The sequence below is a fragment of the Oncorhynchus kisutch genome, linkage group LG3, assembly GCF_002021735.2.
Source record: "Oncorhynchus kisutch isolate 150728-3 linkage group LG3, Okis_V2, whole genome shotgun sequence".
Lineage (NCBI taxonomy): Eukaryota > Metazoa > Chordata > Actinopteri > Salmoniformes > Salmonidae > Oncorhynchus > Oncorhynchus kisutch.
This window is the reverse complement of record NC_034176.2, coordinates 53319563-53380510: the sequence shown is the minus strand read 5'-3', so window position 1 is coordinate 53380510 and position 60948 is coordinate 53319563. Positions and strand designations below refer to the sequence as shown.

Sequence of the window (60948 nt, the reverse complement as noted above, 5' to 3'; positions counted from 1 at the left end):
ACCAAAATGTTACATCTGTGTTGAGTATTATTTTCAAATCAACCTACATGAGAAAGTATTCTGGGGTATTTTATATTACAGTGGTTCCCAAACTTTTTCAGTTACTGTACCACCAATTGAATTTTGCTCTGCCAGGAGAACCCCTGAAGTACCCCCTCATGTGTATTTTAGCAGGAAGTCTATGGTCTCATGAGTCTTTTCAAGTATCCAATGTGGATTTAGGAGCCCTAGTACCCCTGGTTGAGAACCTCTTTTTTTAGTAGAAGACAATTAACACATATTTTAAGACTAGTTTTCTCTGGTCAGGACTCCAGGCCCTACTGAAATACCTTGTTCTTCTCTATAACTAGGGTCTAGGGTTTTTCCCGGTCAGGACAGGTCAAATGATCAGGAAAAACTCCGTTCCCTAAGAATTAGTGCACTGTTTCATCATTTCCACACGATGGCGCTGTAGATCTGTATCTGTATGCTGTTATTGTAACAGGATACCACTCCTGGTTTGCATAGGTTTCATTTATCTGATTGGTTCTGACCTAAATTGGTTCAAAGGGCTCTCAAAGCCGATTGGCGCGCGCAAAGGGTAACTCTCATTGGTCTCACTCCTCTAACGTTTAATGGTAACATTTAACAGAACCAGCAGAGCAGTGCATGTGCCTGTGGAGCTGCGACTGGCAGCAGGCGAGACTGCGTCCATGGACAAACATCGAAACTACTAGAGAAGTGATTGAATAGACTTATCTACAGTCATTTAACTACCTTAATCCATATATCTATACTTGGAGTGGAAACGTTCACGGGGTGTATTTATTGCAGTGCGTAAAAGTGACCTTCGAATCTCTCAGAAAAGAAGCACGTCTCAAGAAAGCGACAATAATGTCAGGCACCTTCAGTCCCAAGATGACGAAAACCCTGGAAGATCTGAGTCTGGACTCGGGCTACGGAGCTGGGGACTCCTGCAAGTCCCTCAGCCTCTCCTCGTCCAGGTCCCGGCACTCCCACACCCACCCACACCGGGGGACCTGGTGGAACCAGATCAGCTCTCTGAGCAGTAGGAACGCCAGCTGGGACACAGTCAACACGGTGCTGCCTGAGGATCCAGAGGACATACTCTCCAAGTGTCCTCGTCTGCCGACGCTGGAAGAGGTCCCCTGGACCGACCAGGAGATTGCTGAAGTCCTGCGTAAAGTAGCAGGTGAGGAGATGGCTTTCTCCGGTGACGCAGTCAGCCGTCTCTCGCTGCTCTTGCAGAGGGCTCTGGTTCGGATCTCCCGGGAGGCTCAGAGACTGAGTGAGCTGCACCGGCGATGCACGCGCTTCGAGGTGCAGAGCGCCATTCGGCTGGTGCTGAGCTGGGGGCTGGCTGAGCGGTGCGTGGCTGGCACGGTGAGGGCCATTTCTCTGTACAGCATGAGCTCGGGCGAGACACTGCGTCAACGGGGCAAGTCCTCGCGCTGCGGGCTCAGCCTCCCGGTGGGACGGTTCTACAGGTGGATGGTGGATACGCGTGTGTCAGTACGCGTGCATGAGCACGCAGCCATTTGCCTGGCCGCGTGCGTGGAGAGCCTTGTGGAGGAAGTGGTCGTGCGGGTGTTGATGATGGCAGACGAGCGGGAGAGAGAGCGCAGGGGCACCTGTTGCCTGGTAAATATTGAGGTCCTGGACGGGGTCGTCAATGACGACGCGGAGCTGTGGGGAGTGATGCAGAACTACGAGCATCTGATATGCGGGAAAAATGCCAATGGTAAATGTGTGTGTGAGTGCGTGTATGCGTGCGCCCCATCCCTGATGACACAATATGTGAATCAATTATCACTTTCCCTCTGTCCATGCACTAAATACACACACCCCTTTCCAATAATGATTTTCTTCTCCTATGACTGCGCACAATGGAATGGTTCTTCAGTGAACATGCATTCTGATAATTCTCTCTGGCAGCTTTTGGAAGTCTAGCAGAATTTAAAGGAACAAAACAAAAGTCCACTCAGGCAGAATATTCGAGAGAGAGAGAGAGAGAGGCCCTTCTAAAAAACTGACCCCACATATGAGAAGCATGCATGTGTGTGTTGTCAGTAGCAGTGCTTGGGTAAAATCACTGAGGAAGCCAAGCCAGGAAAGATAAGCCATCTATGTGTTGTGATAATTGCAATGTTTGCTCTGTAACCTGTTAGTTCATATGCCTTGCGACTGTTATATAGAGGCCTAAGGCCGAGACAGTAAGAAGACAACCACACCTTTGTTTCATCAAAACTGGAGAGCGTATTGCATGTAACAAACAGTTACATGCAGTGGTGGTAAAGTACGCAATTGTAATACTTGAGAAAATATAAAGATACCTTAATAGAAAATGTCTATAAAAAAAAGTGAGTCACCCAGTAAAATACTATTTGAGTAAAAGTCAAAAAAGGTTTGGTTTTAAATATACTTCAGTATCAAAAGTAAATGTAATTGCTAAAATATACTTAAGTATCAAAAGTAAAAATTATAAATGATTTCAAATTCCTTATATTTAAGCAAACCAGTCGTCACAATTATTATTCATTTTTTTAATTTACGGATTGCCAGGGGCACACTCCAATGCTCAGACATCATTTACAAAAGAAGCGTGTGTGTTTAGTGAGTCCGCCAGATCAGAGGCAGTAGGGATGACCAGGGATGTTCTCTTTATGAGTGTTTGAATTGGACCCTTTTCCTGTCCTGCTAAGCATTCAAAATGTAGCCAATACTTTTTGGGGGACAGGGAAAATGTATGATTTTCATGAAAGAATGTAGGGAAGTAAAAGTTGTGAAAAATATAAATATGAATAGTAAAGTACAGATACCCGAAAAACTACTAAAGTATTTTTACTTAAGTACTTTATGCCACTGGTTACATAACCTACAGCATGGTCAATGAAGTTAATATTTCCGTCATTTTCGGACCACGAAACAACTATTGATTTAGAACACTATACCATCAGTCGCAAAGAAAACAGGAGCTGCCTCCACTATTCCAGGACCATTTCAACTTCAACATCATTAAATCACCTATGCTTAGTCTAAAAGATTCCAAAAACAATTTAGTCCAATCAACGTAAGCTAAATATGTGGCTATACATTTCTGTGTGTGTGTGTGTGTGTGTGTGTGTGTGTGTGTGTGTGTGTGTGTGTGTGTGTGTGTGTGTGTGTGTGTGTGTGTGTGTGTGTGTGTGTGTGTGTGTGTGTGTGTGTAAGTAGAAAAAACATGTTGACTTACCCTACTTGTAGAGAAACGCCAATGCCATCCTCCTCTCTTTCATGATGCCGAAACCGTCATACAGTACACGCTTTTAGTTCTTGTTGTTCTGGGATACCTGGCTAAAATGCATGCTCGCTAGCCTAACTTCCTTTCGTTCATGGGCAACGATTAGCCAGCTTGTTAAAACCAGCAGTCCAAATCCCTATCTCCATCAATGGCTTATTTAGGAAAGGTCCAAATTTAGCTAGCAAGACCTGAGGACAACAACACAACGAGATGCAGCAATTTAAAAAAAAAAATCTGTCAATTACATTTGGCTTGATGTGATGCGATTTGACTGGTGTGAAGCCAAATCCAAAATGGCTTACCTTTGACATTTTTTTTTATGCATCAAGACTATTCAAAGTTGAGCTCACTTAGTTTAGCTCAACGCTGATTGGCTATTATTATATACTTTTTATCAAGGGAGGCCAAATGCTCGCTGGCTTCCCTTGCATTCAATGCTACGGGCAGCAACAATATCGTACTCTTTTTGATCAGACAGCATCAGATAGATGCAATGATGACTCTCTGAGGTCATTAAAGATCCCATGGCTTTATCGTAAGAGTAGGGGAGTTATCCCCGGTGTCCTGGCTAAATTCCCAATCTGGCCCTCAAACCATCAAGGTCTCCTAATTAATCCCCAGTTTACATTTGGCTCATTCATCCCCCTCCTCTCCCCTGTAACTATTCCCCAGGTCGTTGCTGCGAATGAGAACGTGTTCTCAGTCAACTTACCTGGTAAAATAACGGATAAATTTTTTGAAATTGTATTAAAAAGATGGGCTACACATACAGAGACAGAGGGGCGCTGTTCTGCTCGCTCAGATGCCTTCTCCATTGAGATACATTCAGCCTCTGGCGAACTGAAGGAAAATGATGGTACATTTTTGGGGGAAGCCTGGCTTCCCTTGGCATCCATGAATACATGCCACTGTGTGTGTTGTGTGTATGTTGATCAGAGCGCAAAGATTGATATTTCATTAACAGTGATTAGGGTGTGCTTGTGTCCACAGAAAAACATTTGTAGACTCATTCTATAGAGAGAGAGAGTGAGTAAGAGAGAGAGAATTGTGTTCTGGTTTTGGGGTTGACTAATGACGTTGAGATGATCTAAATGTCACCCCTGTTCCCTCTCTTTGTATGTCCTTGAAGTCCCAGAGCAGGCTAAATGCCCTAACTGTTACAAATGGACTCCATGGAAAAGCAATCACAGTGATAAGTGGTGAGGTCACTGGTTTCCTAGGTCCTCTAGTACTCAGAACCATAGAACCATAGACCTACGCTCTGCCACAAGTATGTCAAGGTTAAGGGGAAAGCCCCACAGAGCCCGACAGACAGGAAACAGTCATTAGGTGTAATATTGTAATGGAGGACTGGAAGTGGGAGATCTCCTAGGGTGCTGTGGTTAAGCCACAGTGTGTGTGTGTGTGTGTGTGTGTGTGTGTGTGTGTGTGTGTGTGTGTGTGTGCATGTGTGTGTGTGGCGGACTGAGAAACGAGCAGTTAAAGGAAGGAGCCATGGTTCACATCACCAGTCAGAACCCTAATTGGAGGCCAGTTAGGGGGTCCTGTTTACCTAAACCAATCACACACAGAATAGTCTATTTTGTTTGTTCGGATAGAAATGTGTCTTTCCCATTTATACCATTGTATGTTATTGCACGGTACTCGATTACAGTGTTATTACTGTTTATATGTGTTCTACCTTTATCTGTACCTTCATCTGTACACAGTAGCCTCAGCTCACCCATCTTCCCATAGTGTGTTCTAATCAGAGGCGCAACTTTGCTTTTAAAAGTGGAGGGGACATAACCTGGCGGGGGGGGGTCTGGGGTCCTCCCTCAGAATTTTTTGGGCATCTAAAGCTCATTTTCTGCATTTCTACACAATCTAATATGACCATTTTGGGGTCACTTTGATTGTTTCTTAACACTTCTACATGCATTTTATGCTACCATGATTATGGATAATCCTGAATTAATTGTGAAAATGATGAGTGAGCAAGTTATAGATGCACAAATATCATACCCTCCAAAAAATGCTAACCTGTTATTGTAATGGTGAGAGCTTAACATGTCTTGGGGTTATGATATTTGTGCGTCTGTACCTTTCTCACATTCATTCAGGATTATCCTTAATCATGGTAGCATCCACATGAAGTGTTTAGAAACATATTATATTCTTATTTACAATAAAACTGACTCCAAAATGCATTTATATTGGTCACAAAATAATCTGAAACACAACCAAAACATACAGCAGAGTCACAAGCTTGATGTACACATTGCTTGATATGAATGTGGGACCAAATACTTAACTTTTTACTACTTAAAAAAATACAAGTGAATTTGTCCCAATACTTTTGCTCCTCTAAACCGGGGGGGGGGGGCTATGTACAAAAATAGGAAGAAGGGAGAATCTGTAGACATGCGGAAAAAGAACACACTCTTTGCCAGAATTCAGCCAGCCTTCACAAGAGCGTAACATTTTGAAATATGTCCCTTTTTGTGTTTTACACTTCCAGGGGAGGAATTATTTCTGAGTGCATGATTCAGTTTCACTGGCATATAGTATGTTCTATGGATGGCCTTAAACTGCAGCAATTTCTGTCTGAGATTATATGAACATGACTGGGCATTCTAACATATCTGTATACATTCATCACCATCATCAGGAGTCTCTCCCAGGTCTTCCACACATTTTTGTTTTACATAATTTGTGTCATCAAGAAAGGCCACTATCAACCGCTAATACAGTTTAGAGGTCAACTTTAGAGGTTTGTCAGACTGCCGTAAAATAGTTAAAATCTTTGAAGCATCTGGCTTGTCCACTGTTTGCTACACAGAGTGAATAAAGTGTTGCATCTGCCAAAGTTCTCTTCAACCGCCTGTCACCATTTGATACTGCTCAGATGACACCTGACAAAGGTCCAATAATATCCAATAATAAAGTCAATAGAACCCAACCAAGCTGCACTGCTTCTTGACACATTACCCACTTAACCCGGAAGCCAGCCGCACCAATGTGTCGGAGGAAACACCGTACACCTGGCGACCGTGTCAGCGTGCACTGCGCCCGGCCCACAACAGAAGTCGCTAGTGCGCGATGGGACAAGGACATCCCTGCCGGCCAAACCCTCCCCTAACCCGGACGACGCTGGGCCAATTGAGCGCCGCCCCATGGGTCTCCCAGTCGCGGCCGGCTGTGACAGAGCCTGGATGAGCGATGAGACAAGACTGTAACTACCAATTGGGTACCACAAAATTGGGAAAGAAAAATATGGGTAAAGGAAAAATGGAACTTTGTATCCATTCACTGATTGTTATAATATACTGTAAAATTCACCTGAGCTCCGTACACTGGTCTTCCCTGGCTGTTTGACCCTGCTGGGACACCTGTCACCATCTGATCCTGCTAAGACATGATGAGAATAGTGTTGTGTACTGACTGTGCACCATAACAGTGAAGCTTCTAGAGCTGTATATTACTGTCAGTGTGAAAAGTAGGGAATTAGCTAAGGAAACTGACAGATCGGTAACGTTACATTGCTATACTAAAGTGGATCAGTTGATCTAATGGTACATCAACTGGCGAAATCTAGCCAGGTGAATTTACTTCTGTTGAAACCGGACAAAACAAAAGCTAGAAAACATTTCCATACGCACAACAGCTGTTAGATACTGCTACCTGACAGATAGCTAGGCCGAAGTTAGTTCATTCACTATTCATTGGGGTGGCAGGGTAGCCTAGTGGTTAGAGCATTGGACTAGTAGCTGGAAGGTTGCAAGTTCAAACCCCTGAGCTGACAAGGTACAACTCTGCCATTCTGCCCCTGAACAGGCAGTTAACCCACTGTTCCTAGGCTGTCATTGAAAATAAGAATTTGTTCTTAACTGACTTGCCTGGTTAAATAAAGGTTTAAAAAAAACTTCAGACAGAACTTCAGTTGAGTGGGGATGAAACATTAGCTAATGTTGCATGTCAGTTACACTACTAGCTCAGCACTAGGAATAAATACATTTTTCCTGTTGAGTCAAACAGCAGTTACCTTGCCAGCTACATTAGTCAAATAAAGAGTAGCCAGTTTATGCTCTGCTTGCTTTTACAACGCTGAGAAAAGCACACAGACAACAGCTGCCTCTGGACGCTCTGTGGTGTCCACGCAGTCCTAAATCCAGCTGGCTGAAACCACCAAACATCTTACCCTACCGCTCTGAGGCGTCCACATGGTCCTAAAGCACACTGATGCTGTATTTTGTATTACAATGCAATGACAAAACTGGGGGGACAACATTTTTATTTCAGAATGTGGGGGGGGGTCATGTCGCCCCCATACCCAGTGAAAGTTGCACCCCTGGTCCTAATGGAATTCATTATACAACGGGTGGGTTTAATCCTGAATGCTGATTGGTTAAAAGTGCATTCCAGCCGGAATGATCATTATTTCGACTTGTATGTCAACGCAATTGCTCCTGTACATCCTCAAATAATCATGTAAGTAACATCAACAACTAATAGCAAAGTTTTCACTTTGACATTTACTTAATTATAGATGTTAAACCAATGTAATATATTATTACACATTCCTGTGTGAATTTTTACACAATTTTGAGTCAAATTAATGTGACACTACCTGTAGAGTAACTTTAAGACTATGTAGACTTGGACCAAATGTTATCTGAAACAGTGTTGAATTCAACTCTATAGGTGTTAACTTAACACTTTTATTTTTACTGTGTGGTACTGTCTGGAGTACCCCTGAAGTACCCCCTCATGTGCATTTTTACCAGGAAGCCTATGGTCTCATGAGTCTTCTTAAGTACCCCCTGTGGATAGGTACCCCCAGGGGTCCTACCCCTGGTTAGGAACCACTGCTCTAAACACTACATACACGGCTAGAGGCCAGCATTCCGCTCTTATACTGGGACATGGGTTTATGGCCCTCTGGGTTAGGCTAAAGCTTAAAGGAACTGTTAATAAAGCACACACTAGGTGTTGATTATTGCATTTATGAGGGAAAGAGTCAGGTTTAATGTTACTGTGAAGCTGACATTGGTAGATTGGCAGGTGCTGTTACTACAGTCATGAACAGGTCTAGGAGAGGATGGAAGGAACTGGATATCTAGTATTCTCTCTGTCTCTCTCTCTCTCTCTGTCTCTATCCCTCCCCCTTCACATTCCTTTCTCCGAGTGCCCCTCTCAATTTTAGGTACATCTGACCTACACTCAATATGATCAAATGACCATGACAAATGATAGTACCTAACCCATAAACTTTGTGACAGTAAATCCAACATAATCGATTCTCACTGTGAAACCAGATAAGGTGCTTCCTCTCACGAGAGGATCTGTTCTCAGCATTCTCTCTTCTCTGCGCTGTCCACACACACAGCTTGGTATCTCATCATCATCCTCCTCCTCTCAGATCTCTATAACAGCAGGCTCATACTGCCTCTGCACCATAACATCTCTAGATGTATCATCTTGTATGCCTCGTTGTCTTCCAGAGTAGCGGTTATCCCTTTATAGTATTTACTACTCTGTTTGAAAAGGGTCATGGTTTGTGTTAACTGGGAAGCTATATCATTTAGTCCTTTAAGTTGGACGAGTCCACAGTGTGAAGTGTGTTTCACACACAATCTCGGTTTTGGGCGGGGAAAATGTTGTTTTTGACTAATCCGGAAAACAGTTTAACTTCCTAGTTATATCACGTTTTAGGGAAGACCCAGATGCAGACAGTGTCGAAGTAATACAAGTGTATTACTAGAATAGGGGGCAGGCAAAACGACAGGCCAAGGGCAGGCGGAGGTCGGTAGTCCAGATCAGAGTCCAAAAGGTACAGCACGGCAGACAGTCTCAGGGTCTAGACAGGCACAGGTCAATAATCCAGTGTGATGTGATAAGGTACAGAACGGCAGGCAGTCTCAGGGTTGGGGCAGGCAGAACCGGGAAAACTAGAAAACAGGAACTAGAAACAGACAGGAGCAAGGAAAAAAACCCTGATATGGTTGACGAACAAAACATACTGGCAACAGACAAACAGAGAACACAGGTATAAATACACTGAGGATAATGGGGAAGATGGGCAAGACCTGGAGGGGGATGGAGACAATCACAAACGCTGCACATCACGAATATGCTTCCCTATTCCCCAGCTGATTGCCAGGCACGAGGTAGGAAGGATGGTCTCGGGTTTCGAGGTTATAGCCGTGGGGCTATACGGCTTGACAGCGCATCCAGCTTGACATTCTTGGATCCCGGTCGGTATGAGAGGGAGAAGTTGAACCGGGTGAAAATCAGGGCCCACCCAGTTTTCCTGGATTTGAGAAGCTTGGCGGTGCAGAGATATTCCAGGTTTTTGTGGTCGGTCCACACAATGAGCGGATGTTCCGCCCCCTCCAGCCAGTGCCTCCGCTCCTCCAAAGCCATCTTCACCGCGTGAAGCTTGCGATTCCCCACATTGTAGTTCCTCTCCGTGGCGTTGAGGCGATGGGAGAAGAAGGCACAGGGATGTAACTTGAGGTCCAGGGTAGAACGCTGGGTCAGGACAGCCCCCACTCCGACATCCAAAGCATCGGCCTCTACCACGAACTGGTGGGACGGGTCAGGATGAACCAAAATGGGATCTGTGGTGAAACAGTGTTTGAGATCCCGGAACGCCCGGTCAGCAGCTGGGGACCACGTGAACAGAACCTTGCGAGGGGTGAGTGCAGACAGACGGGAAGCCAATGTGCAGTAACTCCGGATAAAGCGACGAGAAAAGTTGGCGAATCCCAGGGAGCGTTTCAGCTGCACCCTGGACGTAGGCTGGGGCCAATCCACCACCGCTCTCACCTTCCCTGGATCCATCTGTACACTCCCTGCAGCGATGATGTAACCCAGGAAGGGGATGGTGGAGCACTGGAATTCGCACGTCTCTGCTTTCATAAAAAGCTGGTTCTCCAGGAGGTGTTGGAGAACCTGTCAGGAACATGTGCTCTTGGGCGGAGCAGGAGAAGCCGAGGGTTTCGTCGAGGTATACGAAGACGAACCTGGTTCAACATGTCATGGAGAACATCATTAACCAGAGCCTGGAACACAGATGGGGCGTTGGTAAGGCAAAATGGCATGACCAGTTCCACGTAGTGACCGCTGGCCGTGTTGAAGGCAGTCTTCCACTTGTCCCCTTCCCGTATCCGCACCAGGTGGTGGGCGTTCCGTTGGCCCAGCTTGGAGAACACGGTGGCCACCTGGACCGGCTCGAAGGCCGAGGAGATGAGTGGAAGTGGGTAGCGGTTCTTCACTGTGATGTCTTTGAGGCCCCAGTAGATGCACGGTCACAGGGTTTTGTCCTTCTTCTCCACAAAGAAGAACCCTGGGCATGCGGAGGAGGCAGAAGAATGGATGAACCCTGCAGCTAGGCAGTCATCAATGTAGGTCTCCATAGCCTTCGTCCTGGACCCGACAGAGAGTACAGTCGTCCCCGGGAGGAGTGGTGCCTGGGAGAAGGTCAATCCCACAGTCATATGGTCAGTAGGGCGGAAGCGAAGTGGCCTGGGCCTTACTGAACACCTCCCGGAAGAACTGGCTCTCCGCGGGAATAGTGGAGATGTCCGGGACAACTTCCCAGCTCCCAGGAAGACTACCTGGGCAGGCTGCACTGACTTCAGTCAATGAGCATGGCAGAACGGTCTCCAGCCCATGATGGCATCATAAGACCAGTCAATAAGGGGATTGTGTCACTGGAGCCAAGAGAAACCAAATACCATGGGAACCTGATGAGACTTAATGACCAGGGATTTGATCGTCTCGCTGTGGTTCCATGTCACACGGAGGTAAATGGGGGTGGTATTGTGGGTGACCCGGCATATAGAGCACATGTCCAGGGCTCTAACGTCCATGGGAATGGAGAGGGGCTGAGTGGGGATACCCAGCTCGGATGCCAGGGTAGCATCCATAAAGCTCTCATCGGCCCCAAAGTCAATGTGTACCCGGAGAGATTTCGACTGGTTCCCCAACAGCAAAATTGCATGAGAATGTGTGCGAGTAAGGGGAGAGGAAAAGTTATCCGTATGGCCCACCAGAGTACTGGCTCCTACCTGTGAGCCTGGTATTTTAGGGGACAGTTGGAGACGAAATTACCAGTAGTCCCTCAATATAGGTAAACTCTTAGTGTGAAGCCTGTATATCCGTTCGGCTGGAGACAGACTAGCTCTGCCTAGTTGCATTGGCTCGGGAAGAGGTGAATAGGCAGACTTCGGAGACTCTCAAGGGAACTCAGGTAGCCTTGTATTCTCACGGCAACAGAGCTGTCGTGGACTTCCGGGATGCCTCGGAGACGAGGTGGAATCCTTGGGCGGGCAAGTGAAAACAAATCTTCTTCCTTCGTTCCCTTAGTCGCCCATCGATCCAAATGGTCAAGGCAAGCTCGTCCTTTAACCTCTCTGAACCACCCATACTGGATAATTGTCATCAGCAACGCTGAATAGCATAGCGTCACAGTCAAATAATATTACTAGAAAATATTCATATTCATGAAATCACAAGTGCAATATTGCAAAACACATCTTAGCCTTTTGCACCGTGCAGGACATCTGGTAAATTATGCGCTTGTGTCAAAAGGGGGTTTCAGTAAATTTTGGGTAGCATATGTGTAACTCAGGGTAGGATTGGTCCCTATGTCTCCCCTCTATCCATACTGCTGTTTTAGTCTGACCAAACAGTCATGGCATTATGCCCTGCCACAGAAAGGACATGTTGTGTGTCATAGAAAGGTGACTGTGCCTCTGTTTTCAGACACACACGCACGCACGCACGCACACACACACACACACACACACACACACACACACACACACACACACACACACACACACACACACACACACACACACACACACACACACACACACACACACACACACACACACACACACACACACATACACAGGAGGAGGGAGGTAAAGGAAATAACGTAATCACACATGATTAGGGAGGTAAGCATGGTTTGTGTTCACACACACAGTAGCCGTAGCCTTGGGGAGTTAGCAAGCACAAGTAGGGTTTGGAAAACACTCAGTTGTGCTTTGTACCCCCTGAAGACTGGTCTCTTGTTGTGAATGAATGGACTATATGAACAAATACTTGTTCAGATGGCACACATGACTTTTTTTCCCAAACAAAGTAGCTAGGGTCAATCAATGTAAGTTATCCTAAAGGATTATATTTCATTATGCTTCGACAACCAAGAAAATATTTATTTCAATATTTAAGTCAGTTGGATTGAGACCGACTTGGGAGTTACAGACAGTTTATCTTTGGTTGTGGCTTAAGCTTAGTTTGTGAACCGAACAATTCATTTTTGGTGTTGATTTACAATTGCTACCAATAGTCACGTTATAAATATTGGATTTCTTTCATCCAAATGAAAGCTTCCAGTTGTGTTCGATAAAAGTTACAGAGTAACTCCTATCTACTTGAAAAGTTCTCTCACACACTTAACATACACAATACACACAAAAATATACACACATGTCTCAGAGCAGACTTATTGCTGGTGGTGAGTCTGAGGCTGTGTGTAGAGTCACTGATTATACATGATTCGTTTTGAGGGTTGCCAGTGTGGGGACCGTGGTGTAAGGGAAGATAGGTGGGGTGTGACTGTGTAATGGTGTGTGTGACTGTGTGTCTGTCTATGTGTATGGCTTATCCACTTAGTATGGGGCGGAGTGTGGACAGTGGTTGTGGGTTCAGTTCATCAGGATCACTCTGAATGCTCTCCTAAGGTGCATCCCAAATGGCCCCTTATTCACTTTATAGTGCACAACTTTTGACTAGGGCCCATAGCGCTCTGGTCAAATGTAGTACACTTTATAGAGAATAGGGTGCCATTAGTCATTCAACATCAATACGTCATACACAGCCCTCTCCCACACTGATATAAATAGCTGAGTAAGACTAGTGGGTTGGGGGAGGGAACTTTGCATACTAAGCCTGTAGAGAGCAGAGCTATCGTAGCTTGGCTTTAGGCTTTTGGTGCCTTTTCCATTGTGTAAAATACAAGAGTGTCAGCAAATACCCATCTCACACATTGTGTTTGTGTGTGCATGTGTGTGTGTTTGGCTCTGTGGGAGTATGTGTGTGTGCTTGTGCGTGTGCGCATGCATGTTTTATATTTGTGTTTCTAGGAAACCTCCCTGTAAGGGGTGATTCTATTTGGGAGTGGGTGTGTGTCATATACTGTCCAGATTGCTGACTTTGTGGCTTGTAGAACTGTAATTCTCTGTGGGAGAAAGCAATAGATTAGTTAAAACCCCTTTTGGTCAGGGCAGTAAATGGTTGAACGTTCCATTACTACTCTGTTACTACACTCTTAGAATAAAAGGGTTCCAAAAGAGTTCTTTGGCTGTCCCCATAGGATAACCTTTTTTTGGATCAAGGTAGAACCTTTTTTTTCCCTAAGAGTGCACCCTACAGATGAGAATCCGATTTTATTTGGGTATGGTTAAGATGTGATCACATGCGTCAAGGCATTACCTGTCTCATTTCCTGAAGGTTTAAATGAAAGGCTAAATTCTAATTTTAAAGGTGGGAGTATATCTCTCTCTCTATATATATATATATAGAGAGAGAGAGAGCGAGAGAGAGAGAGAGAGAGAGAGAGAGAGAGAGGGATATTAAGACCTCGTAAAAGAGGACAGAGAGAGGTGGTGTGTAACTAAACATTTACCCTCACCCCATGTCTCCTCAGTCTTTTCTCTCTCAGAGTTAATCTTAGTTCATAAACAAACTAAATCCGATATGATCCCCTCATTATTCTCCCTGGTTACAGAACTGTCCTGGTAACTAGTAGTGCATTCAACCTTCACCTCCAAAGTAAACCTTTTATATAGTCCGTCTATGGTCCTGGTTGTTTCTGTGCAGATGCCGAGCCATGGTGGCAGACACTGACAGCGTTAGTGTGAGTTGAAACACTACATTAATGCTTAAATAGCTTGAGGTCTTTGAGGGATTTAGTAACTCATTATGAGTAAATGTTCCTGATGTCTTCTACCTTTTTATATAAAAAAAATGTTTTAAAAAAAATTGCGTGTACCTTTTGTATGTACAGGTGAGCTATCCCTGCCAGCCCATGTCAGTCCATACACAAAGGACTCCCGGGCACCAATGGAGAGCAGGGAGGATGCCTACGCCCACCTGGAGCTACGTACCTTGGAACAGTCCCTTCTGGCCACATGCGTGGGCAGCATCACAGAACTCAGTGAGTGTGTGTGTGTGTGTGTGTGTGTGTGTGTGTCTTTGTCTGTGTCACATTCTCAAGCTTCACCCTCACTCAAACACTCTCAAATGTATCACATACCGTCTTCATTTGACATTCTAAGATTCCCTCTCTCACACACTCTTTCTCAAACACTCACATCCTCCTCTCGCTTTAGTCCTAGCCAGCGAGGAACTTTCTGGTCCTTATGCATGTGATTCATCAGCCTCATCTAGTCGGGAGAAAGAGACAGTTGCAGGCACAGACTCCTGCTGACCACGTTCAACCTTATTCTGAGTAGAGGGCCATCTTTCACATTTAGAGAGGTACCAGCTGTCAACTCCAACATCCCCAGTCCCTCTTGTTCTTCTGTTGTTCATCTTCATTAAAACTTGGGCGCCTAATTAGGGCAGCACTGAACAGTGTTTTGAATCCATCCAACTGTCCATTTGTCTCATGTATTCTTTTAGAATGTTAACTTACGTACACGTTCTGTAAGTCAGTCGTCCCCGAAACATTTTAAAGTGCTGTGCCTCACCTAGCTAAAGCCTCTCAAATAGACAAAACACGATTCTAGCCAACAACTAAGGCCCGGGATTCAATCCTATCATGCTTTGTCGACACAATGTTGGTGTAGATAACAACACTGGTCTCAGGTCTGACGATAGCATAATAACGTTACCCTGTTCACTGTCTTTAAAAAAGAAATCTGACCCTTGGTCTGTCTCTAGGGTCCCTTCATTAGATTCTGACAGGGATGTCGTATCCACAGAAACATTAGGCTATATAACAGACTACTCTGTGTTCCCAAAACACAAGGGCACTTTCATGTCAGCCACAGGGTGTTATAGACCCCCTTGCTCACCCCACCCCGCCCCTCACACACACACCCCAAACACACACACACACACTCCCCTGTTTCCACAAACCAAACAAATTCCATGTTGGTCCTTTCTTCTCTGTTCATCTTGGGAGTAGCACCTAGCGAAACAGTGCACACACTTGTTCATTCTTGGAGCCCAAGCGCATGAATTAAATGGGAGAACATACAGTTTGTTTCACCATAAAATAAATCATAATTGTGGTGCTTATTGCTATCACTAGAGATTACACATAGTCTAGTATATCTAGCCATATGGATATACAGTACATACTGTAAATATGAACTGTAAATATGAACCAAAACCTGCATATACTTTGACAGACACTGTGGCTACTCCAGGAGTCTTAGCATCATTAAAAAAAGGAGTTGTCGTTTTAAGATTATAATCTCTTTCACATGAGCAGATTCTCTCACTGCTCTCTGGTTGCTACGTTTAAGACCTAGCGTCTCTTCTTTCTAATGCCTTCCACATATGTTGCGGGATAAGTGACTGCGATAGCTACAGCCGAGGACGACTATTCCTGATTTAAGGGTCGACAAGGAAGGGACGTGCCGTTGAGCCCAGCTTACCTCAACTCTGCTCCCAAACTTGCCTTCTAATGAGTTTTATCGGAGACTCGATCATTGAACCGTTCCCACTGTCTCATCTGTAAAGAGATATAATAAGACACAGAATTGATTAACGTAAGACTAACGTTACATCCAGCTGCTACCTGGGATATCTGAGACACTGAAGGGGAAAACGTGCAGTGTGGCTCTGTCTATAAGTGTACTGACAGAAGTTGAAAGTCCCACAGCTTTGCATTAGAAATGCATTGGTAAGGAAACCAATAGTGTATACATAGCATTGTGGGTACTGCAGTACATCATGCTACAACTACAGGTCTTAACAGAGCATGTATAGCTGAGGTGTTATGGATTTGTATCAGATGATGATGTGTGTGATACTAAATGCGTGTGTGACTGTTTCCTCTCAGGTGACCTGGTGTCACGGTCCATGCACCACATACAGCGCCTACGCGCAGTTAGCCACTCCCTCAGCCCTAATTGCCCAGCAAGTCAGCATCCAGTATTCTGGGCGCCCGATGCCATGCGTACCCTCTACTACTTCCTGTCTAGCCCACAGATGGAATCCCTGGAGAACCCAAATCTAGAGCCCCCCAGGATGGCCCTGAGCAGAGAGAGGTAAGGGCTGTGTGTGTGTGTGTTTGCGCGTGAGTGCTGTGTGTGTGCATGTGCCTTCTTGTATTCATAGGCACACAGAGATATTGTTTCCCTCCACCTGGTACCAATTATAATCACAGGCCCCATTAACCCGTTAGCTTCCAGTTAGACTCGGCTCTGTGTCTCTGTTGAGGCCTGTGATCTCAGTAACCATAACCAGAGAGGAAGAGGTGAAGCGAGAGGTTTCACTCGCCAAAATCTGTCCAAAATAAGCCCAATGTGTTTCTATGGGCTTATTTTGGACCTAAGCTTGTCGCCTGCTTTTCTGCCTTTGGGACAACATCTCCCATTGTTAGGGCGGAGACATGAGAATCTAGACATTATAAACAGATCTCTGCCATAACGACCAGCCTCTGTGCTCTGGGGAGGTGAAGAGACCACATGTTCTAAAACAAGCATCACATCAGGGAAACAGTGTTCTCTTTATAGTCCTTTGTTAACAGTGAAAGGGTTCCCTTTTTCTCAATTGGGGCAAAATGTATGGGAGGTTTCTACATCAACACACATTAAGAAAAACACCCTGTGTGAACCTGTTTTAGGCCACTGCAGGAAAAGGTTAAGTAGTCTTTATTGTACCAAAGGCTGAGGAATTGGTCCTTTATGCCAGATTTGAAGGCATTGTGAGGTTTTTGAGTAATTGAGGAAAGTTAATAATTATATAACTTCATTGTTTGAATCTTTGCTCCTCCCCCCAGACTGTTTATGCTCCTTCCCCCTCTGATGGAGTGGATACGGGTTGCCGTGGTGCACGCGGAGCACCGCCGCAGCCTATTGGTGGACAGCGATGATGTCAGACAGACCGCCAGACAGCTCCTCCCAGGACTGGACTGTGAGCCCAGACAGCTGAGGTAGAAAACACACTGAGCATTGCATGTTTAATGACATACACTCACTAGCCAGTTTATAAAGTACACCCATCTAGTACCGGGTCGGAATCCCCTTTGCCTCCATAACAGCCTGAATTCTTAGGGGCATTCTACAAGGTGTTGAAAACGTTCCACACGGATGTTGGTCAATGCTGACACAATGGCATCACATTGCTGCAGATTGGATGGTGGTACATTAACTCTGCGAACAGCCCGTTCCATCTCATCCAAAAAATGCATTATTGGGTTGAGGTTCCAGGTGATGTTTTTCCACTCCTCAATTGTCCAGTGTTGGTGACCACATGCCCGCTGAGCCGCTACTTCTTGTTTTAGCTGATAGGAGTGGAACCCATCTGTTGCAATAGCCCATCAGTGACAAGGATCAACGAGTTGTGAGTTCCGAGATGCTGTTCTGCACACCACTGTTGTACTGCTCCGTTATTTGTCTGTTTGTGGCCCACCTGTTAGCCTGCACGATTCCTGCCATTCTCCTTCGACCTCTTTCATCAACAAGCGAACTTCACCCACATAACTGCCACTGACTGGATGTTTTTTGTTTTTCGCCCCTTTTCGCTTGGGTCACTCGTTTTGCCCACTCTGATGCTCAATCGAACAGTAACTGAACGTCTCAATGCCTGTCTGCCCGCTTTATATAGCAAGCCACAGCCACGTGACTTACTGTCTGTAGGAGCGATCGATTTTCGTGAACGGGTGTACCTCTACCTAATAAACTGGCCAGTGAGTGTATATTACTGTAACATGCAATAGAAAGATGCTGAACCATACTGTTGACTTGTGAAACCAGTGCATAACAGTAGGCCTACTGTCATTATTGAAGAGTTAAGCATGTTAGAAGTTTTCATTGTAGCCTCCCTCTTTCTCTCTCGCTCTCTCTCTCTCTCCTTATCCTCTTGTCTCCCTCTCTCCCAGGCCTGAGTGTTATTCCAGCTCATTTAGGCGTCTGGACTCTAAGGCTGCTACAGAGAAGCTTCAGCTGGATCTGGGCTTCCGCATGCTGTCCTGTGGCAGAGCGGACCTGATTGGTCAGGCCACACAGCTACTGGGACCATCAGGGCTTAACACTATGGATGACCAGGTAGCACTGGGGATAGGGAATAGGAGAACATGGTGGGGATAGAGGTAGGGGGAGTTGGGGAGAGGGGTAGGATATACAGTATACATATTCAGACATAAGACTGAGGTTTTGGCAGGGAAGTTAAAAGAGACGTGTCAGTCTTCTGCTTGTATGCCCTACTGCTGTTAGAGAGTGTAGAGACTGTTCAGAGTAAGATGTGTATTCTCTGACCTACAGGGTATGACCCCTCTGATGTACGCATGTTCGTGTGGAGACGAGGCTCTAGTCCAGATACTGGTGGAAGCTGGAGCCAACCTGGACCTGGCGGTGAACACTACTACTCAAAAGATATTAGCATAATATGATATGGATAGAATATCATGTAATGGGTTTAAAAAATCTGGTAACTTTCTGGCCTTCTAGGCAGAGTTGCAAAGGAAAAGCCATATCTCAGACTGGCCAATAAAAATAAAAGATTAAGATGGGCAAAAGAACACAAACATTGGACAGAGGAGCTCTGCCTAGAAGACCAGCATCCCGGAGTCACCTCTTCACTGTTGACGTTGAGACCTTGTGAGGCGTCTGTTTCTCAAACTGGACACTCTAATGCACTTGTCCTCTTGATTAGTTGTGCACCAGGACCTCCCACTCCTCTTTCTATTCTGGTTAGAGCCAGTTTGCACTGTTCTATAAAGGGAGTGGTACACAGCTTTCCACGAGATCTTCAGTTTCTTGGAAATTTCTCGCATGGAATAGCCTTTATTTCTCAGAACAAGAATATGCTGATGAGTTTCAGAAGAAAGGTCTTTGTTTCTGGCCATTTTGAGCCTGTAATCGAACACAAATTCTGATGCTCCAGATACTCAACTAGTCTAAAGAAGGCCAGTGTTATTGCTTCTTTAATCAGGACAACAGTTTGCAGCTGTGCTAACATAATTGCAAAAGGGTTTTCTAATGATCAATTAGCCTTTTAAAATGATGAAGTTGGATTAGCTAACACAACGTACAATTGGTACACAGGAGTGATGGTTGCCGATAATGGGCCGCTGTACGCCATGGAATGTAGATATACCATTAAAAATCAACCGTTTCCAGCCACAATAGTCATTTACAACATTAACAATGTCTACACTGTATTTCTGATCAATTTGATGTTATTTTAATGGACCAAAAAAAATGCTTTTCTTTCAAAAACAAGTCTACATTTTAGACTTAGATATCGTAACGTTCTTCATTCTTCTCCCAGGTTCCCTGCTGCTCCCTCAGACAGCCCTCAGTCCACCCAGACAGTCGTGGTTGGGTGGCCCTCACCTTCGCTGTGCTGCATGGACACCTCTCAGTATCTCAGGTGAGTCCTCACTGCCCAGTGGAAAGGGTCTAACACAGTTTCTTAATCACACATCTCAGACTTGATAGTGCTGCCCTGTGGGAAGGTTTGGTGTGTGTGTGTGTGTAGTGTAGCGTAGTACTAACCATTTCTCTGGGTTTCCGTGTTGTATAGCTGCTGTTGGAGGTGGGTGCAGACGTGGAGGGGACTGCTGTGACTTCCAGCCAGGAGAGTTCTGCTGAGACTCCTCTTCAGCTGGCCTCTGCTGCTGGGAACTATGAAATGGTGAGCCTGCTGCTGGCCCACGGGGCCGACCCTCTACTCAGAGTGCATGATTGGAACGCTCTGACATCCCCGCTCTACGAGGACATGAACTGCTTCAGCTACGCCGCTGCACATGGACACAGGTAGCTACACCTGTCGAACTGGTCCAGACTTGGGTTATGTCTCAATAGTCTAAAGTGTTGTCCTTTCTATGTCTATTACCTTCAGTCAGAACTGAATAAATGAATGGATACTCATCCTCTATTCTCCTACAGGAACATCCTGAGGAGGCTTCTGACCCATCCCCAGCAGAGGAAGGAGGACATTCTCTCTCTGCAGGAGATACTGGCTGAGGGGTTCCAGGAGGAGGAAGAAGAGGCTAGCTCACTACCTCCCCCCAGCCTCAGCCCTTGTAGCCCTGCTGTCTGCCCCAGTAGCTCCAGCCCCAGCCCCATGCCCAGGCTATGTAAGGCCAGGATGAAGGCCCTGCAGCAGGCTGCCTACTACAGCGCTGAGCACGGTTACCTGGATGTCACCATGGAGCTACGATCACTGGGTATGGGTTATTTGTAGGCCTACTTCTTTTGTTTTATGCCATCATCATTGTTTTGTGAAGGACTCAAGCATTCCCGAAAGCACAGAATATTATTTGATCCACTTTAGGTTGTTTGAGACTTTGTTCTCAATGACTACAGTTGAAGTCGGAGGTTTACATAAACCTTAGCCAAATACATTTAAACTCAGTTTTTCACAACTCCTGACATTTAATCCCAGTAAAAAAAACTCCCTGTCTTAGGTCAGTTAGGATCAACACTTTATTTTAAGAATGTGAAATGTCAGAATAATAGTAGAGAGAATTATTTATTTCCGCTTTTATTTCTTTCACCACATTCCCAGTGGGTCAGAAGTTTACATACACCCAATTAGTATTTAGTAGCATTGCCTTTAAATTGTTTAACTTGGGTCAAACGTTTCGGGTAGCCTTCCACAAGCTTCCCATAATAAGTTGGATAAATTTTGTCCCATTCCTCCTGACAGAGCTGGTGTAACTGAGTCAGGTTTGTAGGCCTCCTTGCTTGCACACGCTTTTTCAGTTCTGCCCACAAATGTTCTATAGGATGAGGTCAGGGCTTTGTGATGGCCACTCCAATACCTTGACTTTGTTGCCCTTAAGCCATTTTGCTACAACTTTGTAAGTATGCTTGGGGTCATTGTCCATTTGGATGACCCATTTGCGACCAAACTATAACTTCCAGACTGATGTCTTGAGATGTTGCTTCAAATATCCACATACTTTCCCTTCCTCATGAAGCCATCTATTTTGTGAAGTGCACCAGTCCCTCCTGCAGCAAAGCACCCCCACAACGTGATCCCTCCCACCCCTGTGCTTCACGGTTGGGATGATGTTCTTCGGCTTGCAAGCCTCCCCCTTTTTCCTCCAAACATAATGATGGTAATTATGGCCAAACAGTTCTATTTTTGTTTCATCAGACCAGAGGACATTTCTCCTAAAAGTCCGATCTTTGCCCCCATATGCAGTTGCAAACCGTAGTCTGGCATTTTTACGGCAGTTTTGGAGCAGTGGCTCCTTCCTTGCTGAGCATCCTTTCAGGTTATGTCGATATAGGACTTGTTTTACTGTGGATATAGATACTTTGTTCCTGTTTCCTCCAGCATCTTCACAGGGGCCTTTGCTGTTGTTCTGGGATTGATTTGGACTTTTTACACCAAAGTATGTTCATCTTTAGGAGACAGAACGCGTCTCCTTCCTGAGCGGCTGCGTGGTCCCATGATGTTTATACTTGGGTACTATTGTTTGTACAGATGAACATGGTACCTTCAGGCATTTGGAAATTGCTCCCAAGGATGAACCAGACTTGTGGAGGTCTACAACTTTTTTTTCTGACGTCTTGGCTGATTTCTTTTGATTTTCCCATGATGTCAAGCAAAGAGGCACTGAGTTTGAAGGTAGGACTTGACATACATCCACAGGTACACCTCCTATTGACTCAAATGATGTAAATTAGCCTATAAGAAGCTTCTAAAGGCATGACATCATTTTCTGGAATTTTCCAAGCTGTTTAAAGGCACAGTCAACTTAGTGTATGTAAACCTCAGACCCACTGGATTTGTGATACAGTATATTATAAGTGAAATCATCTGTAAACAATTGTTGGAAAAATGACTTGTGTCATGCACGAAATAGATGTCCTAACCGACTTGCCAAAACTATAGTTTGTTTACAAGAAATTTGTGGGGTGGTTGAAAAACGAGTTTTAATGACTCCAACCTAAGTTTTTTTAAACTTCCGACTTCAACTGTAGGTGAATAATCTCTTGGGACCCTAATTTGTTCCTTTATTTGTTCCCCAGGTGTCCCCTGGAAGCTCCATGTGTGGCTGGAGTCCTTCCATGTAGCCCAACAACAGTCCAGAGATGAGGTGACCCTCTCTCTCCTCAGAGACTTCACAACTATCAGGCCACAGGACTACTGCCAGGAGCTGGTCTCGCCCGCTCTACCACTCTTGTTTAACTTGTTTGCGACCAGCAAGGTAGCCATGACTGCTAGGCTACCTGGCAGTCCAATTTCTCCTTCAGTCGCTGTTGTTTGGTGTTGGGGTTTCCCGTGTAGACTACACTATGTCAGTAGAAGTTTTCATTGAGTAAATGTTCAATGGAACCTCGAACCAAAAGCAGAGTATGAATCAGGAATCGATCCAACATAAAAAAAAAAAATCTAAAATCCGTTGTAATTAAAATGGGTAGCAAAACTTGCAATGGCTGTTATTATAAAGTCACATGACTCTTTTTGAACATGATTATATCCCTTTAGGACTATGCCATAACCAAGAGACTGTCAGCCATCTTCTCTCACTGTTACGGCTCTGCTCCTACTCCCTCTGTTCCTCCGATGGACCTCACTCTCTCCACACAGCTAGGTATGGAGACGGGCATACTCTCTCTGCATGGAACAAACTGTAGTCTGTCTGATTGTTCTGATTCTTAGGGTCGAGTTTTCACCTCATTTTAGCAAAGTGCAACTCCAGCGTTTGTGTAAATCATGCTTTGTTGCGTAAATCATGCTTTGTTGCGTACATGTATTTCAATGCATTTTTCTGACTCTAAATGGTGCAAACGTCACTTTGGTCTCTCTCGTCCACCAGATGCTCATTTCCTGAACAACCCAGAGATGTCTGACATAATGTTGTTAGTGGAAGGCCGTCCCTTCTACGCCCACAGGGTTCTCCTCATGTCTGCCTCCAAGAGGTGAGCGAGCCCTTCCCTCCTCACACCTCGAGTGGAGGCTCTAGGTGTTTTCAGGGGCAGTCTGTGCTTTTGTGTCCACAAGATGGTTATCAAGTCTCTTTCAGGTTTCGGTACCTGCTGAGTTTCTGTGGGTCAGACACCAGCACCATCCACATCTCTGACATCACATACAGCACCTTCCAGAGGATGATGAGCTGTCTGTACTGTGGGGGGACTGAAGGGCTGAGGCTGTCACAGGCTGACGCTATGGAGGTAATACATGTATCCTCATTTGCACTGATAGAACTTCATTCATTACATCCCATTGTTGATCCATACATTTACCACAGTGATTAAGCTTTCGGAATGGTCCCCCCACTGTCACTTCATTGAGGAGTGGAAAGACAACATAGTGGAGGTCATTCATAAAATGTAAGCATTTTGGATAGGTGTGATTATATGTTTGGAGTGGTGACTTGTGATGGAAGAACAATCTGCTCCTCTGTCAGCAGCTGCTGCCAGTGGTCTGTTTCTTCCAGCTGGAGGTGCTAGAGAGGCAGTGTGAGAGCCTGCTCTCCCAGAGTATCACCCTGGACAATGCTGTCAGCATCTACTTGATGTCTACGGTAAGAATTCAAACATTGTTAACATGTTGTCCTACGCAGGCTTAAAACTATAAGTCATCATTGTATCTGTGTGTTGTCTGCACCTTGAAATGAGTACGTGCAATCCATTATAATGATCATAATAGACTAAGTGGGCCTGTGTGAGTGGTGCTTGCATTAGTATCATTGTAATATTTATTTATTTTTTTCCTTGAAAAAGTGTGTTTTATGGTCGATCACAATTGTGACCGGTGGGATAATGTTAAGTAAACTAAATTAACATATTTCTCCTATGCAGTTATCAAACTTCTTATATATCCCAAACCCAGTTATTAACACATTTAAAACTCTGTCACTGGCAATCCCCAGCATTGCCACTAGGATGCCCCATCACATACTAGTGTGACTATTTTGCAACCCTTATACAACACCGGTATGAATGCTGAGAGTGAAGACAAAAAAAAAATAACCATCAATGTATTTCAACATTGTTACTTTATTGTAATATACATTGTAACATTGTTACTTTATTGTAATATACATTGTAACATTGTTACTTTATTGTAACATACATTGTAACATTGTTACTTTATTGTAATATACATTGTAACATTGTTACTTTATTGTAACATACATTGTAACATTGTTACTTTATTGTAATATACATTGTAACATTGTTACTTTATTGTAACATACATTGTAACATTGTTACTTTATTGTAATATACATTGTAACATTGTTACTTTATTGTAACATACATTGAAACATTGTTACTTAATTGTAATATACATTGTAACATTGTTACTTTATTGTAATATACATTGTAACATTGTTACTTTATTGTAATATACATTGTAACATTGTTACTTTATTGTAATATACATTGTAACATTGTTACTTTAGTGCAACATGTATTGAAACATTCATGTTGTAACATTTGAACTTGTACTTTAGTGCAATATTCATTGAACGATTGTCATTGTGACATTTTAGTCATTGTGACATTTTAATGCATTTTAGTGCAACATTCACGAACAACCATATAGCAGTCGTGTGTTTCCTTCCCACTGAACATAAAGGTAATAGTGAACATAAATGTAATATTTAGGATAGAGGTAGCCTGTAGAATATGCATACAAGTAGAGGCCTACACTCCACAAAAAAAAAAAAAATTATATATATATATATATATATATATATATATAAGCACCACTGGAAATTGAGTGCTTATATATATATACAGTGGGGCAAAAAAGTATTTAGTCAGCCACCAATTGTGCAAGTTCTCCCACTTAGAAATATGAGAGAGGCCTGTAATTTCCATCATAGGTACACTTTAACTATGACAGACAAAATGAGAAAAAAAATCCAGAAAATCACATTGTAGGATTTTTAAGACATTTATTTGCAAATTATGGTGGAAAATAAGTATTTGGTCACCTACAAACAAGCAAGATTTCTGGCTCTCACAGACCTGTAACTTCTTCTTTAAGAGGCTCCTCTGTCCTCCACTCGTTACCTGTATTAATGGCACCTGTTTGAACTTGTCATCAGTATAAAAGACACCTGTCCACAACCTCAAACAGTCACACTCCAAACTCCACTATGGCCAAGACCAAAGAGCTGTCAAAGGACAACAGAAACAAAATTGTAGACCTGCACCAGGCTGGGAAGACTGAATCTGCAATAGGTAAGCAGCTTGGTTTGAAGAAATCAACTGAGGGAGCAATTATTAGGAAATGGAAGACATACAAGATTTTGATTATTTTTCGTCGACTTTTCTTTTCTTCCTTTATCAATTTTTATTTTATTGTCTCAGCCCTTTTTTTTTTTGAAGCACTGGGCAGTGGCGCTTTGCATTTCTCACATGCATAGGTAGTGTGTTTGTCACAATGACGACATCTATGGAACCGGTGCATCGTGTTGATTGGCCAGTGAGAAGCTTTGTCATATCTTGCCTGATCTTCAACAGTAGCAGCCAGTAAAGATCCCCTTCCGTGGCTCAGTGGTTTCGTGACTACCTTTTCAATATTTGGGGTGTATACTATGTGTTTTGGAATCACTTCGGTGGCAGGCCTCTTCGCTCGTTTGAACCCTCAATCTTTATTTTTGACCACCTGCAGCTCTTCCCTTGGCTCTTCTGGCTGACCCCTATGGCTTGTAGAGGCCCTTGGCTCTTCTGACTGGACCCTCTGGCGGGTAGAGGCCCTTGGCTCTCCATTATCAACAATGGAGGGCGGTGGGAGGTTTGTGGATGGGGGGTGTGGGGGGGGGGGGGGGGTAGGTCATCATCATCATTGATAACGTTGTTCTTGTCATGATCTGTTTGTATAGGTTCAGCATATTCATTCAACAGCCTGGTTGGCAAATGGCCTGTCCATAGTCTATATCTGGCCCATCGCTATCACAATCGCTCAGGGCAGCATCTTTCTCATTTTGAGGGATAACTGCAATGTTGCATGCCTTGTCTGGGCAGTCACCTAGATCCAACATATCTGGAACTTGACTCAAAGTGAAACTAAAAGAAATAACAGAGTGGAAAGTTAGGTAGAACAAGAACTATGTATGTGTATACCTAGATGCACTGTTATCCCACCGGTCACTATTGTTGCCGTCAACATGTTTACACATTCTATGACCGCACTAAACAAAGTTGAGGAATTGCAAATGCATATATCAATACTAGACACCTTAAAGATGATGTGTACCAAAAACCTTTGTCCTATTTTTATGTTAACATACTTTAGTAATCTTTTGTTTGGGAGTTTTGATGCAGCCATCCTCTTCTCATGGTGCAACCAGGAAGTAAACAGCTCTGGTCATGTGACAATTTACACTAAACATGTGACACTGCACATCTTCTATTGAGACCCTTTATTATTTCAATATTGGCTGGAAATGCATTGATATATCATCCAGTAAGATTTTTAGAGCTTTATAACGGGAAAAGTATTTTACAGTCCCTATTGTGACTGATGGGATTAAATAGGTGAAGAACAAATTCTTATTTTCAATGACGGCCTAGGAACAGTGGGTTAACTGCCTTGTTCATGGGCAGAACGACCGATTTTTACCTTGTCAGCTCGAGGATTTGATCTTGCAACCTTTCGGTTACTAGTCCAACGCTCTAACCACTAGGCTACCTGCTGCCCTTATGTGTCTCTCTTTTTTTAAATTTTGTTTTATTTCTCGCTCTCTCGTCTGTCTGTCTGTCTGTCTGTCTGTCTGTCTGTCTGTCTGTCTGTCTGTCTGTCTGTCTGTCTGTCTGTCTGTCTGTCTGTCTGTCTGTCTGTCTGTCTGTCTGTCTGTACAGGATCACGGGGCGGCAGAGCTCAGGCGGTTCTGTGAAGGTTTCTTCCTGCAGCACATGGAACAGCTCCTGGCGAGAGAGGACTTCCACAGGCTGCTCCTGGGAGGGGTCCATCAGGACCAGCTCTCCCCAGGGACAGAGACCCGGAGTGGACCATGTCAGGAGCAACACTCCTCTCTCCTCCTGGAGGATCTGGAGGTCACTTTGGTCCACCGGCTGCTCTCGCTGTATCCTCCCTGCAGAGAGTAAGCCACCGGCTGCGTCTCAGTAGTCATAGTTGGCTTCTTTGTTCTTCCATCGTCTCGTTTCCTTCAACTGTACTGATGGGAAATAACTACATGTGAAAGACAAATAGCTATATCTGCTCTTAAATGTCAGTTAGGGTGAAGGAAATGGGATGAGGAGAGGAGGCCACGTTAGAATATTGAGATGGACCCCATGTGGGGAGAAGGACAGCCGTACCAGCATTCCTGGAGATAAATAACCGGTGTAGTGTAGCGCAGTATCTCGCAGTGTGGTGATGTCACCACTGTTGCCAGCACAGGTTGGTAATGCTAATCTGTCACCAGGGCCTAGGTGAATCTGCCACCGGAAAGAACACTTTTACTGTGATCTAACAGGCCCTCAAACCTGCTCTCTCTGCCTCTGTGAATGCCCAAGGTACTGCTAAGACAGTTACTTTAGTTACTTTAGTTTCACTCATGCCACAAATAGCGAAAGGACAACTGAAGGTGCTGCAAAATAAAAGTTAAGAGACAGAAGCATAATGAGTTTTGCAGTTGTGGAACGCAACCTCATCATCAATTCCTCAGGTAGCCCAGAGAGCAGGAAGGAGGATTGATGGATGGAAGTGGAAAAGTACTGCTGCCGTCTAGTGATGTGTAGGACTTGTTCCACGGGACTGACATAGGAAATCGAGAAATAGTCCATTGCTTAATTAAGAGAGGAAATGGATGCAATGTACTACGGCTGGAATTCGATCTTAGAATATGATGAAGGTTTCTGGATATACCCGCCAATATAATAACAGGTACTGAGACTTCTTTTCTAGTAAGAAATAAAGCATTTAGAGCATTTTGGACTGCTGTTACTTACTAGAGTCCATCCTCTCTCGTGTGGATGGAACTTGGGGTTGATACCGTATATATTGTACCGGAATAACAGAACTCTGAATATGTTATTGTTCTGTAGATACAGCTTGTCAATAAACGTTTTTTTTGCTCACAATAATTAACATCGGCATTTTTATATTAGCCCCTTTTTTAGAATAGTATGCTCCCATGGACGTGTATAAGATCAAATCAGAAATCACCACCACGCAATTCCAAAGTCGACAGATTTATTTCCTTTTGCACTGAAGTTGTTCACAGTTATGTCACAAGGGGATACATTGCCAGTGGTTTCCTGCTAAATACCAGCGCTCCTGGCGTTGTGTTCTACTGTATGTCCATCATCCTGTGTGGCCTGGTTACCCAATAGTACAAAATAGAAAGAATAACACTAATAGGTATTGCTTTATTTTATCTCTTCTGATACCAATTCCCACCCCAGACAGAATTCGTGACCAGAGTATCGGGTCGCTCTTTGAGAGAGACTGTGTGTGTGTGCGTGTGTGTGCGTGCAGAGGATGCATTGCACGGTAAATGTGCACAATAGTATAAGGAAGGGGAGGGGAGGGTGCGAGGAAAGAACTCAAAGACGAACAAACAACCGAAGTGGTGAGGGAGAAAAGAAAAATAAGAGAAACAAATTAAGAGACAGGAAAGAAAGAACGAAAGAGAGAGAGAAAGAAGGGGGGGGGGAAAGGGACAGAACAATTCCAACAACTACATGCAAAGAAAAGACACATGTTGGACATGCAAACGACACCACAAGGTAAAAGCTAAGTGTAGGAGTCCCCTTGGTTTTTTTGAAATACGTTTGTCAGCAAATTGTTTTGTATTTACAAGGCGAGTGGCTGGAGTGATGTCTCTGATGTGGTACACACACAACGAGAAGGAGCGCACAATTATTATCAACAGAGGGCTCGTTCCTCTCAAAGAGACTAGTCTACATTCTTAAATTACCGTAAATCCTTTTCCAAATGTATATATTACAAGCTTTCTCATCGATGAGGGAATGAATGTTCACAAAAACATTTAGAGAATGATCAACGATCAATAAATTAAACATGACACAAAAACAATCCTTATAAGTTATCTAATACATTTTCTACATCGTTTATATAAATAAATCAATGAAAACAAAGATGACAAAAATATACAAGAAGGTACACAAATATACACAATACTTATGTCCACTATTGTCTGAATCCTGCAGATATTTCAATTTTTTTTTATTTTACCTTTATTTTACTAGGCAAGTCAGTTAAGAACAAATTCTTATTTTCAATGACAGCCTAGGAACAGTGGGTTAACTGCCTGTTCAAGGGCAGAACGACAGATTTTGTACCTTGTCAGCTCGGGGATTTGAACTTGCAACCTTTCGGTTACTAGTCCAATGCTCTAACCACTAGGCTACACTGCCGCCCCGAAAAGGAACATGATCAAAACAAAATGGAAGAAAATGAAAACCCTGAAATGATTCATCCCTCAAAAGGGAACCGAAAATAAAATACAACATTTAATCGATAAAACACATCCAAAAAGTAGAAAACACAGAAGATAGTGATAAGTTCTTAGCTAAACATAATGTCACAACTACACAAACGTTGTACATATGGGAACATACTGTAGTTAGTCTGTACAACAGAATAGATCATTCATTTGTGTACCCCTCCCTCCCCATTTGCCCACCCAAAGTCAATTAACTCAATTTCATTTCATTTACAGCAATGACACAGAGTCTGAATACGTCTAAAGTGTTAAAAATCCTGTAGTTCACAAAGAAGGACTACATTAAAAAGAATTACAATCCAGCCAAAGTTTAGCCAACGTTCAGCCAACGTCCATCCAACGTCCAAGAGTAGCGCCTCCTCTCTCCAACTTTCATAGTGGTTCTACTTCCATTCGTCTTTGTGCACAAGTCTTTACATCCCCCCAGTGTGTGTGTGTGTGTGTGTGTGTGTGTGTGTGTGTGTGTGTGTAGGAGGATAGACAATGAGGAGAGAAAGGAGGAGAGGGGATGCGTGTAGTATAGGTTTGACAAACATCAGTCTTTTTAAGGCTTTTCTCCAACTCTTCAGCTAATCTGTCTCTGGGTGTCGGTCATGATGAAGAGAGATTCTCTAGTACTCTACTGTTTAGTGTATGTGTGTGTGTGCGGGTGCGGGTGGAAAGCAGGAGGGGTGCATGGGGAGGAGGGGGACAGCAGTGTGAAGTATGTGAAGTCTTTCTCTTGTCCTCCGTCTCTGGCTCACTTACTCCCGTTGTTGACAAAGTGCCCCAGGTTGGGACACACACACTGTCCTCCATCTTGTTTCTCTAATAGGTTTTAGTGATGATCCCTGGTGGTAGAGACAAGGTCAAGCCATCATCACAGAGCAGACACATACACACCAACACACATCCCACGGCGTGGGAAAGGGACGAGAGGGTAGATGAACAGAAAAGGAACATGGCTACATGTGGTATATCGTCAAATACTGATCAATGATCGATTGCTAAACTCAAAGAGTAGTCATTCCATTATTATACAGTACAAACGTTTCTCTCTGTGATAATCAAAAGTAGATTTTTCTCGAGACACAAACACACTAAGCCTACTGACTAAAGCAAAGAAAGCAGCATCTCTCATTTCTTTTGTCATCTCTCACACACTCTTGTGGGTTTTGTATTGGGTTTTGAATGACCTGATAACAGGTGGTTATTATCTAGTCATGCAACAGAGAGCTAGCTACTTCTCTCCGGTCTTAAGGTTGTTCCCCAGTCCGGCTGGTGGCGGCCATCTTTGTTTGTTTGTCTTTGCCCAGAAGCGGGGGGCATTTAGAGTCAGTGGGCTGAGTGGGTGGGGGACATGGCTCGTTTCGCCTGCTGCTGGGGGCATGCTTGGCGGGGGCGGGGCTAGGTGTGCCGGGTGTGCCAGGGGGGTTGTGCGACGCCTGGCTGTTCTTCTCGTCTGAAAAAAGCTGTTTAATTACGTCAAAGAAGTTACTCAACGGGCTGCCTAGGTACAAAGATGGGAAGAAAAGAAAAAAAGAGAGAGAGAACAAACAACGAATGAGCAATGGGGTTAACGTGAGGAGGAAGGTGCCGATGAGGAAAGGCCTGGAGGTATTGTTCCAGGAGGTAACAAGGAGACTCGTTAGCCACGTGGATGGTAAAAAAAAGAGGATTTGATCATACGTGTTAGACTGTTGGTATATTCAGTACCAGTCAAAAGTTTGGATACAGCTCCTCATTCACGGATTTTTCTTTATTTGTACTATTTTCTACATTGTAGAATAACAGGGAAGACATCACAACTATGGAATCATGTAGTCATGGTATAAAGCAGATTGCCCTATTTGGGAAAAGACCAAGCCCATATTATGGCAAGAACAGCTCAAATAAGCAAAGAGAAACGACAGTCCAGCATTACTTTGAGACAAGAAGGTTAGTCAATCCGGAAAATGTCAAGAACTTTTAAAGTTTCTACAAGTGCAGTCTCAAAAACCATCCAGCGCTGTGATGACACTGGCTCTCATCAGGACCACCACAAGAAAAGGAAGAGCCAGAGTTACCTCTGCTACAGAGGATACCTTTAGCGTTAACTTCACCTCAGATTGCAGCCCAAATAAATGCTTCACAGAGTTTAAGTAACAGACACATCTGTCTCCTCTGAACATCAACTGTTCAGAGGAGACTGAGTGAACCAGGCCTTCATGGTCGAATTGCTGCAAAATAAACCACTACTAAAGGACACCAATAATGAGAAGAGACATGCTTGGGCCAAGAAACAAGCAAAGGACATTAGACCGGTGGAAATATGTCCTTTGATCTGATGAGTCCAAATTTGAGATTTTTGGTGAGTTGCAGAGTAGGTGAACAGATGATCTCTTCCCCCCCGTGAAGCATGGAGGAGGTGTGATGGTATGTGGGTGCTTTGCTGGTGACACTGTCTGTGATTTATTTAGAATTCAAGGCACACTTAACCAGCATAGCTACCACAGCATTCTGCAGCGATACTCCATCCCATCAGGTTTGCGCTTAGTGGGACTATCATTTGTTTTTCAACAGGACACTGACCCAAAACACACCTCCAGGCTGTGCAAGGGCTATTTGACCAAGGAGAGTGATGGAGCACTGCATCAGATGACCTGGTCTCCACAATCACCTGACCTCAACCCAATTGAGATGGTTTGGGATGAGTTGGACCGCAGAGTGAATGAAAAGCAGCCAACAAGTGCTCAGCACATGTGGAAACTCCTTCAAGACTGTTGGAAAAGCATTCCTCATGAAGCTGGTTTAGAGAATGCCAATAATGTGCAAAAAGGTCATCAAGGCAAAGGGTGGCTACTTGTTTAACACTTTTTTGGTTACTACATGATTCCATATGTGTTATTTCATAGTTTTGAAGTCAAAAATAAGAAAAACCCTAGAATGAGTAGGTGTGTCCAAACTTTTGACTGGTACTGTAGGTTAATTATGTCTCTAGGCTGAGGTTATCGTCCATCAGTATTAAAGTGCTAAATTAGGAGACATAAGGTTGGAACAATAGTAATCCATAAAAAAAAAATGTTGGGTTCATATAAGACCTGTGGGCTTTTGAGTCTCTGTTCTACCTGGTTTGGGTGAGAGTGGTGACATAGGAGGGCTAGCTTGAGCTCTGGAAGGGTAATGACTAAAATGACAGGGTTTGGGGCAGTGGTGTCCAAATCTACATCCTCCTGAGTGCTGGTTTTTATTCCAGCCCGGCTCTAACACTCCTGATGCAGATCGTCAAGATTAGAAGAGGATTGGTAGAAATAGGAGTGGTAGAGCAGGGCTGGAACAAAAGACTGCACTCCCAATTGATCTCTTTCTGAAGAAAGGGGGGGGGGGGGATGGGAACGCGAGCAGCATTTCAGAGTACCACAAAACATAATGTCTTGCCTTCCAAGCTCCTGGTAACTATCCTAATCACCACAATAAAAGCATACCTTAGAATGAGTCCATACAGTGCTCACAGACAAACACATACAATATGAACAACATGCCATCATCACAATAACATCACTCATCACACAACCAATTTCACTTTCAAGTAAGAGGAATTTTAGGGCCGGTTTCCTGGACACAGATTAAGCCTGGTCCTGGACTAAAAAGCATGCTCAATGGGGATCCTAAATTGGAAGTGCTTTTTAATCCAGTAACGCTTAATCTGGGTCTGGGAAGCCAGCCCTTAGTGTTGCACTGAGAGTCAAACATAGACAGGTTTACTCCTAACTTTCTTGAAATCTATCAGTCTACCTGTCCTTTTAAAGTTAATAAGGTGGGTGTATTTTTTTGGGACCAAACGCAGAATACTTACGCAATGTCATCTTGCTATCACTTACCATTGTTCTTGTGCTACATAGCCATTTGTTACTGATGGTCTACAATGTGTTTCACTCATGGAATGGAAGGGAGGGGGAGTGGACATTAACATCAACACTAGTGTGCATCACAACACACACTGTGCCATATAGCCCCATGCAAAGGATTATACACACACACACACACACACACACACACACACACGGAGAGCTGTGCATTAGTGACACCATAGTGCATTAATTGTGAAGAGGTTAAGAGTCATCAGGTGTAGTGAGGGAGGCTCAGGCTAGTAGTTTGCTGTTTGCCAATCGAGTGAGTATTTCATTAGGCAAACAGTGGGTATTTGATTAATTTAGTATTTTATTGTGATTACATATTCAGGGAAACAGTGGTTGTAGTGGTTTAGTGGTTCTTACCACGCTTGGAGGGTTTGCTGGTTAGAGTGTCTGAACGCTGAGAGACATCTGGGAGCAGAGTACACAGTTACTCTCTAACACACCTCTACAGTGTCAGCTGGTATATACAAATGAAGAATGGTATAAATCTTTGCATACATTTAGCATTTTTTTGGTCTGAAATGAATGCGCATGGGTCCTTTTCTATGTGTACGAATTATGGCTGTTATCAAACTTTTAAAACGTTTACTTTTAGGTGTGCTTTAAAATCTTTTCGTTTTTTTTTTCAAAACGTGATATCCAACACACTAGTTTTTCCCAAGATGTGCTATGTCATTGTCCAGGTGGATGAAATATTCTATATGGTGTTTGCAGATGGCTCTAAAGTGAGTACATTTTCTAATAATTTCCATTATAGTTGTCACTTTTTCCACATTTTGTTACGTTACAGCCTTATTCTAAAATGTATTAAATAAATGTTTCCCTCATCAATCTACACACAATACCCCATAATGACAAAGTGAAAACAGGTTTTCAGACATTTTTGCAAATGTATTAAAAATAAAAAAACAGACCCTTTGCTATGAGACTCGCAATTGAGCTCAGGTGCGTCCTGTTTCCAATGATCATCCTTGAGATGATTCTACAACTTGATTGGAGTCCACCTGTGGTAAATTCAACTGATTGGACATGATTTGGAAACGCACACACCTGTCTATATAAGGTCCCACAGTTCAAAGTGCATGTCAGAGAAAAAACCAAGCCATGAGGTCAAAGGAATTGTCCATAGAGCTCCGAGACAGGATTGTGTCGAGGCACAGATCTGGGGAAGGGTACCAAAACATTTCTGCAGCATTGAAGGTCCCCAAGAACACAGTGTAGTGTAGCGCAGTATCTCGCAGTGTGGTGATGTCACCACTGTTGCCAGCACAGGTTGGTAATGCTAATCTGTCACCAGGGCCTAGGTGAATCTGCCACCGGAAAGAACACTTTTACTGTGATCTAACAGGCCCTCAAACCTGCTCTCTCTGCCTCTGTGAATGCCCAAGGTACTGCTAAGACAGTTACTTTAGTTACTTTAGTTTCACTCATGCCACAAATAGCGAAAGGACAACTGAAGGTGCTGCAAAATAAAAGTTAAGAGACAGAAGCATAATGAGTTTTGCAGTTGTGGAACGCAACCTCATCATCAATTCCTCAGGTAGCCCAGAGAGCAGGAAGGAGGATTGATGGATGGAAGTGGAAAAGTACTGCTGCCGTCTAGTGATGTGTAGGACTTGTTCCACGGGACTGACATAGGAAATCGAGAAATAGTCCATTGCTTAATTAAGAGAGGAAATGGATGCAATGTACTACGGCTGGAATTCGATCTTAGAATATGATGAAGGTTTCTGGATATACCCGCCAATATAATAACAGGTACTGAGACTTCTTTTCTAGTAAGAAATAAAGCATTTAGAGCATTTTGGACTGCTGTTACTTACTAGAGTTCATCCTCTCTCGTGTGGATGGAACTTGGGGTTGATACCGTATATATTGTACCGGAATAACAGAACTCTGAATATGTTATTGTTCTGTAGATACAGCTTGTCAATAAACGTTTTTTTTGCTCACAATAATTAACATCGGCATTTTTATATTAGCCCCTTTTTTAGAATAGTATGCTCCCATGGACGTGTATAAGATCAAATCAGAAATCACCACCACGCAATTCCAAAGTCGACAGATTTATTTCCTTTTGCACTGAAGTTGTTCACAGTTATGTCACAAGGGGATACATTGCCAGTGGTTTCCTGCTAAATACCAGCGCTCCTGGCGTTGTGTTCTACTGTATGTCCATCATCCTGTGTGGCCTGGTTACCCAATAGTACAAAATAGAAAGAATAACACTAATAGGTATTGCTTTATTTTATCTCTTCTGATACCAATTCCCACCCCAGACAGAATTCGTGACCAGAGTATCGGGTCGCTCTTTGAGAGAGACTGTGTGTGTGTGCGTGTGTGTGCGTGCAGAGGATGCATTGCACGGTAAATGTGCACAATAGTATAAGGAAGGGGAGGGGAGGGTGCGAGGAAAGAACTCAAAGACGAACAAACAACCGAAGTGGTGAGGGAGAAAAGAAAAATAAGAGAAACAAATTAAGAGACAGGAAAGAAAGAACGAAAGAGAGAGAGAAAGAAGGGGGGGGGGAAGGGACAGAACAATTCCAACAACTACATGCAAAGAAAAGACACATGTTGGACATGCAAACGACACCACAAGGTAAAAGCTAAGTGTAGGAGTCCCCTTGTTTTTTTTGAAATACGTTTGTCAGCAAATTGTTTTGTATTTACAAGGCGAGTGGCTGGAGTGATGTCTCTGATGTGGTACACACACAACGAGAAGGAGCGCACAATTATTATCAACAGAGGGCTCGTTCCTCTCAAAGAGACTAGTCTACATTCTTAAATTACCGTAAATCCTTTTCCAAATGTATATATTACAAGCTTTCTCATCGATGAGGGAATGAATGTTCACAAAAACATTTAGAGAATGATCAACGATCAATAAATTAAACATGACACAAAAACAATCCTTATAAGTTATCTAATACATTTTCTACATCGTTTATATAAATAAATCAATGAAAACAAAGATGACAAAAAAATACAAGAAGGTACACAAATATACACAATACTTATGTCCACTATTGTCTGAATTTTTTTTATTTTACCTTTATTTAACTAGGCAAGTCAGTTAAGAACAAATTCTTATTTTCAATGACGGCCTAGGAACAGTGGGTTAACTGCCTGTTCAAGGGCAGAACGACAGATTTTGTACCTTGTCAGCTCGGGGATTTGAACTTGCAACCTTTCGGTTACTAGTCCAATGCTCTAACCACTAGGCTACACTGCCGCCCCGAAAAGGAACATGATCAAAACAAAATGGAAGAAAATGAAAACCCTGAAATGATTCATCCCTCAAAAGGGAACCGAAAATAAAATACAACATTTAATCGATAAAACACATCCAAAAAGTAGAAAACACAGAAGATAGTGATAAGTTCTTAGCTAAACATAATGTCACAACTACACAAACGTTGTACATATGGGAACATACTGTAGTTAGTCTGTACAACAGAATAGATCATTCATTTGTGTACCCCTCCCTCCCCATTTGCCCACCCAAAGTCAATTAACTCAATTTCATTTCATTTACAGCAATGACACAGAGTCTGAATACGTCTAAAGTGTTAAAAATCCTGTAGTTCACAAAGAAGGACTACATTAAAAAGAATTACAATCCAGCCAAAGTTTAGCCAACGTTCAGCCAACGTCCATCCAACGTCCAAGAGTCGCGCCTCCTCTCTCCAACTTTCATAGTGGTTCTACTTCCATTCGTCTTTGTGCACAAGTCTTTACATCCCCCCAGTGTGTGTGTGTGTGTGTGTGTGTAGGAGGATAGACAATGAGGAGAGAAAGGAGGAGAGGGGATGCGTGTAGTATAGGTTTGACAAACATCAGTCTTTTTAAGGCTTTTCTCCAACTCTTCGGCTAATCTGTCTCTGGGTGTCGGTCATGATGAAGAGAGATTCTCTAGTACTCTACTGTTTAGTGTATGTGTGTGTGTGCGGGTGCGGGTGGAAAGCAGGAGGGGTGCATGGGGAGGAGGGGGACAGCAGTGTGAAGTATGTGAAGTCTTTCTCTTGTCCTCCGTCTCTGGCTCACTTACTCCCGTTGTTGACAAAGTGCCCCAGGTTGGGACACACACACTGTCCTCCATCTTGTTTCTCTAATAGGTTTTAGTGATGATCCCTGGTGGTAGAGACAAGGTCAAGCCATCATCACAGAGCAGACACATACACACCAACACACATCCCACGGCGTGGGAAAGGGACGAGAGGGTAGATGAACAGAAAAGGAACATGGCTACATGTGGTATATCGTCAAATACTGATCAATGATCGATTGCTAAACTCAAAGAGTAGTCATTCCATTATTATACAGTACAAACGTTTCTCTCTGTGATAATCAAAAGTAGATTTTTCTCGAGACACAAACACACTAAGCCTACTGACTAAAGCAAAGAAAGCAGCATCTCTCATTTCTTTTGTCATCTCTCACACACTCTTGTGGGTTTTGTATTGGGTTTTGAATGACCTGATAACAGGTGGTTATTATCTAGTCATGCAACAGAGAGCTAGCTACTTCTCTCCGGTCTTAAGGTTGTTCCCCAGTCCGGCTGGTGGCGGCCATCTTTGTTTGTTTGTCTTTGCCCAGAAGCGGGGGGCATTTAGAGTCAGTGGGCTGAGTGGGTGGGGGACATGGCTCGTTTCGCCTGCTGCTGGGGGCATGCTTGGCGGGGGCGGGGCTAGGTGTGCCGGGTGTGCCAGGGGGGTTGTGCGACGCCTGGCTGTTCTTCTCGTCTGAAAAAAGCTGTTTAATTACGTCAAAGAAGTTACTCAACGGGCTGCCTAGGTACAAAGATGGGAAGAAAAGAAAAAAAGAGAGAGAGAACAAACAACGAATGAGCAATGGGGTTAACGTGAGGAGGAAGGTGCCGATGAGGAAAGGCCTGGAGGTATTGTTCCAGGAGGTAACAAGGAGACTCGTTAGCCACGTGGATGGTAAAAAAAAGAGGATTTGATCATACGTGTTAGACTGTTGGTATATTCAGTACCAGTCAAAAGTTTGGATACAGCTCCTCATTCACGGATTTTTCTTTATTTGTACTATTTTCTACATTGTAGAATAACAGGGAAGACATCACAACTATGGAATCATGTAGTCATGGTATAAAGCAGATTGCCCTATTTGGGAAAAGACCAAGCCCATATTATGGCAAGAACAGCTCAAATAAGCAAAGAGAAACGACAGTCCAGCATTACTTTGAGACAAGAAGGTTAGTCAATCCGGAAAATGTCAAGAACTTTTAAAGTTTCTACAAGTGCAGTCTCAAAAACCATCCAGCGCTGTGATGACACTGGCTCTCATCAGGACCACCACAAGAAAAGGAAGAGCCAGAGTTACTTCTGCTACAGAGGATACCTTTAGCGTTAACTTCACCTCAGATTGCAGCCCAAATAAATGCTTCACAGAGTTTAAGTAACAGACACATCTGTCTCCTCTGAACATCAACTGTTCAGAGGAGACTGAGTGAACCAGGCCTTCATGGTCGAATTGCTGCAAAATAAACCACTACTAAAGGACACCAATAATGAGAAGAGACATGCTTGGGCCAAGAAACAAGCAAAGGACATTAGACCGGTGGAAATATGTCCTTTGATCTGATGAGTCCAAATTTGAGATTTTTGGTGAGTTGCAGAGTAGGTGAACAGATGATCTCTTCCCCCCCGTGAAGCATGGAGGAGGTGTGATGGTATGTGGGTGCTTTGCTGGTGACACTGTCTGTGATTTATTTAGAATTCAAGGCACACTTAACCAGCATAGCTACCACAGCATTCTGCAGCGATACTCCATCCCATCAGGTTTGCGCTTAGTGGGACTATCATTTGTTTTTCAACAGGACACTGACCCAAAACACACCTCCAGGCTGTGCAAGGGCTATTTGACCAAGGAGAGTGATGGAGCACTGCATCAGATGACCTGGTCTCCACAATCACCTGACCTCAACCCAATTGAGATGGTTTGGGATGAGTTGGACCGCAGAGTGAATGAAAAGCAGCCAACAAGTGCTCAGCACATGTGGAAACTCCTTCAAGACTGTTGGAAAAGCATTCCTCATGAAGCTGGTTTAGAGAATGCCAATAATGTGCAAAAAGGTCATCAAGGCAAAGGGTGGCTACTTGTTTAACACTTTTTTGGTTACTACATGATTCCATATGTGTTATTTCATAGTTTTGAAGTCAAAAATAAGAAAAACCCTAGAATGAGTAGGTGTGTCCAAACTTTTGACTGGTACTGTAGGTTAATTATGTCTCTAGGCTGAGGTTATCGTCCATCAGTATTAAAGTGCTAAATTAGGAGACATAAGGTTGGAACAATAGTAATCCATAAAAAAAAAATGTTGGGTTCATATAAGACCTGTGGGCTTTTGAGTCTCTGTTCTACCTGGTTTGGGTGAGAGTGGTGACATAGGAGGGCTAGCTTGAGCTCTGGAAGGGTAATGACTAAAATGACAGGGTTTGGGGCAGTGGTGTCCAAATCTACATCCTCCTGAGTGCTGGTTTTTATTCCAGCCCGGCTCTAACACTCCTGATGCAGATCGTCAAGATTAGAAGAGGATTGGTAGAAATAGGAGTGGTAGAGCAGGGCTGGAACAAAAGACTGCACTCCCAATTGATCTCTTTCTGAAGAAAGGGGGGGGGGGGATGGGAACGCGAGCAGCATTTCAGAGTACCACAAAACATAATGTCTTGCCTTCCAAGCTCCTGGTAACTATCCTAATCACCACAATAAAAGCATACCTTAGAATGAGTCCATACAGTGCTCACAGACAAACACATACAATATGAACAACATGCCATCATCACAATAACATCACTCATCACACAACCAATTTCACTTTCAAGTAAGAGGAATTTTAGGGCCGGTTTCCTGGACACAGATTAAGCCTGGTCCTGGACTAAAAAGCATGCTCAATGGGGATCCTAAATTGGAAGTGCTTTTTAATCCAGTAACGCTTAATCTGGGTCTGGGAAGCCAGCCCTTAGTGTTGCACTGAGAGTCAAACATAGACAGGTTTACTCCTAACTTTCTTGAAATCTATCAGTCTACCTGTCCTTTTAAAGTTAATAAGGTGGGTGTATTTTTTTGGGACCAAACGCAGAATACTTACGCAATGTCATCTTGCTATCACTTACCATTGTTCTTGTGCTACATAGCCATTTGTTACTGATGGTCTACAATGTGTTTCACTCATGGAATGGAAGGGAGGGGGAGTGGACATTAACATCAACACTAGTGTGCATCACAACACACACTGTGCCATATAGCCCCATGCAAAGGATTATACACACACACACACACACACACACACACACACACACACACACACACACACGGAGAGCTGTGCATTAGTGACACCATAGTGCATTAATTGTGAAGAGGTTAAGAGTCATCAGGTGTAGTGAGGGAGGCTCAGGCTAGTAGTTTGCTGTTTGCCAATCGAGTGAGTATTTCATTAGGCAAACAGTGGGTATTTGATTAATTTAGTATTTTATTGTGATTACATATTCAGGGAAACAGTGGTTGTAGTGGTTTAGTGGTTCTTACCACGCTTGGAGGGTTTGCTGGTTAGAGTGTCTGAACGCTGAGAGACATCTGGGAGCAGAGTACACAGTTACTCTCTAACACACCTCTACAGTGTCAGCTGGTATATACAAATGAAGAATGGTATAAATCTTTGCATACATTTAGCATTTTTTTGGTCTGAAATGAATGCGCATGGGTCCTTTTCTATGTGTACGAATTATGGCTGTTATCAAACTTTTAAAACGTTTACTTTTAGGTGTGCTTTAAAATCTTTTCGTTTTTTTTTCAAAACGTGATATCCAACACACTAGTTTTTCCCAAGATGTGCTATGTCATTGTCCAGGTGGATGAAATATTCTATATGGTGTTTGCAGATGGCTCTAAAGTGAGTACATTTTCTAATAATTTCCATTATAGTTGTCACTTTTTCCACATTTTGTTACGTTACAGCCTTATTCTAAAATGTATTAAATAAATGTTTCCCTCATCAATCTACACACAATACCCCATAATGACAAAGTGAAAACAGGTTTTCAGACATTTTTGCAAATGTATTAAAAATAAAAAAACAGACCCTTTGCTATGAGACTCGAAATTGAGCTCAGGTGCGTCCTGTTTCCAATGATCATCCTTGAGATGATTCTACAACTTGATTGGAGTCCACCTGTGGTAAATTCAACTGATTGGACATGATTTGGAAACGCACACACCTGTCTATATAAGGTCCCACAGTTCAAAGTGCATGTCAGAGAAAAAACCAAGCCATGAGGTCAAAGGAATTGTCCATAGAGCTCCGAGACAGGATTGTGTCGAGGCACAGATCTGGGGAAGGGTACCAAAACATTTCTGCAGCATTGAAGGTCCCCAAGAACACAGTGGCCTCCATCATTCTTAAATGGAAGAAGTTCGGAACCACCAAGACTCTTCCTAGAGCTGGCCACCCGGCCAAACTGAGCAATCGGAGGAGAAGGGCTTTGGTCAGGGAGGTGACCAAGAACCCAATGAACTCCAGAGTTCAGAGTGTTTCCTGCATAACGTTTATGCAGACTGAACGCCAAAAGCTGTCTATTGTGGGACTACATCCTTACATTTCTACATGTCCATTAAAAGATCAGGCTCATCAGTAGGTACGAGTACGGGTGACCGGTCTAAATCTCTCCGGGTACTCATTGACTCTGGGGCCGTTGAGAGTTTTATGGACACTACCCTGGTGTCAGAGCTGGGAATCTCCACTCAACCCCTCTCCATTCCCATAGACGTCAGAGCGCTGGATGGGCGCTCTATTGTTAAAGTCAACCATAATCCGGTTCCTATCAACCTGTGAGTGTCAGGTAACCACAGTGAGCTATGCAATTTCTGCTCATCGAGTCTCCTCAGGTACCTGTGATTTTGGTGTTTTCATGGCTCCAGAGGCACAATCTGCTTATCGACTGGACTGTTGATTCTATCAAGGTTCCTCCGCAAAGGCCCTACGACCACGCTATCGACCTCCCGGGTACTACACCACCTCGGGGGGGCGGCTTTATTCCGTGTCGGGTCTGGAGAGCAAGGCGATGGAAAGGTAGATTAAGGACTCCCTGGCTGCAGGGTGTATCTGTCCTTCTGCCTCCCCCCGCCCGTTTTTCGACTACCGGGGCCTGAATGACATCACGGTTAAAAACCATTACCCGCTACCACTCTTCACCTTGGCTTTCGAGCCTCTCCAGGGGGCTGCGATTTTCTCTAAGTTGGACCTTCGAAACGCCTACTATCTGGTGCGAATACGAGAAGGAGATGAGTGGAAAACAGCCTTTAACACGGCTAGCGGGCACTACGAATACCTGGTGATGCCATTTGGACTGACCAACGCCCCTGCAGTGTTCCAGGCCCTGGTTAAAGACGTTCTCTGTGACATGTTGAACCAGTTCGTGTTCGTCTATGCTGATGACATACTAGTTTTTCACCCGCTCAGCTCAAGAACATGTCCTCCACATCTGACAAGTCCTCCAGCGTCTTCTGGAGAACCAGGTCTTTGTTAAAGCTGAGAAATGCGAATTCCATCACTACACCATCTCCTTCCTAGGATACATCATTGCTGCAGGTAACATGCAAATGGATTCTAGCAAGGTGAGAGCGGTGGTGGATTGGCCTCAACCCACATCCAGAGTGCAGCTGCAACTCTTCCTGGGGTTTGTTCATTTCTACCGCAGTGTCACCCGGGATTACAGCACCCTGGCTACCCCCTCTCTGCACTCACCTCTCTCAGAGTTTCATTTGTATGATCCCCAGATGCTGACCGGGGCGTTTCTGGATCTGAAGCACCGTTTTACAACAGCCCCCATCCTAATCCATCCGGACCCGTCCCGTCAGTTCATGGTTGGAGGTTGACGTCTCGGACATCGGAGTGGGGGCCATCCTGTCCCAGCATTCTGTACAGGACCAAAAGCTGCATCCCTGCACTTCCTCTCCCATCGCCTCAATTCCGCTGAGAGGAACTATGACGTGGGAAATCGAGAACTACTCGCGGTGAAGATGGCGTTGGGGGAGTGGAGGCACTGGTTAGAAGGGGCAGAACATCCATTGGTTGTGTGGACTGACCACAAGAACCTGGAAAATCTCTGCACCGCCAAGCGCCTCAACTATAGGCAAGCTCGATGGGCCCTGCTATTCACTCTGTTCAACTTTACCATCTCCTACCGCCCGGGGTCCAAGAATGTGAAGCCGGATGCTCTCTCACATCTCTATAGCCCCGTTGCTACACCGTCAGACCCCGAGACCATCCTCCTTACCTCTGCACTCATCTGGGGTATAGAGAACCAGGTCCGTGAGGCGCAGCGTTCCCAGCCATTTGCCTGCAACCTGCCGTGTAATAAACATCTGAGATTCAAACTATCTGTCTCCTGTGTCTGCATCTGGGTCTTATCCTGAGTTGTGTTGTGTAGTGTCATACCCAAGAAGACCCGAGGCTGTAATCGCTGCCAAAAGCACTTCAACAAAGTGCAAATTTGCCAACATTTCTAAAAAACGTTTTGCTTTGTCATTATCGGGTATAAAGAGGGGGAAAAAAACTATTTAATCAATTTTAGAATAAGGCTGTAACATAACAAAATGTGGAAAAGTCATGGGGTCTGAATACTTTTTGAATATAACAGTTCAAAACCCAATCTGAATAGTTTTTATTTTGGAGTTCTGTGTTTTGGGGTGGATATATAGCGTTTTGCCGCAAAACATGATTATTTGTCTAAAATAAATACATTTTCTAAAATAAAATTACCTAGCAATATTTTCAACAAAATAATGTATTTTTTTCACTAGCCCATGTCATGGTAAAATAAAAATAACAGCTCTATCTATTTCACAAAGATGTGTTTTAATTCATGTCAATTCACCAACATTTCAGAAAATGTATATATTGCGTTTTGGAATCAAAACCCATCAAATGGAAAGTCGTAATCTTACTTTGCATGGATGTTTAAAGTCTGTGCATTTCAAAGGGGGAGGTTGGGTGTCTACCTCCATTGCTTCACTTCAGACTTTCTGTTTCTCTCCGTCTCTACCCATCTGTCAGTCTGTCTCTGTAGCTAGGTCTCTGACTCTCTGTATGTAACCCTTTCTCGTTCTCCATCGATCTCTTATCTATAAGGTCAATTAGCTGGGATGGGTGAAAGCTAATGGGAGATTAGAAATATTCTACTTGGGAGGGGGGCACTCTCTCAAAGTACAAAAGGACGAGAAAATGTATTTGCGCAAACACACACACGCACGCACACGTTTGCACGCACGCACGCGCGCGCACACACCTGCCTTCCTTTTCCCCATTAAATATTCACACGTACAAATGAAGTCAGAATTCATACAGTATGAGTGTCATCTGTAGTAGCTAATACCACTCTTAAAACGTGGCACCGCATGCAGTCCCCTCTGGTCTCGGACACTGAAGGAGTGAGTGCAAACAGATTGCACAGATCTGTTTCAAATATTAGACTAGCGGTTGATTTCATATTAGTAAAGGTTGTGGTTTTTTGGGGCTAAAACACGTGCCCTCAGTGTGTTTGTTGTCATGCGTGGCACACACTGTTCAGTATTAGTGTGTGATATCTAGCATTCGGTGCATGACTCCACCCCAGAGCCATAGACACACAGAGTTAGGCAAACTCAGTTTCAGTTTTAGAATTACCTAGGCAGCCATATTGGCACCAAAAAGTCCAAGACCATCACATGCATGGAATATTTGGAGTCGACATAGACTATCAGTTTCCAGACTCTGTGTAGAATGTCTATGGCTCTGGTTGAAACCCTTGCATTCCGCGTAGCATGCCAGACCAGTCATTCAGTTATTTGAGTGATTCTCCGACAAGTGCAGTTAGATTGAAGCTGTGGATGATGACCAAAAGCAGGCTGGGATGGACTGACAGGTGAAAGAGGGTGAGAGGAAAAGAAGGAGACAGACATTGATAGAAAAGGGATAGAAAATACAGGACTAGATGGGTTGTGGTCAATTCCAGCTCAACTAATTCTGGAAAATAACTGAATTTCAGTTAATTAATTGGAAATCAACCACTATTTGAAATGATGTTTTTTCAATTCATTAATTGAATTTCAATGAATTCCCTGGAATATAGTAAAACCTTTGACCCCAAACCTGAAAAAGGGACAAAGACATGGACAGATGACAAAGAAAAACTGAAAGAACGAGAAAGAAAGAAAAAGAAAGAAAGAAAGAAAGAAAGAAAGAAAGAAAGAAAGAAAGAAAGAAAGAAAGAAAGAAAGAAAGAAAGAAAGAAAGAAAGAAAGAAAGAAAAAGAGAGTGAGGAGCAATAGTGAAAAATTTAAAGAGGGGTGGGGATGAGTTATTGATGGAGGAAGTGGTTGGGGTGTTGCATACAGTGAACAATTTAAAGAGGGATTGGGATGAGTTATTGATGGAGAAAGTGGTTGCAGACAGTGCCTGATAACAGTTCCCATCTGTGACAGGGTGAGTCAAAGGCATTCAAAGTGCTAAGATGGCTAGCTGGCACGTGTGCTAAATGTGTGAACTAGAGAGTGGTCAAACCAGTGTAATTCACTCCTGGTCCAAGAAGTAGGTGTGTGTGTGTGTGTGTGTGTGTGTGTGTGTGTGTCAGGCCAGCTTGCTAGCATTAAAGGAAAATTAATTTAAAAATCAAACTTCATATTCAATATTCCCCCCCCCCCTCCCTCCCAACATATGTGAAAATGGCATGGTTCTATGTTATGTAGTAAAAAATGCTATCACAAATGACATCATAAACCAATTAGTAGACAATTAGTAGAAAATGCCTACTCATAAATGGTTAAAATGCACACCGATGATTTAATTGGAAACACTTTATCTTCCTCTTATCTTTTTTTTATTTTTACTACAAAACATAGAAACACGTACTTTTCATGTATGTTGATGTTGGGGTGGTGCTGAATATGAAGTTTAACATTTTAGAAATATCCCTTTAACACACCTGTACACATCCCCAAGGATTTGATGATGAGTTGATTATTTGAGTCAGGTGTTAAAGCACTAGACTAGGACACACACATTAGCCTGCACACACTCATACTCTGGGCCCAGGAGTAAAGAAGATGGCTCTAGCCTTATTATATTCTATAGTATGTTCTATGTGATGTATGTAATACCATGTCTCACCAGCAGTGGGTGCTGTTATCAAGTGAAGAAACCCCAATTTAATACAATACAGGCACATAAAAAAAACAACAAGGACAAGTGAAGAACAGAACGTGACTCTGTCTTTCTTTTCTTCCATTCCTCCCTGTTCAACCCATCTTCCTCTCACAATATCAAACTATATAATACATACATGTACTGAGCTAATGTGAGGGGGATAGTTTTGATGTGTTACATCATTTTGGTCCTTATTATCTATATGGGAAGGTGATACTGGACACAAGTTCAATAAACAACCTCTTAACCGAGAGCTGGTTGGAAAGTGTAAAAAGTTACAAGAAAACATCAAATTAAATTCTGTGTGTGTAGGTCATGACTGAGCCCTGGTGTGCGAATGCAAGAAAGTCAGGAGAGAGTGTGAGGTCTCGAGGATACCAACGTTGTTGCTTTGTTGGTGCCGGGTGCGTCTGCCATGGTTTGGGCCATGCATGTGGAGATGCCTTGTGTCAAAGCGTGTGAGTTGAGCCGACCTGTGACTGTGGCGTTGCCGTGAGCTACGGGGATGCCGAGAGAGGTGGGGGGTGAGGGTGGGGGTAGTGGAGGGGTGTAGGGGGGAGAGGGGAGGGTCTCTACTTACCAGAGATCTGCTGGACCCCGGGCTGGTCATGTGAGCTCATCAGTTGAGCCTGAATGGTCTCAACTACACGCTTGAAACGGCGGCTGGGACCTGGTGAGAGAGGGGGAGAGAAAGAATGAGGGATGGAGAGAGTGAGGAGGAGAGAGATAGAGAGGAGGTGGAGGAAGGGAGTGAGAGAGAATGAGTGAGGTGGAGAGAGAGAGTATGAGGAGAGAGATAGAGAGGAGGTGGAGGAAGGGAGTGAGAGAGAATGAGTGAGGAGGAGAGAGATAGAGAGGAGGTGGAGGAAGGGAGTGAGAGAGAATGAGGAAGAGAGAGAGAGAGTATGAGGAGAGAGATAGAGAGGAGGTGGAGGAAGGGAGTGAGAGAGAGTGAGGAGGAGAGAGAGAGAATGAGGAGAGAGATAGAGAGGAGGTGGAGGAAGGGAGTGAGGAGGAGAGAGAGAGTATGAGGAGAGAGATAGAGAGGAGGTGGAGGAAGGGAGTGAGGAGGAGAGAGAGAGTATGAGGAGGTGGAGGAAGGGAGTGAGGAGGAGAGAGAGAGTATGAGGAGAGAGATAGAGAGGAGGTGGAGGTGGAGGAAGGGAGTGAGGAGGAGAGAGAGAGTATGAGGAGAGAGATAGAGAGGAGGTGGAGGTGGAGGAAGGGAGTGAGGAGGAGAGAGAGAGTATGAGGAGAGAGATAGAGAGGAGGTGGAGGAAGGGAGTGAGGAGGAGAGAGAGAGTATGAGGAGAGAGATAGAGAGGAGGTGGAGGTGGAGGAAGGGAGTGAGGAGGAGAGAGAGTATGAGGAGAGAGATAGAGAGGAGGTGGAGGAAGGGAGTGAGGAGGAGAGAGAGAGTATGAGGAGAGAGATAGAGAGGAGGTGGAGGAAGGGAGTGAGGAGGAGAGAGAGAGTATGAGGAGAGAGATAGAGAGGAGGTGGAGGAAGGGAGTGAGGATGAGGAGAGAGATAGAGAGGAGGTGGAGGAAGGGAGTGAGGAGGAGAGAGAGAGTATGAGGAGAGAGATAGAGTGGAGGTGGAGGAAGGGAGTGAGGAGGAGAGAGAGAGTATGAGGAGAGAGATAGAGAGGAGGTGGAGGAAGGGAGTGAGGAGAGAGAGAGTATGAGGAGAGAGATAAAGAGGAGGTGGAGGAAGGGAGTGAGGAGGAGAGAGAGAGTATGAGGAGAGAGATAGAGAGGAGGTGGAGGAAGGGAGTGAGGAGGAGAGAGAGAGAGTATGAGGGGAGAGATAGAGAGGAGGTGGAGGAAGGGAGTGAGAGAGAAATAGAGAGAAACAGAGAAAAACAGTCCTAGAACTTGATTGACTGAAACATAAGAAAGGCTTTTGAAAAGAACCCGAATAATTGACAGAAAATAAACTTGTGATGTTGAAACACACGATGTCACACCAGTAGGACGCAAAGAGTGTCAATGTTATGAAAACAAACAACATCCTTTCCATTCGACCTTTCTCACCATAGCCTCAACGAAGCTTCAATTTTAATTAAAGCGCATGCAAATCTCAAAGGAATTCAGCTGAATTCAATGAGAGTCTGTCCAACATCAATTGAACATAAGTTATCCACATGGGAATAAGCAGACAAACTGCAGAGACAACACAGAATATTTGGCTGGAGATGATGCTCCGGTGTCATTGGCCAGAGGTTGTCCTTCGAGACTCAGCAGGGACTAAAGGGCAGTGTGATCGTGGTGGGAAAAGGGCTCTGTTTCTCTGTCCTCCTTCTCACCTGACTTCCGTGTAATGGGGCTTGCATCAGCTGGTGTATGTACTTGTGCACGCATGTGCCTGCCTAGCTGCCTGCCTTTCTGTGTGTGTTACCTGAGAGCAGGGTGAAGGTGACCGAATAGATGCCGTTCTCTTTGGTGGCGGCGGTGCTCTCTGTATAGGTGATGTCCACCTGGAACTTGACCGGCTTCTGAAACACTGTAGGGCCGGCTGTGGACTTATACTCCGCCCGGAAACTTGTCTGACTGATCACACTGTGGCTCAGACTGGGGATCTATATGAGAGAGAGGAGGAGGGAGGGAGAGAGGGGGGGGGAAGGTGGGAAGCACGAGGTAGGGAAGCAGAGGGAGAGAGATTGGGAAAGGGAGGTGGAGGGTGGGAAAGAGAGAGCGAAAACAAAGAGAGAGCACAGGGGAAAAAAAGAGAGAAAATAATCCGTTTCAACACAGAGACCATGTGTGACTAGCGAGAGAAAGAATATGTACAGTGCCTTGCAAAAGTATTCATCCCCCTTGGCGTTGGACCTATTTTGTTGCATTACAACATGTCATTTAAATAGATTTTTATTTGGATTTCATGGAACGGACATACACAAAATAGTCGAAATTGGTGAAGTGAAAAATATATATAACTTGTTTAAAAAAGAAAGGTGTAAGAAAAAAGAAAAGTGGTCCGTGTCTATGTATTCACCCCCATTGAAATGAAGCCCCTAAATTAGATCTGGTGCAACCAAATACCTTCAGAAGTCACATAGTTAGTTAAATCAAGTCCACCTGTGTGGAATCTAAGTGTCACAAGATCTGTCACATGATCTCGGTATGTATACACCTGTTCTGAAAGGCCCCAGAGTCTGCAACACCACTAAGCAAGGGACACCATCAAGCAAGCAGCACCATGAAGACCAAGGAGCTCTCCAAACACGTCAGGGACAAAGCTGTGGAGAAGTACAGATTTGGGTTATAAAAGAAATATCTGAAACTTTTAACATCCCACGGAGCACCATTAAATCCATTATTAAAAAATTGAAAGTATATGGCACCACAACAAACCTGCCAAGTGAGAGCCACGCACCAAAACTCAAGGACCAGGCAAGAAGGGCATTAATCAGAGAGGCAACAAAGACACCAAAGATAAGCCTGAAAGAGATGCAAAGCTCCAAAGCGGAGATTGGAGTATCTGTCCATAGGACCACTTTAAGCTGTACACTCTACAGAGCTGGGCTTTATGGAGGTGGCCAGAAAGAAAGCCATTGCTTAAAGAAAAAAATAAGCAAACACGTTTGGTGTTCACCAAAAGGCATGTGGGTGACTCCCCAAACATATGGAAGAAGGTACTCTGGTCAGATGAGAATAAAATTGGGCTTTTTGGCCATCAAAGAAAACGCTGTGTGGCGAAAACCCAACACCTCTCATCACCCCGAGAACACCATTCCCACAGTGAAGCATGGTGATGGCAGCATCATGCTTTGGGGATGTTTTTCAGTGACAGCGACTGGGAAACTGGTCAGAATTGAAGGATTGATGGATTGCACTAAATACAGGGAAATTCTTGAGGGAAACCTGCTTCAGTCTTCCAGAGATTTGAGACTGGGACGGAGGTTCACCTTCCAACAGGACAATGACCCTAAGCATACTACTAAAGCAACACTCAAGTGGTTTAAGGGGAAACATTTAAATGTCTTGGAATGGCCCAGTCAAAGCCCAGACCTCAATCCTATTGAGAATCTGTGGTATGACTTAAAGATTGCTGTACACCCACAGAACCCATCCAATTTGAAGGAGCTGGAGCAGGTTTGTCTTGAAGAATGGGCAAAATCCCAGTGGCTAGATGTGCCAAGCTTATAAAGACATACCCCAAGAGACGTGCAGCTGTAATTGCTGCAAAAGGTGAATCTACAATGTATTGACTTTGGGGGGTGAATAGTTATGCACGCTCAAGTTCTGTTTTGTTTTTTGTGTCTTATTTCTTGTTTGTTTCACAAGAAAAAAAATGTGCATCTTCAAAGTGGTAGGCATGTTGTGTATATCAAATGATACAACTCCCCCCCCGAAATATATTTTAATTCCAGGTCGTAAGGCAACAAAATAGGTAAAATGCCAAGGGTGTGAAAACTTTCGCAAGCCACTATATATGAGCTAAAATTCAGAGAAAACGCAAGACAAAGAGAGACAAGATAAGACAGGAAGAGACAACACTGGATCTGTTACACTACAGCACAGCACTGTTAGGGACCATCAAACTCTGAGTCAATTACAATAGACAGCGGGTCACACAGCAACAACACAGTGTTGGGCTACAGAGACTAGGGTGCCTTTGAAAATACACGAAAACAAACCTGCTGGGAAATATTGCAGATAATGGGAGATAATTGGCTTTGGTTTCGGGTTAATCCAAGCCAACTACTGTAGTGTACAATGATGGTTGTGTCAGTGTCAAAGTCAGTTTCCATCCGTTGTCGTGACTGTTTGGACGCTGTGATATACCATTATAATGACACAGCTATGCACAGCGTGGCCAAGAACAACTTAAGAAGACTCAATCAAGTCCTTTCCTTGGCTCTCTTTAATGTCAGAAACCAAACTGCTGTGCACCAATCATATGCAGACTACAAAAAGCAGGCTGCTGTTCACTGATTACACAATAACACTGACCTTCACTGGGAAAGCAGCAGAGGGAAATGCAGGCAGTAGCACTGACAAAAAGTTGCTCTAAATCGAAAGATAAATCACAGTTGCTTTATAGTGAATTTATCCACTTCACCTCATGGACGAACCAATGAACATAGCCATCACTTGTGTGCTAGCTCTTGTGTGCTAGCTCAATGTTTGAAGACCAGGATGTATTTTATATAATTCCATACAATAACAAGTCAAATAGCATCATGGCGCCAGAGGAGATACCTGCTGTTTTACCTACCATCCCCTAACCAATTGTGCATTGTGTGTGTTTTTTTTGCGTTATTTCTACCTTATTTTGTACATAATGTTTCTGCCACTGTGTCTTATGACCGAAAAGTGCTTCTAGATATCAGGACAGAGATTACTCAGCCCGTACTGGAGGAATACTTTTTCTTCAACGAATCGGATGGGAAGAATTTACTTCAGACGCCCGACAAGGCCCTTATCTCTGTCATTCTCTGGAGAAAGAGACAGAGATATTGGGGGCGAAGGTAAAGGATCCGACGGCGAGCGGGTAATCTACCTTTACCATCGGTCCTATTAGCCAATGTACAAGCAATGGGATGTAAAATAGATGAACTACAATCACGTATATCCTACCAAGGGGACATTAAAAACTGTAATATCTTATGTTTCACTGAGTCATGGCTGAATGACGACATGAATAACATACACCTGCCGGGTTTTAAGATTTTTCTATGCAGGATAGAACAGCGGCTTCTGGTAAGACAAGGGGTGGGGGTCTGTGTATATTTGTAAACAACAGTTAGTGCACGAAATCTAAGGAAGTCTCGAAGTTTTGCTCACCTGAGGTAGAGTATCTCATGATAAGCTGTAGACCACACTATATACCAAGAGAGTTTTCATCTATATTATTTGTAGCTGTCTATTTACCACCACAAACCGATGCTGGCACTAAGACCTCCATCAATGAGCTGTATACGGCCATAAGTAAACAGGAAAACGCTCATCCATCCTAGTGGCCGGGGACTTTAATGCAGGGAACCTTAAATCCATTTTACCTCATTTCTACCAGAATGTTAAATGTGCAACCAGAGGGAAAAAAACTCTAGTTCACCTATACTCCACACACAGAGACGCGACAAAGCTCTCACTCGCCCTCCATTTGGTAAATTTGACCATAATTCTATTGTCGTGATTCCTGCTTACAAACTAAAACTAAAGCAGGAAGCGACAGTGACTCGGTCAGTAAGAAAGTGGTCAGATGAAGCAGATGCTAAGCTACAGGATTTTGCTTGCACAGACTGGAATATGTTCCAGGATTCTTCCGATGGCATTGAGGAGTACACCACATCAGTCACTGGCTTCATCAATAAGTGTATCGATGAAGTCGTCCCCACAGTGACCGTACATACCCCAACCAGAAGCCATGGATTACAGGCAACATTCGCACTGATCTAAAGGGTAGAGCTGCCGTTTTCAAGGAATAAGACTCTAACCCGGAAGAGTACAAGAAATCCAGCTATTCCCTCCAACGAACCATCAAACAGGCAAAGCGTCAATACAGTACTAAGGTTGAATTGTACTACACCGGCTCTGACGCTCGTCGAATGTGGCAGGGTTTGCAAATGATTATAGACTACAAAGGGAAGCAAAGCCGCGAGTAGCCCAGTGACACAAGCCTACCAGACAAGCTAAATTACTCCTATGCTCGCTTCGAGGCAAGTAACAAATAAACATGCATGAGAGCATCAGCTGTTCTGGATGACTGTGTGCTCACGCTCTCCGTATCCAATGTGAGTAACACATTTAAACAGGGCAACATTCAAAAGGCTGCAGGGCCAGACGGATTACCAGGACGTGTACTGCCAGCATGCGCTGACCAACTGGCAAGTGTCTTCACTGACATTTTCAACCTGTCCCTGACTGAGACTGTAATACCAACATGTTTCAAGGAGACCACCATAGTCCCTGTGCCCAAGAACACTAAGGTAACCTGCCTAAATGACTACCGACCCGTAGCACTCACGTCTGTATCCATGAAGTGCATTGAAAGGTTGGTCATGGCTGACATCAACACCATTATCCAAGAAACCCCTGCAATTTGCATATCGCCACCGTAGTGCCCTCAAAGTTAATCACTAAGCTATGGACTCTGGGACTAAACATCTCCCTCTGCAACTGGATCCTGGACTTCCTGACGGGCCACCCCGAGGTGGTAAGGGTAGGTAGCAACACATCTGCCATGCTGATCCTCAACACAGAGGAGGATCCTCAACACGCCATGCTCAGACCCTTCCTGTACTCCCTGTTCACTCATGACTACGTGGCCAGGCACGACTCCAACACCATCATCAAGTTTGCCGATGACACAACAGTGGTAGGCCTGATAACTGACAACGATGAAACAGCCTATAGGGAGGAGGTCAGAGACCTGGCCGTGTGGTGCCAGGACAACAACCGCTCCCTTAACGTGATCAAAGTTAAAGGAGATGATTGTGGACTGCAGAAATAGGAGCACACCCCAATTCTCATTGATGGGGCTGTAGTGGAGCAGGTTGAGAGCTTCAAGTTCCTTGGTGTCCACATCACCAACAAACTATCATGGTCCAAACACACTAAGACAGTCGTGAAGAGGGCACGACAAAGACTATTCCCCCTCAGGAGACTGAAAAGATTCAGCATGGGTCCTCAGATCCTAAAAAGGTTCTACAGCTGCAACATCAAGAGCATCCTGACCCGGTTGCATCACTGCCTGCTCGGCCTCCGACCGCAAGGCACAACAGAGGGTAGTGCGCACGGCCCAGTACATCACTGGGGCCAAGCTTCCTGCCATCCAGGACCTCTATACCAGGCAATGTCAGAGGAAGGACATAAAAATTGTCAAAGACTCTAGCCACCCTAGTCAAAGACTGTTCTCTCTGCTAGCGCACGGCAAGCGGTACCAGAGTGCCAAGTCTAAGTCCAAAATGCTTCTTAACAGCTTCTACCATTAAGCTATAAGACTCCTGAACAGCTAATCAAAGGGCTACCCAGCCCCCTCTTTTACACTGCTGCTACTCTCTGATTATTATCTACAGTGCCTTGCGAAAGTATTCGGCCCCCTTGAACTTTGCGACCTTTTACCACATTTCAGGCTTCAAACATAAAGATATAAAACTGTATTTTTTTGTGAAGAATCAACAACAAGTGGGACACAATCATGAAGTGGAACGACATTTATTGGATATTTCAATCTTTTTTAACAAATCAAAAACTGAAAAATTGGGCGTGCAAAATTATTCAGCCCCCTTAAGTTAATACTTTGTAGCGCCACCTTTTGCTGCGATTACAGCTGTAAGTCGCTTGGGGTGTCTCTATCAGTTTTGCACATCGAGAGACTGACATTTTTTCCCATTCCTCCTTGCAAAACAGCTCGAGCTCAGTGAGGTTGGATGGAGAGCATTTGTGAACAGCAGTTTTCAGTTCTTTCCACAGATTCTCGATTGGATTCAGGTCTGGACTTTGACTTAGCCATTCTAACACCTGGATATGTTTATTTTTGAACCATTCCATTGTAGATTTTGCTTTATGTTTTGGATCATTGTCTTGTTGGAAGACAAATCTCCGTCCCAGTCTCAGGTCTTTTGCAGACTCCATCAGGTTTTCTTCCAGAATGGTCCTGTATTTGGCTCCATCCATCTTCCCATCAATTTTAACCATCTTCCCTGTCCCTGCTGAAGAAGAGCAGGCCCAAACCATGATGCTGCCACCACCATGTTTGACAGTGGGGATGGTTTGTTCAGGGTGATGAGCTGTGTTGCTTTTACGCCAAACATAATGTTTTGCATTGTTGCCAAAAAGTTCAATTTTGGTTTCATCTGACCAGAGCACCTTCTTCCACATGTTTGGTGTGTCTCTCAGGTGGCTTGTGGCAACTTTTTATGGATATCTTTAAGAAATGGCTTTCTTCTTGCCACTCTTCCATAAAGGCCAGATTTGTGCAATATACGACTGATTGTTGTCCTATGGACAGAGTCTCCCACCTCAGCTGTAGATCTCTGCAGTTCATCCAGAGTGATCATGGGCCTCTTGGCTGCATCTCTGATCAGTCTTCTCCTTGTATGAGCTGAAAGTTTAGAGGGACGGCCAGGTCTTGGTAGATTTGCAGTGGTCTGATATTCCTTCCATTTCAATATTATCGCTTGCACAGTGCTCCTTGGGATGTTTAAAGCTTGGGAAATCTTCTTGTATCCAAATCCGGCTTTAAACTTCTTCACAACAGTATCTCGGACCTGCCTGGTGTGTTCCTTGTTCTTCATGATGCTCTCTGCGCTTTTAACGGACCTCTGAGACTATCACAGTGCAGGTGCATTTATACGGAGACTTGATTACACACAGGTGGATTGTATTTATCATCATTAGTCATTTAGGTCAACATTGGATCATTCAGAGATCCTCACTGAACTTCTGGAGAGAGTTTGCTGCACTGAAAGTAAAGGGGCTGAATAATTTTTCATTTTTTGATTTGTTAAAAAATTTTGAAATATCCAATAAACGTCGTTCCACTTCATGATTGTGTCCCACTTGTTGTTGATTCTTCACAAAAAAATACAGTTTTATATCTTTATGTTTGAAGCCTGAAATGTGGCAAAAGGTCGCAAAGTTCAAGGGGGCCGAATACTTTCGCAAGGCACTGTATGTGTAGTCACTTTAACTCTACCTACATGTACATATTACCTCAATTGCCTCGACTAACCGGTGCCCCCGCACATTGACTCTGTAACGGTACCACCTGTATATAGCCTCGCTATTGTTATTTCACTGCTGCCGTTGAATTATTTGTTAATTCACTTATTCGCTTATTTTTCTTAAAACTTAAAGCATTGTTGGTTAAGGGCTTGTAAGTAAGCATTTCACTGTAAGGTATTCCGTTGTACCTGTTGTATTTGGCGCATGTGACAAATACAATTTGAATTGATTTGATCATAAGTAGGGAGGTGACAAAGGAGGGAGAGAGAGAGTGAGAGAGAGAGAGAGAGAGAGAGAGAGAGAGAGAGAGAGAGAGAGAGAGAGAGAGAGAAAGAGAGAGAGAGAGAGAGAGAGAGAGGGAGAGAGAGGGAGAGAGAGAGAGAGAGAGAGAGAGAGAGGGAGAGACAGAGAGAGAGAGAGAGAGAGAGAGAGGGAGAGAGAGAGGAGATACACATACAGTTGATGGAGAGGGAGAGAAAGAGGAGAGAAAGAGGAGTGGTGAGGAGTAAAAAGGAGTGGTGAGGAGTAAAAAGGAGTGGTGAGGAGTAAAAGGAGTGGTGAGGAGTAAAGAGGAGTGGTGAGGAGTAAAAAGGAGTGGTGAGGAGTGAAAAGGAGTGGTGAGGAGTAAAAAGGAGTGGTGAGGAGCTCTTACAGAGAGGAAGGCGTGAACGATGTCTGCTTTGATGGAGCTGAGAGGCTTGTCTCTGATCACCACAAAGATCTGCTCCTCTTTCTCCAGGTTGATGAAGTTACCAAACCATGACTTCTTGGCAAGCCTGCAGGGAGGGAGAAAAAAATGGTGCATTCTCACAGACACGTACAAGTCAGCAAACTAGAAGGACACACACTCACTTAATTTAGTATCTGCTGGAGAGAAGACTAATGCATCATGTTGAGAGGACAATTAACATAGTGCCACACTCATTTGCATATTGCAACATTTATCATTCTTTGTCTGATCCGTAAGGGCAATGAACAGCAACTGTTTAAGGGAGTAGTGTTAAATTCAATGTTCTTCTAATCTAAAACCACTTTGTCCCTCCTAGCCTGGTCCAGGTGTGTATTTCAACCAACTGGTGACTATAATGCATGCCATATAGTCAGAGGAGTTGGTAAAAGCACATTCATATCTGAACCAGGCTATTCTGTTTCTACCTCCCGCTATCATCTAACTTCAACCCTTGTGCATGTTCTGTAAGCCCTCTTCCTCCCTCTGTCAAAATAGCTTCATATTGGTCCCCAATAGCAATGACATCATCCTGACTACCTTTGCTACTAACCTACCTCAAGGCCCCTTCCTTGTTTCTGCCTCATCTCCAACTATCCAACCAGACCCTAGCTGTGTCTTCCTCTGTCTGTGAAGCAAACTGGAACAAAACCACTCAAATATTCATGCGGAACAACTCCCTAAAAATAGCCCAATCAACAGGAAGGAGAGTCCAATCTGCATAATTGTGCGGATTGTTCACACAGGACTCTTGGGCAGAATCCCTACTGCCTGTACCTTACATAGTCACTCTCCCAATGGCGAAAACAGCAAAGGTAGAATGAGTTGACTTTCATGCACATGCATGTAACAGAGGTGGTTCAGTGACCCACAATCAAGTGACGAATCTCCTTGCCTGAGACCTGCAGCTTCCTGAACTAATGTCTCCAGACATCAGCTTAACGGGCCAACATCAGTGAATCACAATCACTAGTGACCTTGCCTGAAACCTATTTATTTTCTTCTTTTTTTTAGGGGGTGGATCAGCTATACTATTGCAGATCGATTGTGGCTTCCATCAATGTAATTGTCTGCATCATTTTCAATCCCACGTATATATCATTTTTGTAAATATATCTATAAAATATATCTATAAATATATTTGTATATATTTTCCTTTATTATTTTCCCCTAACCCTACAACCCCTCAGCTAATTTGAGTAAACTAATGGACAATACCACTTAGGCTTCTACTTCCAGCTTATACATATTATATACATTTTACAGACACAGTATATTTTACAATAGTTATCTTTTTTTTGTTGTCCCATCCTTCAGCTCCACTCAACCCCTCCCATCTATCTCTGAACACTATCCAGTTTTGACTTCTATTTGCCATATATTTTTCAACTGTGCTGTGATTTTTCAAAAAAGTTCTGAACCTTTCTATTCGAATAGTTTATACAGATTGCGACCAAAAAACAAGCTTGGCAATTGCTAAATCCTTAGCAATCTACACAAAATACCCTATAATGACAAAGTGGAAACAGGTTTTTAGAAAAGTTTGCAAATTTATACAAATAAATAAAAACAGAAATACCTTATTTCCATAAGTATTCAGACACTTTGTTATGAGACTCGATATTGAGCTCAGGAGCATCATGTTTCCATTGATCATCCTTGAGATGTTTCTACAACTGGATTGGAGTCCACTGGTAAATTCAACTGATTGGACATGATTTGGAAAGACACTCACCTGTCTATATAAGGTCCCACAGTTGACAGTGCATGTCAGAGCAAAAACCAAGCCATGAGGTCGAAGGAATTGTCCATAGCGCTCCGAGACAGGATTGTGTCGAGACCATGTGCCATGGAATTGGTACGTACAAAATCTCTTCCCAACTATTCTGCAGCTGCAAATTTTTTGGTCTCACTTTTGGATAAATACCGTGCCCAATTTCCACTTCCTGCTACTCATGTGAAGAATATAAGATATGCATATTATTAGTAGATTTGGATAGAAAACACTTGGAAGTTTCTAAAACTGTTTGAATCATGTCTGCAGGCAAAACCCAGAGGACTTTTTTGTTTGTTTTAGGTCTATGTCTGTTCATTCTCGAAACAATATTTCTTTGGCACTTGTTTGCAGTTCCTACCGCTTCCTCTGAATGTCACCAGTCTTTGGAATTTGGTTGAGGTTATTCCTTTGTGCAATGAAGAGTACGGCCATCTAGGAACTGGGTAACACTGTTGAGAGTTGCGCAGGACTTGAAAAGTAGCGTTGGTTTGTTGTCTTCCTCTATTGAACACAGATAGACCCGTCTTCAATTTGATCGATTTTTAACATTCAAAAATACCTAATGTTGTATTACAAAAGTAGTTTGAAATGTTTTGGCAAAGTTCACAGGTAACTTTTGAAGTGACGTAGTGATGTTGAGCAAATTGGAAGCTGTTTTTTAGCGCCTGCAGGGTTGAAATATGCTACTCTCTTTGTTTACTGTTGTGCTATCATCAGATAATAGCTTCTTATGCTTTCGCCGAAAAGCACAACGAGTGTAGCTTTAATTTAGTATCGTACATGTGTGATTTAGTGAAAGTTAGATTTTTATATAATTTTATTTGAATTTGCCGCGCTGCATTTTCCCTGGCTTTTGGCCAAGTGGGACGCTTGCGTCCCCTATCCTAGAGAGGTTCAATTAAACTGGTATACTTTTTTATTCATCACAATTTTCTTGAACCTATTTTGGTCTTTAATGCAGGGCTGACAGACAAATTCCTTACTTTTTCCCCCTTCCACTTCCATTTTTGCAGTAATGCTGCAATTAGTTGGTTGTAATTTTGAGTAGAGCAGACATTTCCATATATTTTTGTTAGCTGCATGTGTGATGTAACAGTCCTATTTATGATATCATTTTTCAAAGATTTTACAATTTTTTTAATGTTTTTCTCCAAATATATATATATATATATATATATATATATGTATTCTTTTCAATTAGTATATTTGAGTTTAACCATAATATTTGTTCAGTCTTTTCTGGTGAAATAAACTGAAATTGCAACAAACTTTCTATGGCTTGTTAAATTTTTTTAGATATTTTGGAGAATATTTCATTTTCAAATAACCGAAAGTGAGAGGTTGTAATCTGAATAAAATAAAAAATGCCATTCTTGAACATGGGGTGAGACATTCATACTAATCTCATACTTTCATACTAATCTGCTAAAGAACCCGTTTGGATTTAAGTACATATTTTGTATGACTGAAGCCTTTAGGTCTAATGCTTTAATATTGAATTATTTCTGCCCTCATAATTCATTTTATTTTATTTAACTAGGCAAGTCAGTTAAGAACAAATTCTTATTTTCAATGACAGCCTAGGAACCAGTGGGTTAACTGCCTGTTCAGGGGCAGAACGACAGATTTGTACCTTGTCAGCTCAGGGATTTGAACTTGCATCCTTCCGGTTACTAGCCCAACGCTCTAACCACTAGGCTACCCTGCCGCCCCTATAAATAGGCCTGTTTAACTTTGTCTCTCTTGCCATTCCAAATCAAATGGAATCCTTTTTTTTCT

The 60948-nt window shown here is 43.6% G+C and overlaps 2 protein-coding genes across 5 annotated transcripts in view; one reads left to right on the top strand and one right to left on the bottom strand.

Moving 5' to 3' along the window:
• The first annotated feature begins 641 nt into the window (after positions 1–641).
• On the top strand, positions 642–28525 carry LOC109884731 (ankyrin repeat and BTB/POZ domain-containing protein 2). The gene is made up of 15 exons (XM_020476658.2): positions 642–1741; positions 14346–14495; positions 16353–16560; positions 17295–17447; positions 18396–18561; positions 18778–18867; positions 19787–19888; positions 20042–20274; positions 20407–20687; positions 22504–22682; positions 22964–23069; positions 23295–23397; positions 23502–23649; positions 23889–24002; positions 27295–28525. The coding sequence occupies exons 1-15, from the start codon at positions 874–876 to the stop codon at positions 27538–27540; spliced, it is 3147 nt and encodes a 1048-aa protein (XP_020332247.1). The 5' UTR covers positions 642–873; the 3' UTR covers positions 27541–28525.
• A 7309-nt stretch (positions 28526–35834) lies between these two features.
• Positions 35835–60948, bottom strand: part of brsk2b (BR serine/threonine kinase 2b) — a 179944-nt gene continuing 154830 nt past the window's right edge. For 2 of the 4 annotated variants that reach the window (XM_031808120.1, XM_031808116.1), the window contains exons 16-19: positions 57318–57441; positions 49389–49569; positions 47569–47658; positions 35835–38574 (exon numbers count right to left, since the gene is read on the bottom strand). In XM_031808120.1, the coding sequence (XP_031663980.1) occupies positions 38321–38574; positions 47569–47658; positions 49389–49569; positions 57318–57441 (649 nt within the window). In that variant the 3' untranslated portion in view covers positions 35835–38320. The remainder of the gene's footprint in view (positions 38575–47568; positions 47659–49388; positions 49570–57317; positions 57442–60948) is intronic. The other 2 variants (XM_031808124.1, XM_031808117.1) reach the window with 1 other exon arrangement.

Bases quoted from the DNA above. Each gene is read 5' to 3' on its own strand.
- LOC109884731 (XM_020476658.2), top strand. From the start codon at position 874: ATGTCAGGCACCTTCAGTCCCAAGATGACGAAAACCCTGGAAGATCTG. The intron at 1,742-14,345 runs GTAAATGTGTGT...TTGTATGTACAG, and splicing joins ATGCGGGAAAAATGCCAATG to GTGAGCTATCCCTGCCAGCC. The intron at 23,070-23,294 runs GTATGGAGACGG...CTCGTCCACCAG, and splicing joins CACTCTCTCCACACAGCTAG to ATGCTCATTTCCTGAACAAC.